We start from the raw sequence: 72,089 nt of genomic DNA on the forward strand, positions 1-72,089 counted from the left end.
CTGTTTTGTTTTGGGTATAGGCCAGTTTCTGATCACTTAAGGCATCTTTACATGTGCTCCAGAGTCATGGGGGGGGGAGACTTTAAGTAGAGCAGCTCTTGGGAGCTGCTCTAATTAAGGCACCCACAGCATCTTGTATATCCAGCATCCTGCACTTGAAAATAGCAATGAGGGCATTTTAACTAAAGCTTATTCAATGAGCTTTAATTAAAGTGCCTCCACTGCCATTTTGGAAGTGCAAGGACACTGAATACATGTGACACCGAGGCTACTGAAGTGTGCTAATTAGCATGCTCCAGCAGCATCTGCTCCAACATGTTCTAATTAGAATGCGTCAGAGCAGGCATCATGTATGTATATAGGTGCCTTATACCAGTAAAAGTGTAGTGTCTGTACCTGGCCACAGTCATGCAAGCTATGACTGGCATAATGCTGTAACTGACCAACTGACTGTAACACTCTGCAGCAGATAAATTTCCTGGCCACAAAATGGGATCAGACACTGAACAGTCAATGACTTCTGCTTGTTATTTTCCTGAGCAACAAAACCGTTCCCTACACTAGTGTTGTAACATGATTAAACTAAGCTTTGCACTCAAGCAGCACTCCTCCTGTTATATTTCTGCTATTTACAGATCTGGATGTCATATTCATTCTAAAGAAAGATGTTCTATATTTATAAAACAGTTGAACAATGGCAAAAATCTCTGTCCTGTTTTGCATACCTCTTTTCTAAAACAGTTCCTCCATTCTTTTCTAGCTTTCCACAGAATAATAGAATCCCTGTAACATGCACTCAAAATAGTGTTTTCTGACTTCCATTCTCTCTCATAATGTAATATATCTGATGTCAATTAACAACCAAATGTCCCATGCCATCAGAGATTTTTTTTATAGGAGCCTCATGCACATTAAAATGTTATAGTAGGTCACTGGTTCAGACTGTTTGGACATCACAAATGTGTTATATTGGAGGCTATTTGATTGTTAGTAGTACAGTAGTTTGTGCATGAAGACCACCCTTGCAGAGGCCCCAAATAGCTTTACACTCCAATAGGCTCATTGTAAAAGTAACATAATAGGATGAAGCACAAGGGGGGAAACTGTACATAACTTTAACTGTAATACTGGCAGTAAAGAACAATCCAGGCGTTGGATACAAAATCAAAATGTGACAAAAAAGAAAGGAAAATGTTTTGACTGCAAGAGGATCATCTTGTTGCTTTCCTCCAGATCACATGATTAGTCTTTCTATAGCATTGTCTTCTTTGCATACTTTAATCCACAGTGGGTGGCAAGGTTTATAAGAGAATGTACAAAAGGATAAAATCCATGTACCAACTGAGTTGTTGGCACAGTAGTTTCAGAGATTTAAACTTCTCCCCAGCACCAGGCACACACACTATCTTCCTCTCCTGCTTTTGATCAACCTGAAAATACTGCAGACACTTGTTTCCCAGTGTAATAGTGCCAACGCATCAATCTGTGTTTTCATGTGTCCCCCATTACCTCTATGTCTTAATATTCTTCCCCCTCTGAAGCAGCCAGTGCCCAAAATCTCTATAATTCCTTAGACTAAGCAATTTCCAGTAAAGTAGGGGAGAGAAAAAGTTTTTAAAATGGTTTGAAAGAATTTTCCTTCGATAAGACAGTTGTAAGTACCCATGCTTTCTATACCTTTCATGGCACTAAAACTGAGTGAAATGTGAGCTTTAAACAGTGCAGTCATTATAAAGCTCTTTGTCAGCTGTACTAGTTTCCATCATCATCAGCTTGGTAACCTTGAGATTTTTCCCTTGATTTATTGGCCTTACCATTTTCTTAGCTTTTTTTTCAAACTCAAATCAAGACTTTCATGTTCTAGCAGGATACAGTTAGCTCTTTATGATTTAATTCCTGAATTATTTTTTACTTTCATTTGACTAGCAAAATAGGTGTCTGCATTCATTTCTTCTTCTTCCCTTGTCACAAATTCAATATTATTCAGCAATTAGATAATTCAGAGCAATGATTGTTGTATACTATATCTCTGAATCATTCTACACTGTGGTTATTTTGAAACTTTTATTTCACAGCTCTATTTATATTGTCATATGTTGATTCATCCATCACTAAACACCAAGCTTCCTTTATGTCCAGCATAATAGTATTTCAGAGCCTAATTTTCAATATGGCTTTAATATGGAAATTTATGGTTGTATTTAATAATTAATGTTGAAATTTAGAGCATCTGTACTTCTTACTATCTGAACTATGGGCACAGTCAGACATAGAGCTACATTAATAACAAAATTGGAGGTACAGTATAGATGAGTACAGAAGTAAAGAATATGAAATGAAGACTGGACAGTGCTGAGGAGAGTTGTACAAGCAAACAACAAACCCTCTGTCAAAATTAAAAGATTACTTAAACTGAACTTAATCAGAACTTCACCATCCAGCTGGAGAAGAAAGATTCACATTTTGCCCATTTCCTCCTGCTAAATCTCCCCAGTAAAATATCATAACAGCTTCATCATTATCTGCAACTTCACGGTTGTCACTATAGTGTGCATCATGGAAGTAGGACTTCAAAGTTTCAGCTGGGGTATATGTAAGATCTTTCTTCAGCATAATAGCCCTATTGCTATAGAGTAGGGGTCTGGATACTAGCAGGACAATTCTAATGCCATCCATTAGAGGGCAGTGGAACATATTCACATTTTCCAGTACATTACAGTGTTAATATATACGCATTACATGAGCAAAACTAACTCTTATTGGCTAATCTTATCCTGAGGGTATGATGCTATTTCTGCATCTTGGTAAAACCCATTTTCATTTAATATTGTGTAAAATACAGTGATATTATTTGATTTTATTATGTTCTTCTAGGATCTTATGTTTTAAACATTGTAATTGTTCAAATCAGAACACCCATAAAAATCAATTCCAAAACATAAAAAATAACCATATCAATCTTGCTTTTTGGTTACTATAGTAAAACCAAAGATGATTTAGTGTGGAACTGATCATTGTGAAAAAAGTAAAATGTATATAAGTTCTTTTGGTGAATGCAAACTTGACTATGTTCTAGAATTTGAAATGCTACCATTCCCAGAACAGCTGGAGAAGATATAAATTGCAGTAGCACATTATCCTTCATTTTTGTCAAACAAGTTCGGTTTCTCATCTAAAAATGCAATCAATCCATATAACAGTTCTAGGTGGTATTGGGAACACCTCGAAAAGTGTCATATTTTTGCAATAACAGAGGACAGGCAGACAGTTAGAATTTAAGAAAAAAATATTGAGCTTTCACAAACCTTATTAATTCAAAAGAAACAACAAGTATCATCACAAGCAAAACATAACACCATATGGAGTGTTATTATGCTGCATCCTACAATCAGAATCTCACAAGGCAGTGTATTACATATTTTAGGGTGGGTTGCTTAGAATATATTTTTGCTTATCTAAAAAACTTCTTTGATAGAAAGAAATTCTTTTTCTCAAAGAAGAGTCTGAATAGGTATGCTAACCTGCATGTAATTTCCAGAGAACCTCCAAAAACTATACTGTTCCCATATAGCTATGCTGCTGCAACTCATCAGCTGACCCACAGATCCTGTTCCCCAAATTAGAGTAAAAAGAGACGTTAAGAAACTTTATGAGTATGTGCAGATGTTACACTTAGATCAGCCTAATTAGGGTTAGGTCAATCTATGTGCTGATCTGTACAGACATTTGGGGAGGAGAGAGAGGGGAGATTGAGCAAAAAATGGCCAGCCCAATGTAACTTAGTTTACTTGAAGAAGTGAACTGGAATGAGTGTTCCCTGTCTAAGAAACATCTGTGCATGGTCAGAGTGGAACCTCATGGCTGGGAAAGCCCAGCTGCTGGCCCCTTGACCACTCCAACCCCTAGACAGACATCCCCACACATAGACCCAATAAAGATACCCCATGGACCCACCAGACTATCCCCACCCCGCCATCCTGCCAACCCCACTAGACCTGCAAAACCTCCCTACAGACCTACTAGATCCCCCTGATCCCACCTACTGCTCCCATCATCCCAACTTACATCCAACCTTAAATCAGGTTCCCAGCATGGCTCCTGGCACCTGCAATGCATGCACACTTCATGGCCAATTTACAATCACATGATTTGAAATAAGCCATGTGATCATAAATCAGGTAGTAACAACATATGCACATAACCTATACCTCTCTTCTGAGACTGCAATTTCCCCTGGTGAGACCAATCCACTTCTAAACCCCCTGATGCAGTGGAACTGCAGTGATACTGCTTCATTCGGGGGAATCTCATGGGCACTGAGAATTCACTGGTAATATCTTATGGTCACAAGTCAGGACCCACTTACCTTTAAGCAAATAGTGCATTTGAATAAAAATGACCATGAATATTCTCTCACTCTGAACATGAACTTGTTTTATCTGTAGTCATATCTCTGTGGTGTTCACGTTCCATAAACATTCACAAAACTGAGCTATTGGACTATGTATTTCCATGTGCTCTTGGAAACCAGAGTTTGATTTCTCAGATTGACAAACAGGCAACACTTCTGTCTTCTTTATGAAAATTAGCATTTGTTATATGTGTTCTTCTAAGAACTATATGCAATATCTGTTTCCTGGTACTGGGAACCAGGATGCGGGGGCTAGTTTATACTCCAACCACAGTCTTATATCATCTTTTCAAACTAGGTCACAATGTTATAGAACAATATTAAGCATAACTCATGCTCTACCATTTTAGTACTATTATAATGTTCATTTTCTGGTACCCATTATTTATAGCATCTTTTTGCTATGTTATCTCTAATTCTGTGCCAGAATCTCATATCCACTAATGTAACTGGGGTGGGTGAATGGGGCACCCCAGATGCCAATTGTAGAATAGCGGCCCCCTGAGAAGTCTATGTAGCAGCAATGGCAGAAGCAGCTGTTAGTGGGTGGGGAACTTGCACCCCAACAGCAGCAGCTGGGGTCTTCGAGTATCTGGTAAGACTCTCTCACATTTGACACACACATATACTCACCTCTCTGGCATCTCTGTCCACCATTATTCCTCCACTTTTATCCATTAGGAACTGAAACCCTTCCTTGGTCTGGGTAGTAAACTACAATTTGATCCTCATTCACACTGAGTGCATCTACACATGTGTTTTCCTTTGGATTAGACTAATTTGTTCCACAGTAAAGCATCACTATCTACATGTGTGCTGGTATTCGGGTGCAGTGAACTAATTATCTCTGCCATAGGATAGTACTGTCAGGGACTGTGCTATCTTACAGCAGACTACTTTACTGTGCCAAAACACACATGTAGATGAGGGTATAAATTTATCCTGGTCAGCCCAGCCAGTCAGGGGCCTGCTCATCCCCAGCTCAAATTGCTGCTGTCCCAGGCACACATGTAGATGCTGTACCCAGGAGCAGCTGACTCCCACTCAAACTGTTTTGGAGTTTATTGTCTTGCATTAATTGCATGTGTAGATGTACCCAGTGAGTATCATGCTAAACCTGAAGTTTTATTTCAGTCACTAGGACTATCTTGGGAGTAAGGTGTCGCTCTGGAAGTAAGGTAATCAGAACCATCTTAGGGCAAATATTGTCATTTTATTTGCCTTTAGAAATGCATGCCCTTTTGTTATGGAGAGGAAACAGCCTGCCTTTAGTTAATGGTTCAAGCAGCCTCCAATTTAAAGTCCTATTTCAGCTTCCCATATAACTTAGGCTTGGAAAATTGGTTTGGCTTTAAAACTGCCAGATTTATTTTGAGTATTGAAGAGTGCTGTATGACAATTAGCTTGTAAATAGAGGTTATCTCTATTTGCATGGTAATGAACAGCTCTCTTCCAAGACTTGTCAAAACAATCGAAGAGGATAATGGGTTTTTACATGAACCAACTGCTGGGCATTTTACCTCATATGAAAATTCTGGGTGGCAGTAGATTATTATTCAATTTGCATCAATATTATTGTAAATATTGGAACAGAAACATAATGCAAAAAAAAAATCTAAAACCCACAAGAGAAATACAGGTCAACTATCATTCACGGTGGTTGGAGAAAACAATGTATCATTATTCAGGGACTACTAGGACAAGAGGCCCCTTCATAAAAAAAAGTATTTAATAATGTAACCCTCCAGGATATATTGAGCTAGAAATTACCATATTTTCCTCACATAAACCACACACTATTTTCCCCAAAATTAGCCCTCCAAAATTGGTGTGAATATTTAAGTAGGGAAGCTGTTTTCATCGCTGGAAAACAAGCAAGCAGGGAGACATTGTGTGTGCCATGAAGCTGCTGAGATAACACAGTCCTATGTTAACCCTCTCACAGCTATAGTTACTGGCTGAGTGCTGCAGCTTAACCCAAAAGCAGCAAGTGAGCTGCTGGTAGTATCTTGATAAGGCTTGTGATATGGAAACATTTATTTTACAGCAGAGGTGTCGAACTGTGCCCCATGGGGCCCGATGAGTGGTGTGGAACAGTTCCACAAGACAAGACAAATGAATGGCATGAGACTGGTCCCCCCAGTTCTCCCATGTCAGATCCAGTGCATACAGCACTTGCTCCAACCAATTTGGGACCTGGAGAATAGAGGCGCTGCTATGGGATAAGGCTGAGGTGCTGGGCTTCCTGCTGTGCCACTTCTTCCCCCAGTGGAAGCCAAGAACTGGAGAAAGAAAAGCAGCACTGGAAACCAGCAACACCAAGGAAAGTAGCCCAGCTCATGGGCAAATGGCCACTGCCAGAAGACACTCCCAGAAGACAGTCAAGGCGAGGCAGTTGGCACTAGGAACTAGCTGGTACCACTTTCTGTACACTGTGTTCCCCAGTGTCACAACCCAAGGGTGTGATTTTTGTTTGTGTGTGCTTCGGCACTGCTAAATTATTTCCCGCCACTCAGAGCTTTCTTTGCAGGGTGCATTTCTAGGTTGCAAAAGAGAAATGCATGGTGCAAGGAGTTCCCGCCATTCGTATACAAATTTGTGTCCCACTATTGGCCAGTTCTAAATTATTCCCACGGGGCAGCTAGCGATTGGCTTGCTAGCCGTATAAGAGGCTTGAGCGGTTTCCGCCCAAGTTAGAGATCTCTGGAGGAGAACCCTGCAAGGGGGGACTTCGTAAACATCTTGTGGAGAACTCTAGGTGCGCTACAGAGCCTATCGGACCCAGCACATGTACCTTAGAGCTGGCTATAGGGGTCTGATCAGCCTCTGGCCTCTCCCCGTCACCGAACGATCCCTCGACGTACCCTTCCCTGTGAGCAAGTTCCACAGAGCCTAGCAAACTTCGTGTGAGTGTATTCAGAGCTCTTTGCTTTGAGTTACTTTCTTCGGTTGACATGACAGGCTCGCGGTTTAGAGCTTTCAACCGGATTGGGCTAGAAGGTTCACGGGAAGGAACTCTAGTCCGCCTCTCTTCTTTTCTGTCTGTAACTGCAACTCAAGCAAGTTTTCCTGCCTGCACCGCGACCATCTTCGGTGTAAGTAAAATAATCTTTAATCAACCACTAAGTGTCCATACCTAATTCTAGCGTGCCGCCTGCCTTCCCCGACCCGGCGTGTCCAGGCTGCTGGCCACAGCCCGCCACGTGAAAAAACCCCGAGGGCCTCGGACCGCTCCCAGCCCGCACACCCAGGAGGACTTACTCTATGTCATATGTTTGAGCATGAATCTTTTTTTCTACATTCCCCCTTCCAAAAATAAGGAATGTGTTTTATTTGTTTACATCCCCTAATTAAAGCACCACAACATCTTGTGTATCAGTGTCCCCGCACTTGAAAATGGCAATGGTGGCACTTGAACTAAAGCTTATTAGACTAGCTTTAGTTCAAGCACACCCACCATTATTTTCAAGTTCAGAGATGCTGATACATGAGATATGGTAGGCTGCTGGTGTGCAGTAATTGCCACTCTCCAGAAGACTCAATTAACCAAGACTGCTCTGACATGCTGAAATTACAGCACATTGGAGCAGCCTCCATGCTTGTGTATAGGCACCCTATAATAACAGGTACTAACTCAATGTATGGTAACTAGCGCTACTATGCAGTAGCACTATTGCATGGCTTTTTAGTGATGTTAATGCACAGTAGACTAATTCTACTGCCCATTAGCTCATTAACATGGCTTTTGCTGTGATGCACTAATTAGTCTACTGCGCATTTAGAGTCTTGTGTAGATGCACCCTGTGAGTACTAATAGAAATTTCAAAAAAGGAAGAGATGGCTTCTGATCTTAGGAAACTGGAAGCAGGAGTGATGGTGTATCTTAGGCGCGCAGTAAAAAGAGACAGCATTTGTGATCTGCTTTCCAAATCACCATTCACAGATGAGCTTAAGAACTTCACTTCATCAGCTTCCTAGGTACAGAAACTCATGGACTCAGTATAGACAGTGAAATTCTGACACACTACAACCTGCCGGTCATCTGACTGCCCAGGCACCTCTCCACTTTTACCTGCGCTGCTACATCCCCCTTCCCCTGCCCCACCCCAGCCTGTCCCTCACCCCCTGATGCTTCCATTTCCATTTTCACTGCCTGGCTTTCTTGTCTGCATTGCATACCAGCCTCTGGCTTCTTTATTATTCCTTCCATCCAGGAACAGCACACACAAACACCAACTGCAGGTGCTTCCTCAGCTGACAAAGGCTTTTCAACCTGAAAGCTTACTAAGATCTTTTTCTGTAACTAACTATTCAGTTGGTCTGCTACAACATACCAGATTAGATTTACCCAAAGGAAAGGACCTTGTCTGCCAGTGCCATGTCCTTAGACCAACGCCCCTAGCACCTGACCAGAAGGATGCAGGGGGGGCATATCTAAGCCCCAGGGCTAGGGCTGGCAGGGAGAGTTCTCTGGCAGCTGCTGTAGAAGAAGCTCCTACAGGAAAGGAAAGAAAGGCTGTAGTTTGTGACAGTTTGGCTGCCTGAGATGCTGCTGGTGCTACTGTGCTGCTTATTAAGTTATTACCTACTGTCATTTAAAGTGGCGGACCAGGCTGATGCTCTAAGGGAGGAAGAGGCCTCATTGAGGCACACTACTGTGTCATGTAGAGGCCCCAGCACCAGTGAGGGCACACCTTAATACACACAGACAGTCACAAAGTGAGAGCATGCCTTAACATACATGCTGGAGAAGCTTCTGCAAGAAGGGAAAGAAAGGCTCTGTGACAGCTTGGCTGCCTGAGATGCTGCTCATGCTACTATGCTGCTCACTAATTCATTTTATTGTCTGTTGTCATTTAAAGTGGTGGACTAGGCTGAAGCTGTAGGAGAGGAGAAGGCCTCATTGGGGAACACTACTGTGTCATGTAGAGGCCCCAGCACCAGTGAGGGCACACCTTAACACACACACAGTGTCACCCATGTCATGAGTTTTGCTTGTCACCAGCCTAAGGTGCAGTTTCCCAGAAACCCCTGCACCTGTCTCCTTGAAACTTGGCATGAGTCATGGCCTCAGAAGGGGCTACCATCTTTGCAAGTTTCATCTGAATCAGACATGAAATGACAAAGTTATAGGCAATTTGCTTCCCCATTATAGCCTATGGGTGAAACGTCGAAACAGTGTTGAAACAGTGAAACAGTTTCAACAAAACAAAATGGAACAGCGGTTTTGAAACCAAATGAAACTCAAAATGAAACACTGTCCCATTGAAATATCGAAAAAGAACGGTGCTATTTCGCACAGCCGTAGTAAACAGCATTGTTTTACTTAGAATAGTTGCAATCAAATGGTAAGATATTTGCTGATTGCCATACTTCTGCTCTCTTGTTCTTATCTAATTAGCTAGGATCAATAAATTAATTTGAGCTTTGAATAAATCAGTTCAGGATTCAGTCAATTTTTTTTTTCCTGTGAACTTTTGGTGGCATTTCACATTGTATGTAGTTCTTTGGTATTGTTAGTTTGCTTTGAGTCCATTTCTGTTTACAGTAATTTAAATGTTTATATCTCTTTGACTTGGCCTATGCTTTTTATGGATTAAATAGCTTTATACCATTAACATTATCCATTTTATCACGGAATCCAATTCAACCAAGATATCACAGTATCTTGCAGGGTCAGGATCACTATCTAACAGTTTAATACCACCCAAGTAGAAAGTTTGAGTACACTGTGGGAGGCACAAAATTAAATAAATAAATAAATGACACTATTCCTCCAAAGTAATAGTTCTAAGGTAGGAAAAGGCTACTAATCTCACCATGTGCATTGTAGGAGACATGTTCTGCAGTTCAGACTTTAATCAAGCTTTGTTACCATCTACCTTTGGGAATCCATTGCTTTGAGTCTTTTACACTTCTTTACAATGAGTTTTGGTGTATTTTTCCTTTTAATTTTGTTTAAAATTGCTAACTAACCTTTAGTATGCCTGTCCATGCCAGTGTTTCTCAGGCACACACAGTACCTTTGATAATAGAGATGAATACCTCCGGAACAGTTTTACAGCCAGATGTAGATCAGAGGCTGTAAAATGTAGAATACAGACATGAAATGCAGAATGCATCAGCTGGCATGAAGCTATGAAAGGAATGGTGTCTGGCTATGTTGCAGTTTTTTGTGACTCCTGTACTTCTGAAAAAATACACAGGTTTGATAGTACTTACGATCAAAAATCCTAGAATACACAACACAACAACAAAATCAGTGATGGGTGTGATATCTCATCTTCCAGGTTATTTGGGCCTAAATATACATTCAGTTAGCCATTAAATTCATATCCTAGGTTCAGATCCTGAAAAACCTTCTTCATCTAAAGTTTGGGGTTTTCAAATGCAATATCCATCTCAATGTAAGCACAAAGCTTTGTTCCTTTCACATATGGCTTTCACACTGATTTAGAAAAACACAGAAAGCCAAAAGGACATCATGTCCATTTAACATTTGCATGGCTTGGCACATGATCTACTGTTAATTTAGAAAAGAAGGAGATGATGGTGTAGGCCTTACTGGAGCACTGACCAATATAAATACTGGGAAAACTGCAGGCACAGCTGTTGGCATCTGACAGTGGTAGGAATTCAAACAAGAAAAGATAAGAAAAAGGCATCTATAACTGTGGCTGCTGCCTTTAACTCAGGACTGAATGAAGTAATTGCATGAAATTGATAGTACAGAACAGCCGTCCCAAGACTCAAAATGCATATTTCAACAACCCATGACTGTAGATGTTTAGAGACACCCCTATATTCACATCTGAGCTGGGGACAGGCTTGCATATTTCTTATAAAACATGGGAGCAGGGATCCCTACTGTAAAATATGTGCTTAATGCTTATCCAGTGAAAACTATTGTAGAGATACAAGAAACATCACAAGTTACATATAGTGATGATGCTAAATCATTACGCCTTTAGTTTGGCTTATACACAATTAAGAAACAATGTGCTGTTAGAGCAATGGTTTTCAACCTTTTTTATTTTTTTATCTTTAGACCCATAAAAATTTTTGAATGGAGGTCCGGATCCTTTTGAATTGTAAGTGTGACCATTCACATACTTTTGATTGATCATAGCCATCTTTTGTGGACCCCTTAGAAACAGTGTGTGGACTCCAGGGGTCCATGGACCACAGGTTGAAAACCTCTGCGTTAGAGGAAAGGAAACCTTGATTAAAACAAAAACTATAAAATGACTCAAAATAATCCTTGATTTTACCAATCAATGGTTAGAATTAACCAGAACCAAAAAGGAAATTTCCTAAAAATGTACTTGTTATAGATGATACACTAATAGCAAACCACTAAAATGTAGCTATATGGATCTCTTATGGATGCATGTATCTCTTATGGGTGTGTGTGTGCGTGTGTGTGTGTGTGTGTGTGTGTACGTGCGTGCGCGCACATGCGTGTGTGCATGTACATGTGTGTTTAAAAACAAAAAAAAGGGAGATGTAATTTCTTAGTTTGTTTTTACCAAAAACAACAATAACTTGGATAATGGAACTTTTGGTCTTAATTGTTGCAAGCAAGAAGACAAATGAATTAGCTAACATACTGTCTAAACTATACACATGCTATGACATGAAAAAACTGGACAAAGATTTCAGTACAATTGTACCCATTATCAGTAGTTTAGTACATCTTGATGTCTTTTTAGCCATAGCATTTGTTATATATGTAAATTAAGATGCTGATCTGGTTAAGCAGAGTTTATTCCACCTGCCATTACAACTATAGCCTCATTTGCTAAGCAGTACAGCCATTACAGCACACTACATGAATAAAAAGTAAAGCACATTACATGGGACTTCTTAAAATTTGCTAAATTAGATTGGGCTCCCTCCTTGTATAAGAATAAAGGTGTCAAGATTTTAATGGCAATTTCCAAGTGGCATAATCATTTGGTAAAGGCATGAATGCCACATGCCCCCAGAGGCTGGGGGGGGCATGGTAACCTCCTGCAGGCAGTGGTGGCAGGGGTGTGGCAGCAGCGAGCGGGCAGTGTTGGCAGTGGGAGAGGGGAGGTGGCTAGCAACAACTGGTGGTCAGTGACACCCTGACTGGTGGCGGTCAACAGCAATCAGGGACCGCCCACTGTCGCCACTGGTGGTGTCGGTGTAGAGGAGGGACATGACAAGTGGCAACTGCCCACAGACACCGTCGGCAGCGTTGGCAGTGCTTTTCACAGGAGATACACTGCCAATCTCAGGGGGTGCATGTGCACCCACATGCACCCCCTACACATTGCCAATGAGTAAATGTATACTGTGGAAACAGCATAGGAATCTTTCTGAATAATGTATATGTGCAGTAGTACCCAAGCATTTGCCTGATAACAGAAACAGGTTTATGAGTTAATCAAGCTTGCTGTTCTAAAAGCAATAGTTGGTGGCTCTCTCAGTGCAATGCTGCTATCATTGCCAATGATACAAAAGGGGCTGGGTTGGTAGATACAAAAATAATTAGTTAATGAGGCAGTGCAAGTAAAAAATCATACAGTATGTGGTTTGGGGCATTCTCATTTTATGATGCAAGAAGAAACCTGCCCAGGAAACTGACCATAACAAGTACAATTGAAATCAGGACTCACACTTTCTTGCCAACCAGCAATGATTCTAACTGAGCTCATTGTTCCTTTTGATAATATAAGGAATTTGATGATTGACTTATTTCCACTCATCACAGAATTACACCTAAACATACAGGACCTAGTAAAATTCACATAGGAATCTTTAATTCCCGTAGCTGACCTCATACAACAACAAATTCAGGACATAGAATAGGTGTGAGGAAAAAATAAAGACACCTTGGTGGGCCATCCAGAAGATGTCACCTGGCATCTAATAGTCACAACTTTAAGTGTGGTACTGATGCTAATCCAAGGAGTAACTGTAATTGTGTTAATTGGGGTGTGCTGCTATCCACATCACCAACACCACAATGTTAAACTGTGAAACCAGATTCGAAAAGGGATTAGTTTTGGCTATAAATAAGGTTATAGTAACCAACAATACCTTGTTGAATATTAATGCTTACTTGCTAACCATTGTTACTGTATTATGCTTTGTGCCATTTTGTAACATAACCAGGCATTCTTCATGAGTTCTATTTGACTGAGTTATATATACACATAATTTTTTTTCCTTCTTCTGAAGGTATCAGCTATGCCAAAACCAGTTAAACTAACATGTTTGCAGAAGTGGTTGTTATGCATTTCACTTTGGACTGTTGGGACAGAACTGTGGCATTTTAGGAGAAACACAATATGTGGAGAACAATGGTGGTGTTACTGCGGAGAGAAACAATTGTGGAAAATTAAAAAAGAGATTACATTCCCTGTTTGCCCACCATTCTGGTGTAATAGTTCAGTGTGGATCTACTCTAATACCAAAAGAGCCTCAACACAGGGAGTTCATTTGGAAAGATTATGAACCCGGGGAAAAGGAAGCAAAAATTAGCAGACTGGAATGGCACCTGAGATGCATGAAGACACAACTGGCAACAACACCTTTAACAGCTTTGGATTTCTTAGATTTCTAATTTTGGAGCTCTGTATATGTTACATATATTCATATGCATTTAGGCTGTGGTAGTATCATTTACTAGCATCAGCATGTTATTGTCTATTATCATCACATATTATCATCACATATAGCTTATTACCACTGCATAAATGAAGTGTTTAAAGAAGGCCACTCCTTGAAGTCCTAGACCCACCATTTCCAGGCCCAACCTATGGGACAAACAGTTGGGTAACAACTGTCTGAAATTCATATGAAGGAATGTACAGACCAATGTGTAGACATGTGGGACATGAATGTATAGATGGGTACAACAAGACAACCTCAACATAACGTCTAGCTCACTGAGTTATCTTCTATCTGTACATTATGCTTTTTCAGGATGATGAGTAGACACCGTTACCTATAAAAGATAAAAATGAGGGGAATGTGTGCCTTGTTGGAGCATTGATCAATATATATACTGCTCATGCAAAGGCTTTGCTAGAGCATGGGCCAGAGTAGTCCTGACCAGCAAACCTGGCCAATGCCTGAACTTACATAAGCAAAACTTGGTATGCGCACTCCTTCCAGAAGATGGGATGGGGGATGGCTGTATGAGGTGTAGGGTCCAGTGCCTCCAGGTAAGACTAGAACAAGAACACCTGGGTCAGGATGTGGAACAAGCCCTTGGTACAAGACAGTTTAAGACTGTCAAGATAGAGATAGGATGCAATACATAATTTGTTTTGATCATTGAATAAAAGGAGGGTTGGAAAGGGTAGGAACTTTGCAGCAGCCTAGGGGAGCATGTATGGTATTGTGCTGACTACCTTGTCACAAACACAAATGCCTTAACTCCTGGTCTGATGTACTTGCTAGACCAAAACATGTTAGACCCATGCTTGCAGACAGTAAACCTGGCCATATCTTCTCCACCAAACTGAGCCTGTTATCCTTCTTTAAGACAAGGTTGGTGTTGGGATGTCTTGGCTATAACTTTGTCTGCATCATAGTTCTTGAGACTTCAACACTGACAACACATCAATAACACTCAACAAGGACAACAGCAAGAACAACACAGATAACACCTGAAGACAGACAGAAACAACAACTGGCAAGGGTCAGAGGGGTTGAATTGATTTCCTTTTTACATTTTTATAAAAAATAGTCTGAGAAAAGATTTGCTTGCAACTCATTACTGTTTGCCTACAATTCTTGTAATGGATACTGCAAACAGTACTGCTTGAAAGTTGTGAAACCTGAATGTTTCTAAAGTTTCTGAGGGAGAATGCTGTCTCTCCCATAGCTACACTCTCAGTAGGTTGTTAAGACATTAAAATGGACTTGATTATAAATGAAGAGATACTGAGGTCAGAATAATTACACGAAAACATGCTGTCAAAGCCAGTTTCTATTTGAAACAACACATAGCAAATGACTAAAAGCAGAAGGAAAACAAGACCTATGGCTACTAATTATATATATATATATATGTATGTAAAATAGGCATAATCATTTTTCTATATCCTGTATTTGAAATTCTACAATGAGTTTCCAGTTTGCTATTTTACCACTAGTTTGTGTTCACTATCAAAGAACATTTAATACCTTTGACTTTGGTAATGGGAACAATCACAAAAATGAATTATATGATTACCTGCTTTCAATAAAGTCTAATTCAAAACCCATGAAATAGACTTCAGACAAACCATATTTGGCAAAAGTCAACTTTTAATTGTCTAGTAGATTGTGAGATTTGTGATTTGTAATTACCACTATATTCATCCGTTGAATAAGTTATTCAGCTGGTGAATGGGCAAAATATCATCTGATTTATACAACTAACCAGAATAACCTGAAGTACAAATTGCAAATATTCAGAATGTCCAGTTCATAGATGATGAATGATTTGACAAAAATACTCATGACTAATCTGAATAGAGAATAAATTTAAGAATTGTATAGTCTATTTTCAGGTAATTCATGAACAGGAAAACGATGCCACTGAATCTATTATTCATTGCATACTATTAGGTGATCTCTTTGTAGACATGTGACTCATTCCTGTCAGTTTCCTTGATTGCATTTTACCAAAGCTTTATTAATAGCTACTCTCATGACAGTAACTAGTAAGATCATAAAGGTGAATAGTACACAATCCTCAATACAATACTAATGGTGCTTACATAAAACTTTATGAACCAGATTTTTTATTCCTTATTATAAGCCAATAGTGTCAGTAAAACATTAATACCTAGAAATTAATTTCTTCTGAGGATGAAGTGGACAAATAGATCTTTAAGATCTGTAGTGCAAGGTAATGTTAGGCATTGTCACACAACTACATAAAAGTAATGCTGACAGCTTAAAAAGCATGGGACAGATCAACTGGTACAAACTGGCATATATCAGCTGAAGTCGGGCTTAGGTAAGTGAATGTGTTTTCCAGGTTTGGTGCTGTAATGAGCAACAGCAGCATTTTCAGTATTATGTCCCACTTCAAAAGATTTGAAATCTGATTTAAAATTAAGCCAGCGTATGTCTTTGCTTGATGAGTCTTTTAGCTTCTTTTCTAATTGTTTTAATAGTTATACTGATTCACAATGAAAACTAAATATGTTATTAAGACCACTCAGGGTATGGACAGGCAATCATTGCTGCAGTTTGGAGTGCTTCAAATGCAGATATGTATCTTCCCTCCCCCTCCCTGGACTGTTCAAAATGACTGCAGAGGCATTGATTGAAGCCATGGTGCTTTCCAGCCATGGAGTTGGACAGCAGGAATCTTTGCATGTCCCACAGCCTCCAGTCTCCAGAGGTTCCTAAACATGAAGAACAGCAGTCATTGGCTGTCCACCTCATTTTCCCCTCCATGGGTGGGTGGGATAGGGAGCAGAACATTGTAGAATGCTGGAGGACCAAGCAACCACATGTCATGCTGTACTGGAGGGTTCAGATTTTCCAGAAAGCATTTCAAAATGAAGTGCTTCAAAGGTGTTTCTCTTTATTCAAGGCTTATTTCTCAAGGGCTGCACGAGGTGTGACTGTCTGCACCCTCACAGTTTGGAGTACTTCAAAGATACAAAGGGCCTCAGTGTAGATATTTGTAGCCTAAGTTTCAGTGGTGATGAGACCTTTATCTGATATTTAAGTCAATAGGAATTACAGGTACTTAGCATCTTTATCTATTACATTAACCACTTAATAAAAGCTGGCCTTTAAAATCATGTGCTGCTCACAAGATCAGAAGTGTGGTGTTTTATGGAATGACATGGGCATGTCTACACAAGACACTAAATGCACAGTAGACTAATTTTACTGCGCATTAGCACTTCACGGCAAAAGCCATGCTAATGCTCAGTAGAATTGGTTAACGCACATTTGCATCTCTGAAAAGCATGCGCTGCTGCTACTGTGCAGTAGTGCTGATTATTGTGTATTGAGTTATTACCTGTTATTACAGGTACTAAGCTTAATGTGCAGTAATAATGACACATTAATGCACATGTAGACATGCCCACTAATACAGCAAACATGCCCACTAATACACAAACATTCCCATTTTCAAAAGCAGTGGCATGTATGGAATGAGACCAGCTTTGCAGTCAGCACATATCCATGGACATAAAATTATTATTAAAGTATAAGTCACCAGGAAAAAGTAATTTATACTTGTTACCATCCCAGAGAGGCCAAAATATTTACTACATTTTTTTCCTTGTGGTGTCCTCCTCAGATCATCTTATTACTTTTTAAAAGCAGCAGTAACATCTGTTTTATGTAATGTAATAAGAGATATTTTATAGCTTTGAGCAGCTTGTTTATTACACTTGCCATGATTTAATTTAATGTTGTGATCACCCTTTCTTCCTCATCCTGTATGTGATGTTACACTACATGCCATAGTTTGGGTTTTTTTTATATTTATATACCAGTATAAAGAACTGGCAGAAAAGTGCCTTTGAGTTTCAAAGTGCATTGTCTATAGTCTTATAGGATCCTTGGTTTCACTATCTTCCGGGGATGCAAAGGGATTACAAATATATGTAGGGTGGTTTTGTCATTTCAATTGAGAATTCGTACTCACTGGGTATGTCTACATGTGCAATTAATGCGCCTGAATTTTCTCCACAGAAAATTCAGGCACATTAAACTGTGGCCCTGCACACATCTGAATGTGCGGCCCTAGGGATCAAATTTGCTCCAAATGGGAGCAGTTCAGTCCAGGGCTTCTTCTGCCCTGCTCTGCCCCTCTGCAACTTCCAGGGGGAGCTCTAAGCTGGCAGAGGGCACAGGGGCTGGTCCTGATCTCTCCAGAGTAGGGGAGAGCTGTCCCGATCTCCAAATGACTGGGAGGCAGCTACCCAGCAGCCAGGAAAGCTGTCCCAGCCACATGGAGATCAGAATGGGTCCCATCTCCATGTGGCTAAGAGGCAACTGCCCTGTAGCAAGTACAGCTCTCCCCCCACCCCACAGAGATTGGGATTAGGCCCTGTGTCCCTGCCAGCCTGGGGCTGGCACCTGGGAGAGTCTGGAACTCTCCCTATCTGCTGCAGGGAGGAAAAGCCAGGCAGGAGCAGCCCTGGACTGAACTCTTCCTGTCAGGAGCAAATTTGCTCCTGACAGGCACATGTTCAGATGCTTGCAGAAAAAATCAGGCACATTAATTGCACATGTAGATCCACCCACTATTTACCCGTGATTTATATATTTTGAATTTGGTGCCAGTAATAATTAGCTAACATCTATAATTGTATACAAACCAGTAGCAAAGTCTGAATCATGTTGTTATCTAGCTGTATTCAATATTTCTTTTGCTTCATATGGAAGGAAATATAGTCATTATCATCACTAGAACGATTCACTGACATTGAAAACCAGATAAATAGGTGACATTTCTGTGTGTAATATTTACCAGGCTTCTTTTCAGTTAATGATCTATTGCAGACCCTGATAAGCATATTTCTTCTAAAGAAAGTGGGAGTGAATTGCAGGGCATTCATTATATAGTATTTACATTATGTCTTTCTGAAATGTGAGATGACCCCATATTTTGACACAGCCTCAATTACACCTGAGCACAATGCCAATTAATGCAATCACAGTAGTGAAAAGATGGCTTTCCATCCTCTCTTGCTATTTAGTGTGTTTATAAGTATCTTTACTGTTCTTGGCAGATTTTCAAAATCAGTCTTTCTGTTGTGATTGTACTCATCTTTTTCACCTGGATAGATTAGCTTAGCAATGATGATCTTAATCAACTTGATTATTTTCATTATTAGCTAAAAGTGTCCCTTCCCATTTAAGCATCTGAAAAAAGTAACTTTGGCATCAGATATGAACTAGTACTTTGAATGACAGCTTTCTTGCTTTCAGGATATAGTTGCCATGCAATGAAGAAGACATCCAGCAAGTATTAAGACATAGCTTTTGAAAAATCTTATTTGCACATCATAACCAAAACAGTTTTCTGCCTCCTCAATTATCTGTGTCTTGGAAGAAAGATAAAATTGCTCATAATTCATTTAACAACAGCTTGCAACCCAGCCATGTATACATCTGGAAAAAGTGGAGGTTTCCAGTAATACCTTGTTCGAAATGACAGCAAGGCAAAATCTAAGGATCTATTCACTTTTTCAGTTAATAGGGTGAATCCCACTAACCCTGGAATAGGGCTGATTCCACTGTCCCATTTCCTTTTTATTTCTAGTTAAGCCCTTAAGTTTGTTGTTATACAGATATAGGTTGTTGCACTCTGCTTCAGCCAGATGTATCCCTGAGTTCTCCTTCCAAAAGTGTGCATCAATGAATTCCATATGGAATATGAAATACAGTTCCTCACATGTAATCTCAGATACTAATATAATTGTCACCCTTCCTTAAAGTTGTCAAGACACAAAGGAAACACCAAACACAATTTATAGAATGGGGCAACATAATGTTATTTTAAAGGCCGCTATATGCCAGAAAGCTCTGGTTGCCTTTGAAGATATGAAAATACTTTGAGAAAAAGACAAGAGAAATGGATAACGTTTGGACTAAGCTGGGAAGCAATTATAAACTATTTGAGAAAGTGCGATGTGGCATATGATGTTTTGCATACACACAAGTTATGTGCTATAAAATAGCTATCCTGTATCTTTCATGGCATATCAGTGGAAAATAAACTATATTGTCTAGTCTGTCATAAGTCAGAGAGGTTGGTGAGAGTTTTTTTTAAGTTCAAGCTGAAGATTGTGCTACATGATTCATAGCTTGTGAATACAGTTCAAGTGGGATTTTCCAACAGCTCTCTCAAGTGACTTATATACCCATTTTCATGCCCTTTGAAGTCAGAAGATTAAACAAGGGCAACAGAAGATAACTTCCACTTATCTCTTACAATCTATATTCCATTTATCTATTACAATCTATATTTAGAGGCACTGAACTGAATTAAACTATTGAGGAGATGGTATCATTTAAACATGATTAATTAGATAACATAGCCTTTTTGTAAAATATATTTGTGCTGGATTCTCAGCTGTGAGCAAGAGTGCTGAGACACAGGGAAGTGGTGGGGAACTCAGACAGTCAGCCACAAGTGCAAAGTACCGTGGGGCATATTAAGGAAAATGACATTACTTTTGTAAATTATTTTGACCTTCTTTATTAAAGAGTAAAAAGTAGCCTGCCTTCAGTTTTATCTGTAACAACTGTTATTTCTTCCCATATGGAGAATTCCAATTTCAATTATTTTTGTGATTTTTTCAACTACTAAACATTTTGACCCACACTCCAAAACCTTTATTTTAAAATTTTTTTAAAGAAAAATCAAAGGTTTTTTATTATTATTATTCCTGAGGAAAGCAATCCCTTTTTGTGAAATACACTGTTAATCAAAACCCCAATTTTCCACTGAAGAGGTTTTAACAGAAATTTTTTTACCAGTTAGACATAATTTTTAATCTCATAGTACTTGTTGGAAAACTATCGATGCATGACCCATATGAATTCATTTAGACACTTGACTATTCAGCCTTCTGCTGTTTATTTTATACTTATTTTTCTCAATACCTTTTTCTAATGATTTACCTGGTAGAAATTGAAGAAAATAACAGAATGGAAAACAAAATCAGTTCCTGTGTCTTTCTGAAAGCCAAAGGAAGTTTAAATGCTCAGGATTTAGAGATGAAGATGTGCATTAAGTGGAATTTATTCTCACCTCACTGCTTTTCCACAGAGAAGATTACCATTCATTTTGATGACTGCAGCATGAAGATTTTCAGAAATTAAACAGGTTCTAGGATTCTCTATACAGTATTGATATTAACATATTTATGTACACTTTGCCACCACTGTAAAACCAAGACCAGGTAAATCAGGGTATTTAAGTTTGATCAAAGGCCTAGAACAACTATAACCCAGCAGACACAGCATTAACAGGAATTTAGGAGGTCATCTGCAGCTCTGTCATTGCTTGGTAACCTTGGGCAAGTTGCTTCTCCTCTCCATGCACCAGTTTCCCTACCTATAAAAATAGAGGGGTGATGACATTTGTAACACATGATCAGTATACATCATGGGGATTACAGAAAATAAGGTTGAGGTATACAATTCTTCCTCTGAAAAAGGGCAGTGTTGCTTGACAAATGGGAGAGAGATCTTCTCAGGACCTATTTGTATCTCAAACTTACCAGGTTTATTTTTTCTCTGTGGCTAGTGTTTAGAAAATGAACACCCATACACAGACTTATCATGCATTACATTTCTCAAACCAGCAATCTGATTATAGTTATTTTAGGAAAAAATATCTTCACAGTGATAAAAGGGTGTTTCTGTCCTTTATCGTTGTTCCATGTGAAATCATTCAAGAATGTAGTAGTTGCTTGGTTTTACCTACACAGTTTCTTTCAGAGCATCTGGTGGATTAGATGAAGTATTTCACCTGTCCCGCCTTTTCACTTCTCAGGTGACAACTGTTCTGTTTTCAAGGGTTCCTGCTGATTAATATAATTAAGTTAAAGTGATAGCAATTGTTTTAACTTGTGCTTAGTCTGGATGGTAATTGCTTTTTACCCAGACCTGATGTAATACAACTGAATCCTGAGAACTTGTTACGTCTCACAACTATGAATTTGACTCAATAAAACATATTACCTCACCTTACCAACTTTATTCTCTGGCACTTACTTCCCTATGTACTAAACATAGAAATGAACCACTTGGATCATAAACTCTATTCCCCTGCAGTCACAGGCATCCATGGTAAATCCAGAAGAGTATACAAAAGTAGACTTCATCCTCTCTCCCACATATTGCAACCTAAAAATGTTTAACTCTATGAAATGTATTTTGTTAAACAGAAGCCTCAAAAACTACCATCTAACTAAAGAAAAGAGCAGGGCAATATGAGGCACTGCAAGTGTGTTGGGCCTCTACAATGGCAAGAAATTTGTTAGGTGAAATACGGCCAGATGCCTGGTGCAATGGAATAAAACATTTTCTGATAAAAAAGTTCTTAAGTCTGTCAGGGATACAAGACTATAGAGTCACTACTGCCCATTGTGTCAACAATCTATATTTTTAAAAAGTCTTAATTACACATTGATGGTAATAAGTCAAAACTAGAAATGCAGCTTTACATAAAAGCCTACAGCAAGCTGTTGTTACTGATTCTAATGAAAACCTTCCTTTTATCTTTTAAAGAGGGATAGAGTGGATTTTGTTGAGGATGGAATCTTATTTATGCCTCCCTGATGTTGCAGGTTTAAATTAGACCTTTCATTTTAGCATAAATGCATAAGTAGTTTTGAACTTCATACATGATATCCCCTTGATATGGAAATACTTCAGTATTTCTAGTCACTTGCTGTGATAAAGGTTAGCACATACAGTATGTAAAATCTGAACCCCACTCAGGAAATTCTTTAGTTGACCTGTAGATGGGAAAATTTCTAAAAGTATAATTAGCTTCACCCAGTACTGAAATATTTTTCTGGCTCTTTGAAGAAGTATGAGCTACATCAAGGAAAGCAAGGAGGAAACACTCTTGGCTTCTAAGCCAGGAAGGAGGTACTGGTATATCATGTTCTCTAACTCAGACTTTACCTGATAATGAAGAAGTCCCAGTTCGGCCCTGACCTCAGAGCTTTCCAACTAACCAGAAGGGGAAGAGGAGGAAGAGAAAAAAAAGTGGAGTTATAATAAAAAACAATAACTACAAAGAGAGGCTTTTGCCTTCAGAACATGATGGGTCTGTGCATCAAAGTCATCAGGCACAATGAAGTGAAACAGGTATTATGGAAAAGTGCAGAAGAAATTCTCAACCTGGCTTCCTCATTAACCAGATTAACAAGGGCTGCAGGCAGTTCTGGGCTGGTGTGTGATTCTTATGCCGATGATGTTGTGAAGGTTCCCCAAACTATCAAGCAAGATATCAGGGCAAACTTATATCCATGGTTTGAAATATGGGGGTGGGATTTGGGGGGCTGAGCCCTCCCATAAGAAATGAGAGCCATAAGCTCCCCACCCATAAGAGACAAGAGCTCCTGGCCCACTCCACAACTTTCTAAGCAGCTCAGGCAGAGGCTCCTTCCGGCTTCCGGCTGCTCCCACCACAGACCCCCCACAAGAGTCGGAATGTAATTTGAACCTTGCTTATATGGTAAGCACAATTTCTAGCTCTCAGAATATTGGACCAAGGAATTCCATGGAGAGATCATGCTAACCTGCAAAACTGGACATAGAAAGAAGATGGTTAATGTGTGGAAGAAATTATGCCCAACCAATATGTGTCAGACTCTGTCCCCTTTGTTCAAAGCAGGACATTTCTGTCCAATATGGAACTGTATGTATCAAAAGGGAAATTACTGACACAACCAAAAGGCAAAGTTGCCCAAATGAAGGTAAGCCCTCATGGTGGCTTGATAATGTCTGCCCAACTGTTGGAGAACAAGATGCTTGCCAACTAATTCAATCTGAACCACAATACAAGGAATATGAAAAGGTAGAAGAAATGTTTACCTCTTTCTTACTGAAACATGAAGAAATTGCTCTTAAGGACAGACACTTATTCCATATCTCCCACATGGAGGGAGATATCTGGAAGTAATACAACTCCCTGACTACACACTAGCAAAGCCCTTTGTCCTGAATGAGAATTTGTAGTGCATTATATCAACTTGTAAACATACTGCTATAATAGTGTGTAAGTGTATAACAGTGTAGTTAGTAGGAGTAGAAACAATTAGTTACCGAGGACATGGCAATCAGAGAATTCTGGGTGGAAAGCTAGATTACAGCTGGGAGAAAGAAATAAGTGTCCTGATCTTGTAGTTCAGAAACAGTACAGTCAGAACACAAGGTGGGGTAATAATGAGAAAAATGAAGGCTTACCAACCACAAAGATTGTCAACATCTACAAGAGCAGTTCAAGCAATTCAATCCACCAGTTATGGCCTGAGGTTGCTGCACCTGGACTTATCACAAAACAATCAAACAAAGACACAGCACTGTCCATTTAATACCAATCAAAGATTTTTATACTAAGTGCTATCAGATCCTGAAAACAGCATGCAAAGGATTGCCCCATCATGCTAGGATCTCTATGCCTTCTGGAGTGAGATCTCTTCATAGCCAGTCCAGAAAGGTAAACATTTCCATTTGATTAAGATTGAAGAAGAATGAACAGGTCAAACTTTCTTGCCAAACAGAAGCAAGTTATCACCAAAAGGTGTCCTTAAAGTTATTCAAAACCTGAAAAATTAGAAAGCCCCAGGGCTGGATCAGTTGAACCACAACTGGTAAAAATATCTGAAATGCAAGCATCGCATCTTGGCATGGAAGCACCAACTTATGAAAAGAAAAGAAGTCTTGCCAAAATTTATAATGAAAGGGATCACATTAAACCAATATGATTTAAGCCACTTGAAAGATTGCTGACCAATAATATGCCTACTTACTGCCAGAAAAATTTTCACTACCATCTTAGTCCAAAGGATAAATCATCATTTGACCACCAACAGTGTTCATACACTGAAACGGAGTGGTTTCAAGCAGGAACGAGAAGAATATAAGCAATCACTGTTGACTGACAAGGTATCCTCAAATGAGGGAAGTAAAGAAATCTAAGCAGGGTACTCAGAGGAGTTTCTTTTTAGCTTTTACTTCTGGCTCAACAAAGTGTTTAAGGTATAAACAAGTTATACAATATCTTGAGAACTGAGTTAAAGTCCAAAAGCAAAATAGTGGCTTGATTAGACCTAAGCTATCTCATACTTTTGGAAAACATGACTGTTCTAGCACAAGATTGGAAGACCTAGAAGATCTTACACAATTACATGACCCATCCAAACATCTCTACTGAGGTTTTGTACATTCTTCATGAGATGTAAGGAAGAAAGCTGTTGAGCAGGATTGCAATAGTCAAGTCGAAGACTTAAGGAAATACATTTTCAGCAAAGGCCTGTTGTTGCACAAGGCAATCATTGGGGTAGCCAAGATTTCAGCTCAGTAATGGATGGAAGAAAGCAGCAGAATTTTCCACGTAGTGGATTTGCTTCTATGCTCGCCACAGATCAACTTGAGCATCAGCACTCACATGCTAACTTGAAACTCTGAGAGTTCTTTAGTGAGAGAGAGTGATTTTTCCAACTATTTAGTTGTTCTAATAAAAGATATCACATTTACCCAAAGAACCTTTACCTCGGTCTTGGGGAAGCTTTTCGAAAGAATTATCCTGGCACATGTCCAGGAAGGGCCAGCAGGGGAGGTTATGCTCAGGGGCAACCAACATGGGTTCATTAGGGCCAGGTCTTGCCAAACCAACCTGGTGGCCTTCTACAACAAGGTCACCAAGTCCTTGGATGCAGGTGTCGCAGTGGATATAGTATTTCTGGACTTCAGGAAGGCCTTTGACATGGTCTCTCACCCCATTCTCAGTAAGAAACTAGGAGACAGTGGTGTTGATGCCTACACGGTCAGATGGGTCACTAACTGGCTGGAGGGACGAACCCAGAGGGTGGTGGTGGGCGGGTCTTATTCGACCTGGAGGGATGTGGGCAGTGGGCTTCCCCAGGGCTCGGTCCTCAGGCCCGCACTATTCAACATCTTCATCAATGACTTGGGCGAGGGGGTAGAAAGCACCCTGTTCAAGTTCGCAGATGACACTAAGATGTGGGGGGAAGTGGGTACGTTAGTAGGAAGGAACAGGCTGCAAGAGGATCTAGACAGGTTACAGGGGTGGGCTGAAGAGAACAGGATGGGGTTCAACACTGACAAGTGCAGGGTAATGCACCTGGGGAGGAAGAACCAGCGGCACACCTACAGGCTGGGGAACTCCCTTCTCGCCAGTGTTGAGACAGAAAAGGATCTTGGAGTCATCATTGATGCCACAATGAACTTGGGCCGACAGTGTGGGGACGCGATCAGGAAGGCCAACCATACCTTGTCGTGCATCCACAGATGCATCTCAAGCAGGTCCTAGGAGGTGATCCTCCCCCTCTATGCGACACTGGTCAGGCCGCAGCTGAAGTACTGTGTCCAGTTCTGGGCGCTGCACTTCAGGAGCGATGTGGCCAATATGGAGAGGGTCCCAAGGAGGGCCACCCGCATGATCAGGGGTCAGCAGGACAGGCCCTTAGAGGAGAGGCTGAGGGACCTGAACCTGTTCAGCCTACAAAAGAGAAGGCTGAGAGGGGATCTAGTGACAGTCTACAAACTAGTCAAGAGGGACCAGGAGGCATTGGGAGAGTCCCTCTTCCCCCGAGCAATCCCGGGAGTTACAAGAAACAACGGACACAAGCTAATGGAGGGTAGTTTCAGGCTAGACATTAGGAAGTGCTATGTCACTGTCAGGGTGGCTAGGACCTGGAACCAACTTCCAAAAGAAGTGGTGCTGGCTCCTACCCTGGGGGTCTTTAAAAGGAGGCTGGACGAACATCTGGCCGGGGTTGTTTGACTCCAGTATTCTTTCCTGCCATGGTAGGGGGTCGGACTAGGTGATCTGCTCAGGTCCCTTCCGACCCTACCAACTATGAAACCTTGTCTGCCTTAGTGAAAAAGAGGGGTTTGTGTGCACTACCCAAAATGAGATTATTTCAACAGTTATAAGAAATGTTAATCCTTAAAAAATATATTGCAGACATGGTATCTATGGGCCCTCAGTGAAACAATCCAAAAGATCGTGAACAGGTGCTAGATAACTGCTAGTTGACAATACACAGAAGTGGTAAGGGGTAGTTTGTTGGTCTAGAGGTATGATTCTTGCTTTGGGTGTGAGAGGTCCTGGGTTCAAATTCCAGATGAGCTCAAGCTCACAGGAGAGGAGGCCAATGTCATCTGCCTGGATTTTAGGAAAGCCTTAGACACAGTTTCACATCCTATTTTTATAGGGAAGCTAATGGGCTGTGGAGTGGGTGCCTACACAGTAAGGTGGGTGGCTAACTGGTTTAGGGACTGTTCCCAGAGAGTGTTGGTGTACAGGTTGTTCTATGCCTGGAAGCAGATGGGCAGTGGGATCCTGCAGGGTTCAGTCCTTGGATTGGTGTTATTTAATATCTTCATCAGAGATTTGGATGAGGTGTGAGCACCCTCTCCAAGTTAGCAGATGATACCAAGTTATGGGGCAAAATTAATACACTGGAGGGCAGGGAGCAGATACAGGCCAACCTGGACAGGTTAAATCAATGGGCAGAATGAAATAGGATGCAATTCAACAAAGATAAGTGTAAGGTACTCCACCTAGGAAGGAAGATTCCCAAGCACACCTACAAGTTGGGGGATGACCTTCTCAGCAGCTCAAAGGCTGAGCGATCTTGGAGTCATAGTTGACTCCAAGATGAACATGAGCCAGCAGTGTAATGACGCTATCAAGAAAGCCAATCACACCTTGTCATGTATTAGCAGATGCATGACCAACAGGTCGAGGGAGGTAATGCTCCCCCTCTATGCGGCATTGGTCAGGCCGCAGTTGGAGTACCGTGTCCAGTTTTGAGCATGCTACTTCAAGAGGGACACAGAGAATCTGGAGAGGGTTCAGAGGAGGGCCACTTGCATGATTAGTAGTCTTCGTGAAAGACCCTACGAGGGGAGGTTGAGAGATCTGGATCTCTTCACCCTTTACAAAAGAGGGCTGAGGGGTGACCTTGTAGCTGCCTACAAGTTTATCGGGGAGGACAGCAGGGAACTGGGGATGTGCTGTTTACCAGAGCACCCCAGGGAGTAACTAGGAATAATGGGTACAAACCAATGGAGAGTAGATTTAGGTTAGACATTAGGAAGAAATTTTTTACAGTAAGGGTGGCCAGAGTCTGGAATGGGCTTCCAAGAGAGATGGTATTATCACCTAATTTGGAGGTCTTCAAGAGGAGGCTTGACAATCACCTAGCTGGGGTTGTCTGACCTCGGTCCTCTTTCCTACCAGGGGCAGGGGGTCAGACACGATGATCCATTGGGTCCCTTCCAACTCTATAATCTATGAATCTATGAATACATGTGGCAACATAACCCTGTGGTCAAAATTGCGAATCAGCAATTTGTTTATAACAGAAAGCTGAACAATGCCATCACCCTATATAGAGAAGTATGGGTCACCTCAATTCTGAAGTGTATTGAGATACAACAACAATCAGTGACCAACCACACTGTGAATGTGAGCACACATAACATTTGAAATGTTCCAGAATGTCTCTCATTGGGAACTGTCCCACAATTGTCATGGGTCAAAGGTATCCACACATACAGTGTCCTAGCTTTCCAAGTAGAAAGTCACCTTTTAGGCATTGAAAAACTGTGACTCCAACACCAGGGACTGGGAATGAGTACCCAGCCTAGCTTGCCTCACAGTGGAGGGAAGGCAGGGAGGGAAGCAGATGGAGAATGAAGGTCCATGGTCACATAGGGAGCAAGGCTACAATTGGTTGTAAAAATACAGTTTCTATTGAACAAGTGAGCTCACCGATTTAAAAAAAATACCAACAAAAGAGAAAGCATCAGCAGTAGAGTTCTGGCCATGTACCTGAGCAGCCAGTTACAGCAGTAAGGGAAAGGTGGTGAAAGGGTGCTGAGCAGTGACTCAGTGCAGGATTTCTGAAGCACTGATGACCAGATATGTCAGGGAATGCTTGGTGTCCACATGTAACATTAAGCCAGTTCATGCAGTACTTGATTTTCAAGGTAGACTTTTGAACCATTCCATGCAGCTTTAAACTATTTTAATGATCTTGTATGTCTGTCTGCTTTAGGTATATATTCCATTTAAACTAGTAGAAGTGTTATATGTGTCCATACCCTGTGTCACACAACTGACCAGACATCATGGTTAGGAATAAAAAGGCCAGGATTGCACCGCTCATCAATATTACAACCCACTAGATCATGGGTTTCAAACTAATGGTCCACGGAGCCCCACCATCCAGCGAGCTCACAAAAAAAATACCAACAAAAGAGAAAGCATCAGCAGTACAGTTCTGGCCATGTACCTGGGCAGCCCGTTACAGCAGTAAGGGGAAAGTCCCGGTGCTGCTACTGGGTCTAATCAGGCCCACATGGGGCACAGCATGCTCCCATGGCATGGGGCTTGTCCACAGGCTGGATCCAGTCCATTGCTCCCTCCCCACACTGATCTGATGGCTGCTGCAGCTGATCTGGGACCCACACCACATATGGCTCAAATCCTGGAGTAGCTCAGCGCAGTCCAGCTGAACTGAACCATTCCACTATTCAGAAATTCTGCTCCTGTTGACAGAGATTACCTGAATTAGGTCTATTTATGAGCAGGCAATCAGGCACCACCATGTTCTGTATATACATTGGCACATATCACTAGAGAGGTAGTTAGCCATGTTGTCTGAAGTCAGTGAGAAGGCAGGGTAGATATGCACCTTTATAGGCTAACTAAATAATATATATATAGAGAGAGAACACAATATTTCATGAACCCACTTCAGCAAATGCTGTGAAAGGAGCTTCAGAAAGCAGAGTGCAAAGTGGAATGAGTGATTACAATACAATAAGTAGCAAAGCTGGAGGGAGAGGGAGTGGGGAAAGGGGGAAAAGAAATGCTGTGAGAGGCATACAAGCAAAGAAACCAAACAAAGGTTACAAAAGTTACTCCAGATAATGAAATAAGAATCCTTAGTCCCTGTTTAAGCCACACTTAACACAGCCCAGTTTGTGGATAATTTTTTTCTGCAATTTCGTGTTCAAACTGGCTTTTTAATCTTTTCTGCCTGAGAACAGCAACCCTGAGGCCAGTGACGGAGTGTCCAGGAAGGCTGAAGGATTCTGCCACAGGTTTTTGTGTCTTTCTGCAGCTGATGTCCAATCAGTGTTCATTCATTCTTATGGGTAGAGATCACCCTGGCTATCCAATCTAGACAGCTGATGGTGTATATGACATTGGTAGAGTTGCAGGTGAATGACACTTGTTTTATTCCTTGTTTTTAGGTCCAGTGATGATGCAGTCTGCATTGATGTGGGGACACTGCAGACATAGAGTATAATGGCAGCAACTTAGAAAACAAATTTTTGGACAGTTCTGCCTGATACTGCTCTGCAATAGTGGTTCCATATTAATAAACGGATTTTTAAAGATAACAACAAATTCAGATATGAAGGGCAAAGAGCAAAATATAACTTTTCATTCTTGGATTGACTACTGTAAATGCCTTTTTTTTTTTTTTTGTTCTTTCATGATTCATGTTTACCCTCAAATGCCATGCCCACTGTCAAAAAAAAAAATCAGTCTGGGAGCCAGGCCCCCTGCTGTCACTTACAATGAGTTGCTCCTTTGTTGTTATCAAATGAGATCAATGTGGTTTTGTATGTTTTCTTGCCTTTTTTCTTTATATTTCATTCCAGTTGAATTGTACTTTATGTGTGGTATAAAGAGCTGTTGAATACTACCAAACTGCATCCTTTCCCCTTTATGAGATGAGATGGTTCATTCAATTTACCTTTGTATTTGTGTGTGGGTAGATGCTGGTTGGGGAAAGAAAGTTTCTTTTGTTCTTAAAACAGGCATGCTCTTGAGTTTTCATTTTGGCCGCTAAAATGATCCAAGCAAGCAGAGGTGGGCATAAGCCACAAAGTTCAGATTCTGATCCCAAATTCCACAAAGTTTAAATCAGGAATTTCAATTCAGAATCAAGGATTCTGATTGAAAATGTTGATTTAAAGAATGAGTTAAACAAGGAGAGTTCAAAATATGAAGAGGAATAATATATATATCAACAGGGAGAGAGAGAAGATGAAGTTAGCAGATAAAAGACTGCAAAGGAGGAAGCAGAAAGCTTAGCTTCCAAAATCACAAATAGAAAGGAAGTGAGATATTTGAGGGTTATTTATTTGTATTTGGCTGATCAGGAAAAGTGAGCATGTTTAGATGTCAAGGAAGAAGAAAATGGTCAGAGGCAAAACTAAAAGAAGAGGAAAGTACATTCTGAAACCTTGCAGTTCACAGAAGACTCATAACACTGCACTGCTTCCATTAAAAAATCATGAGTCAGCCTCACAGAAATAATGCATTTGACTTAAAAGCCATGGGATTTAAAACAAACAACAACACTGATAATAGTTCATTTTGTTTAATTTACCTCCTCGTTTCTGAATCTTGAAGGTAAATACTGGTCATCTTTCAAGCCTTTCTCTACAATCATAAAAGCTGGTTCCTTGAGGAAAGTTCCTTGTTGGTTATCAACACTGTAAATACCAGAAGAAAGAGGAGAAGGGAAGGAAAACCCATTCAAAGGTTGCAAGGAAAAGAGGAAAAGATTGGATCACATGACTTACCATTGAGGGAAAGGATGAAAGTGCAGATTTTTAATAATAATGTTTGTATTTCTAATTTGTGTTTTTACTTTATCCCTTCTCCAGCTAATTAAGTCTAAAATAGTAGATATGAACTTAATGAAAAACAAGTAAATGTTCCTTTGAAATGGCAACTATGAAAAAAGTGGGATCAATATCATTATCTTCAAGCGCATCACACGAAACATCGCTAGTGCACAGTGGTTACTGTGCATCTATTTAGTAGCGCACAAATTTGTATGGTTCATTTGTGAGGAACTATAACCTAAGTATATTCTATGAAAGTTTTATCCTCACTAAAGGTGCAATACAGTCTTTACTACATTTTACATCCCCAATTGTAATCTGTAATTTAGTTTACATTCACTTCTTAACTTCACAGGTTGGGCTACCTTTAAAGTGATCCATGAATCCACGTTTAAACCATAAACTTTAAATGTTGTACATCTGGATTCTAATCTACATCACTCTTAAATACAGCAGCTGGCAAGAAGCAATAGTTCACATTGCTTACCAAATAATTCGCTCACTTGCGTGTTCAAAGCAGTGAAATTATTGCTTTTGTAACAATAGAGTACATGTTGGTTCCTGACTTTAAGCTGATTGGTTTACTTGATTGAACTTATGTTTAGTTCTTACAAATCTTTTGTTATATTTATTTGACAGCTTCTTATACAGTATGTTTTCTGATGAACAGACAAATACATTTACTTCATAAGCTCCATCTTCTTGTCCATATACTACTAATTTATTGACTAACCCTAAAACCATAATATGTCAAGAAAAGCCCAAAATGGCCATGTCCAGATGCATCCAGACACCTCTGCAGTACCACATACCACACATTCAGCTGTTCTCCACACTGCAAGGGAGCAGTGTGTATGCATGGGGCGGGCAGGGAGGGTTGGCTCCTGGATATCCAGGAGTCAAAAAACCTGCACCAAAAAAATGTGAAGTGGCACACGAGGGGGCATTGTGCACTGCTCAAAGCTGGAGCCTGGCCAACCAGAGCCACACTCCAGCTTCTAGCCAGGCTCTGAGCAACAGGTTTGCTGCTGCTGCAGCCCCAGAAGGCCTCCAGGATTCCAGGTAAGGCTTCTGGGGCCAAACCAGTACTGACTCCAATCCCCCCTACCCCACCTGGGGTAACCTGCTGTACACCAGAGGGTGCATGGCACAGGCATTCCCCAAGAACAACTAGCAGTGGCACAAGGTGTCCCTCTGGTAGTTGTCCCCAAGGAACCAAACATCCATGCTTGTGTGGATGTGGTCAATAAGTCTAGTAGTCTAACTTGTCCCCTTATCTTTAGTTATTGTATCACAACTGGTATCATCTCATATTTCCATCTTTTTCACTTTTACTCTGTCCTATTTCACTCTTCTTCCCATCAGGGGGAGATTTTCAAAATGCCTGATACAGGTAAGAGCTGAAGTCCTTTGAAAACCAGTGGTGAACTCATTTCTAAATATGTTAGGCTTTTTGAAAAATCCCCTGTGGTTCAGTGAAGTGGTTAAGGCCATCAGGCTGGTGCTCCTAAATCCCCAAGGTACTTGTTTAATCTAACCCAGGGGCAGGCAATTATTTTAGGTGGAGGGCCGGTTAGCAAGTTTTGGTAAGCTGTTGAGGGCCACATTTCCTGCTCCGGTGCAGGGAAGCAGGAGCAGTCCCATGGTCCCAGGCCAGAAGCCTCTGCTAGACAGGGATTTCTGGTTGTGGGGCCAGAACTAGGAAGGCCTTGCTGCTGACTCCTGCCACCAACTTCCTCTGGGTCCTACTGCCCCTGGCTCCTGTCATCTTTCACAGGCAACTAGGAGCAAATAAATATTAATTTTCTAAATTTTTTAGGGGCCCCACAGGCTAGATAGAATGGTTTGGTGGGCCAGATCTGGCCCCCAGGCCATATTTTGCCCACCCCTGATCTAGCCCTCATCTATTATTTTCTCTTCTCTCCTCTTTTTCTCCTTTCTTCTCTTCTTCCCCTTCTTCTCACTATTTTCCACTCTCAGAATCCATTTTTGTCTGCCTCTTCCTTGTATTTATGTCTTCTCCTCAACTTTTTGCATCTTCGAAGTGACTTTAAAGTCTAACTTTTTGCCATTATTGATCCACTGCCTGCACTCACTCTCACATGCTGAAGTCTGTGTTAGTGGAAGAGGAAGCATTTCCTCTCAATAACTAACTGAATGAAAGGTGCCTACACATTTGTACATGGCCAGATTAACTAATCTTGGGTTTTTTAAATAGAAATAAGAAGATGGAGAGCTTCAAAAAGGCTTTCTATAGATAAAACCAAAATGTGCATATATAGGGATTTTTGTATTATATCTAAATATTCAACTGAGCTAGAGATCTCTACAAACTGGGATTAGTTACACTTGCCATAGAACAATTTAATCTGAGCCATTCCAGTCAACCTTACTGAATTCTCTGAAACTGTCTAGAGGTAAGAAAGTACTGCAGTACTTATCCATTCAATAAGGTTTACTTATAAGCTACACTGATGGGTTTTGTTGTATATACAGCATCGTCTATTTTAAACATATTGAGCAATCAATTTAAACTTGTTATTGTCATTGGGGTTTGAAGATTTAATAAGCAATTACCAGAGTTCATTTCTTTATGTTTTAATTTTTGCTAAGATGTTGTTCAATTTCAGACTTAAAGCAATCATGCCGTCCAAAATATTTAATTGAATGAGTCCATAATTCAGACCTTCTCTTGACTATATTTTCTTAGCTTATTTATTGGACTGAATTATATAGTATCTCCACATGGAATGAAGAAAGGGAGAATGCAAATCAGACATGCAGCCATAAATATACAGCACTGCAATACTCATCAAATCAAGGAAAAGGGAGACCATATGACCTTCTTCCTTCTTTTTGATTATTGTAGTGCTCTGCTTTTTGTACCTGTGTGGGAGGGACAGGGTTTTCCCCACAATTTATAGATTCAGAAAAGGATGTTCTCTGCATAGCACATAATTCCATATGTGTCTCATTTATCTTCTGAGAAAATGTCCAGAGAGTTCAGGACTGGACAACTGAATTATTTTGGTTTCCTTTTCCATTTCCTTCTCTCATTTTTCTCCAAATCAGTTTCTGTTCCCAGCATCTTTCTAATTTAGTTTGGGGCAAAAGAAATACATTATTCAATTTGTTTTCTGTTTCTATCATTCATGCACATGACCAACAAAATTAGCCAAAAGAAAGATGCAATCTATCTTAAAAATCTACAGTCAAACACATCATGGACAGAGCCACATATACAAAGATAAATCTATGTCAGTTAATAGAAAGATTCAACTTTCTTATCTAAACTATTTTATCATTGTTAAGATTGCATTGTTTTTTAAGACAATTTCCTCTGGTGCTTTTTAAGTGCGATAAAATCAAATCCTAGATCAACTTATGATTTTTTTCAGTTCATCAAATAATTTCAGCCAAAAAATGGTCAAACAGTTCATTTTAATATTTTGATTTTTTTTTAATTTAAAATTATATTTTTCATTCAAAATTGACAGGAATACAAATCAAGCAAATGGATAACTTGTAGGTTTCCCAGCTTTTTTAGTGGTTATTATTAGAGGTGCACCAATATATCAGTCACATATCAGATCAGCACTAATAAAAGAAAAATTAACATTATCAGCAATTGGCTTTTTTTGGCCTCTGTAGCCAATAATGTCACTGAAAAATGCTATGTGCATGCACTCAGCCACAGCATGCATGTGGCCAGGAATGCAGCCCGGCAACTTGGAAAGTAGCATCTGTCTAGTAAGTTTGTGGGGGGAAGGGATGTAGGAGAGGTAAGGAGTGTGGAGGGGGCAGATAAAGGCCTACACAGTGAGGCAGAGGCAGGCACTGCCCAGCCAGGGTGATGAATGCAAACCCACTGGCAGCAAGATGGAGCTGCGGGCAGCTTGTTTGGGGGGCACGGGTGGATGTGGAGGGGATTGCAGCTCCCTACCTTTGTATTTTTCTGTTTCTGCAAAAAAAAAAAAAATTATCAGTTTCTTTTTTCAATTCAACCTGAACCATTTTTTTCCAGTTTGTTTACACAAACTGCTGTTATTCACCTAGTTTTATTCCTAACCATCAAAAATGTTGTAAGAATAGATATACACATGATTTGAGGGGCCTGAAATGAAAAAAAAAAACAACCAATAGTACTACTTTTAGATTTTTCACAATTATATAGATTCCTTGTTTCCTTCAAGGCAGCCTCTTTCTTACTTTTAGTTGTATGATATTATATGTGTAGTGTATTTTTATATGATTACTATAAGCTGATTATATCCTTCTCCCACAAGCACTTTTCACTTTCTAGCCTTCTGGCCTCACAGATAAGGGAAGCTCTTGGTCAAAATCTGTAAGGCAGCACTTGGAATCCTACCTCAAACTCTCTTCCAGAAACCTGCTGTGTGATACCTTGGAGGCAGGTGGTGAATTGTGATCATTGCAACTGCTGCTCATTAGCTTAGACTGAACAGACAGCTAGTTTTTGCTTAAACATTACATGGTTTTTTGTCACTCGATCCTCACTCCTGCCAAGTTTTTTGGTTTGTCTTTTAAATTGTATTCTACTTGACATATTTGTTATATATTTGTAGTAAACCTAGCACAAGAAGTGCATGATACAGTTGAGCTTCATAGATCCTACTCCTATCTGAAAACATTCCTGAAGGCCTCAGAAAGAATCAGGAGCCCACTGAAAACACTGAAGGAATACTTCCTAGGAAAAGCAGTTCTTCAGAGTCATATATTTTCAGTGCAGTCATGGAATGGTAGAGGAGGGAGCATGCTGTCCCATAACTATAGGTGGGCAAGTAGGACACCAGCCCCAAGTGTGCCGATTTAAATGGGGAGCCCATGCTACCCTCAGCCTTCCATAAGCGGGCAGCAGAGTCCCCCAGGGCTCAGTCCTTGGGCCCACGCTGTTCAATTTCTTTATCAGCGATTTGGACGATGGGGTGAAAAGCAACCTGTTCAAATTCGCTGATGATACCAAAATCTGGGGTGAGGTGGGTACGCTAGTAGAGAGGGAAAGACTGCAGGAAGACCTGGATAGCTTGCAAGGGTAGGCTGACAAAAACAGGATGCGTTTCAATACGGACAAGTGCAGGGTGCTGCACTTGGGCAGTAGTAACCGGCAACACACTTATAAGATGGGAAACTCCCTTCTTGAGAGCACAGAGGCAGAAAGGGATCTTGGAGTCATCATTGACTCCAAGATGAACATGGGCCGACAATGGTCAGCAGGGCTAACCGGACCTTATTGTGCATCCACAGGTGCATCTCAAGTAGGGCCAAGGAGGTGATCCTCCCCCTCTACTCGACACTGGTCAGGCTGCAGCTGGAGTACTGTGTCCAGTTCTGGGCGCCCCACTTCAAGAGGGATGTGGACAACATTGAGAGGGTCCAGAGGAGGGCCACCTGCATGATCCGGGGACAGCAGGGCAGACCCTACAATGAGAGGCTACGGGACCTGAACCTGTTCAGCCTTCACAAGAGAAGGCTGAGGGGGGACCTTGTGACCATCTATAAACTCACTAGGGGGGACAAGAAGGGTTTGGGGGAGACCTTGTTTCCCCCAGCGCCCCCTGGGATAACAAGAAATAACGGCCACAAGTTATTGGAGAGTAGGTTCAGATTAGACATCCATAAGAACTACTTCACAGTTAGGGCGGCTAGGATCTGGAACCAACTTCCAAGGGAAGTGGTGCTGGCTCCTACTCTGGGGGTCTTTAAGAAGCGGCTCGATGCCTACATGGCTGGGGTCACTTGAGCCCAGTTTCTCTCCTGCCCAGGCAGGGGGTCGGACTTGAAGATCTACAAGGTCCCTTCCAACCCTACTTCTATGATTCTATGATTCTATGATAAGACTCTCCAATGCCCAGTACCAAGGCTCTGCCTCTGCCAAGGGCATCAAAATTCCTAAGTTACCCACATTTTCTTGTATACAACACACCCCCAGATAAGACAGGCACCTTGTTTTTGGAAGGCAGAATGCAAAAAAAAAAGATTTTTCCTGAGTCAATCAACTGTATGACCTAGGGATCCCACTCTGAGTGTTGGAAAAGGTGGGATCCCAGGAGAGTTACCAGTAGTAACTTCCTGGTGTGGCAAGAGACCAATAAAGATAGGCTCTAGAACCTTGCAGGGGCAGTAGCAAGACTATTACTTCTTTACTGCAAATACTTATTTGTGTAATTTCCTGTAAATAATAAAGTTCTTTCCACATCACAAGCCTCATTCTGATACTATACACTGCATGCACAGCTCACTCACCCTCACCCTGCTCAGTGCCTTTTCAGTCAAAGCTACTGCTTCACCAGGGGCTGGGATGGTTAACACTGGATTCCATCCTTGCTGGTTATAGCTTCAAGGTAGCAGCCAACTTGGTAGCCATGGGTCACCATGTCTACTTGCTCCATTCCACCCTGCTTCTCCTCCATTCAGGAATAATCAGCTGCCCTACTTCAGATACTCCCTCAATTTGGGAGTACTGATTGGGGTATGCAATATGTCAGTAATATGGTACATCTCTATTGATCCATATGGGGCTATTGACAATTAGCACAAATAAAAAGTACTATGGAGATGCTTTAAGTATTGGTGAGACTGGGTCCTGAACTTGTCTGGCAGAGCAGTAACTTAAAACTAGTTTCCCGTTGCCTTTCTTTTGCTAGACCTAAACTTTTGAAGAGGAAATTCTCTCACCTCTGGGCCAGTTAGGCTGAAACATCAAGTAATACTATGAAAATTTACAATTCACTAGAATGTGAGTAGAAATGTCAGGGAAGCTGCTGTGATTGGAATACTAGATACCCAACATCTGTGTTCAAGTTGATCCTCAACTCCTTATTAGCTATTTATATCCTCTTTTCTTCTCTGACTGACCTGAAAAACAAGATTGAATGCATCCTGAAATACAGAAAGAGAATAAGCCAGAAAAGTCATCACTGAAGAACAGGCAAACCATTATGTGAGAAAGCAAATATTTGTTCACTCATTTTTCTATTCTTATTGAAGGCCATTTTCCTTTATTTACAAAAATTCATTGCTCTAAACCTGGCTATCAGGTTTCTCTAGGATAAATGAGATGCTTGTTATCCTCACCAGCACAGGAATTTAATACGACGACTAGTTTCCACATGAAAAATTAGTGAAAAACAGAACATTCTGGTTATGATCCAATTTTAAAAGGACAGTCTCCATTTTTACAAGCACAGTTTTCATCCACCAAAATTATTGCCTCATTTTGCATCCATAATTGAACCGTGGGAATAAATCTGACCACTTACATATCCGAGTACATGATTATAGTTTTAAATCCAGTAGTTAGAGACACAAGTTCTCATATTTGTACCTACGTTTATTTTCCAATTGCAAAAAAGTGGGTGAGAATGAAAACCACAATAGCAGAGAATGCTGGGTGTTTGGTTGTAGCCATGTTGGTCTAAGGACATAGGCAGGCAAGGTTATTTGAGTAAGTGTGATATCTTTTATTAAACTAACTGAGTTGGGAAAAAGGTCTTAGAAAGCTTTCGGGCGCAGTCACTCTTCTTATACCTTCACCCCCAGAAATGTAATATATGTCATCGAGTGCACCAATGCTCTTATGGAAAATATGTAGGAGAAACCAAACAACTGCACAACAGAATGAGTGCACACAGAAAATCTATCAAAGACAAAAATACCCAACTACCTGTGGGAGCACATTTCTCACAAGACAATCACTCCCTCTCCAATCTCTTAGGTCTAATCCTCAAAGGGAACTTACAAAACACTGTCATAGATGAGCCTACGAACTTCACTTCATCAACCCACTGGATACAAAAAATTATAGACTCAATGTAGACATTGGATTTATGACAAATTACAACCTGCCTGACATCTGATTCACCAGGTACCTGCCAGACCTGACCTTCTACACTTTTCTTTCCCCCCAACTCCTTTTCTGCCCTTTGTCTTCCTAATTTCCAGCCATTTCCTTTTTCACAGACAGACCCTTTTCTACCTTGAATTACCACTGCTCTAGAGCCCTTACACACCTGGCTTGTTTTCCCTCGCTACTTCCCTGCTTTACCTTTTGTTTTCCTAATTTCTACCTATTTACCTTGTCACTGACTTCCTATCACACTTTTAGCTTTTCACATTCCTTGGGGTCTCAGAACAGCAGAGACTCCCATGCCTGAAGAAGGGTGATTGCGCCCAAAAGCTTGCTAAGAACTTTTTTTTCCCAACTACTCAGTTGGTCTAATAAAAGATATCACATCTACCCAAAGAACCTTGTCTGCCTAATAGCAGAGAATGGAACTCAAGACCTCCTGGATATTTGGCCCATAATGGGCTTTTTCATTGTTGTTTTGTTCTTGTTTTGTTTGGTTGGGTTTTTTAATTTTGGAAACCTTGGCACTTTAACTTACAACTGGTGAAAAGGAAATCCATTTAACAATCAGGTTATTTACAACAGTGAAGTATCAGTGTAAGGAGTCCACTTGTAGTCCCAGTGCCACTAGCAACATGCAGGAGGGTTTCTGTGCCAATGGTGGGGCATGGGGCTGCAGCCCAGCCAGAGCCAGGGTTTGGCAGCAGTGGGAGCAGTGGTGGTGGTGTGATTTCTGCACCTACCTTGGGGCATAGGGCTGCAGCCCAGTCAGATTCGGCACCAGGCAGCAGTGGGGGTGAAAGCAGTGCAGAGTTGTGCACGTTGTCAATGCTTATATGTCATCAATGTTTTTGGTTTCCCTTACTGAAGCACTTCAAAGTACAAGTATCTGCTTAGTTTTCTTTGAACATTGTGTGGGTCATAACTGGAACAAGTTTTTCACATGGTAGCCTTTACCTGTAATTCCTTGTTTTACCTTCACATACTTTAAAATGTATTGTTTGTTTGTTTTGTGTCTGAAAAGAAAATTCTAACAGGAGGAGGTAATGGAGACATGAATGGCAGACACCTGTGCCTTGTTACTATTATCTGACTTTTTTCTTTCCTTGTTTGCTTTTCTTGGGTCTGAACAGTCTTAGATGAGAATATGTATCAACATTTACAGACCCCTGTCAGGAAACCTGGGAAAAGAAAAACTTTTACATTCAAGTACTTATATTTCCATTAAATTATTTTTTATTTTGAGTTACATAATGTATGTTTTCCTTTAAATTCTGATCTTTTATTTTTGATAAATGAAATTTAAAGGCTACATTATTAACCTCTCTCACATCCACACTACTTTGTTAACTGACTATTTCAGTTGCTGACCTAAAAATTATGCAGTGGAGGGTGAGATCCATTAGATAAATAGATTCCATTATCATGTGATTAATACAAAACTTTGATATTCAACATCCCCAGAAAATATTAAGTCAAATTTGGAGCAGAATACCTGGGACAAGTAGCAAAAAGCATGTTTTTATCCAACAAATTATGCTTTTTTAACAAAAAAGGTGTGTGTGGGGGGGGGGAGTTTGTAGTCTTGGCAGGGTTGGTTTAGTTCATCAAAATTGATTTTGTTCTTTTTATAGAAGAATCTGTCTAGATTCCACTTGCTTGATTACTAATTCCCCTACTCTCTTCTACCTATGGCTGTATCTTTATTATGCTTCATGTTATAATGTAAGTCTGAAAGTATGTCCTTCAGCAAGATAATAATTTTGAGTTACAGAATTCATATTTACATTTTAATCAACAAAGCTGGTCAAAATTAGTGATTAAGTATATTATTTGGCAAATTCCACAATATATTTCAAATGAAATAATGAATACTTTTTGCAAATAGTTGCCTAGCACTATTATTCAAATAATTTATGTCCATTATCATTTTGGTGAAAGCAAGCCTATAACAGAAAAATATGCCTAGACTAATATTAGACTAAACAATACACTCATTATGATATAGTCTACTGTGGAAGACGAGCAATAAATTTACCCCTTGCGTCCTCTGAAGTGCAAAGCTCAAATGATCAAAACTAACTGTTATTACTAATGTTCAGCTTATGTTTACTTTATAATGCCTCCCCAAGCACTATTTCATCCAACAGGTCTTTGTTCCTATCAAATACAGTGGAAACAGGAAGGCTTTTATGACAGGCATGTACCAGTACCACACCAGGTGGACCGATTCAGGATTAGACACCAGCAAAAATTAATTGGGAGGCTGGAATGATTGAATCAAATGTTAAAAGTAAAAAAAGTAAAAGAATAGTGGAGCTAGTGTAGTGATTAAGGAGAAAAACAAAGTTAGGAAAAAAGTGAAGGTAGCAGGTGAAGGTAGCAGTTTAGGTTTACTACTGTCCGATTATCACCCCCTTTGCCTGTATTTTTGCTAGTGGCAAGTGTTTCTAAATGCTAAGGGAGCATAATACAGAATCTGCAACCCTGTGAAAGCCTCTCTTCACTTCTAAGCATCAAATTTTGGCTAAATGTCAAATATCAAAGGAAAATATCAAAGAAAATATTTGATGAAAAAGAAAAAAACCCTCTGTTCCTCAGAATGTATTGGGGAAAAAAATCATTTCCCAAATGGCTTTATGCGCTGGGAACCTGTCTCCCACGTCATTTCCCCCCAAATCTATATATTCTGTTTGCTCTCATCTTCACTGTCCCCGTGAAGATTTCCTTTTTTGCTCGCAGCCATGTTTCTACACGCATTTCTGAATGAAGCAGAGCTCCACAACCAACTTAACTATGAGGGAAGATTAAAGGAGCTGAGATAAACTTATGGAAGGAATACAGATGCAGAAGCTCCGGCTTTCCAGTTAGAGGTTAGGATATGTGGAGTTATGCTTGCTTCCAGCAAAGCAAAATAGAGAGTCTTTAATCCGCCCCCCCCCCCCCCGCCATGCTTTTGGGCTTTGTTGGTTGCCACACGGGGTTCCCCTCCCTGTTGCTACAGGGGTCAAGCATTTTTTTTTCACCTTCCTTAGAAGCATTGGGTGTTGGCTGCAGCCAAGTCTTGAAATTTTAACTAGAGTGTGCCAGTGTTGCTGCTGGGACTAAAATCCAGAGGTTCCTGGTTAGAGGGTCTTGGTCCTCTGCTAAGGGTCAGGTCAGCCTGATTACCACATTTGGGACCAAGAAGGAATATAACCCACGGTCAGATTTGTATGGAGAATGGGGGTTCTTGCCTTCCTCTGAGGTCAGAGGCATGGTCCTCCTCCTGAGAGCTCTTGAGTGCATTTTAACAATCCTTGCAGTGCTGGGACACTGACCGTCCTTGTCCCCTTGCTTTACCTGTGGCAGGTTACATGCTTTTGCTATCTTAGGATAATATGCCTTGTAGTTGTAGAACAGGCTTCATTGTGTAATTTGAGGAATAGTATAGACCAAGACTCATATAGGATAGTTTACATAGGAATGACCCTGCCTCAGGCTAAGGGTTGGACTAAATGACCTCTAGAGGTCCTTTACTACCCTAGTTTTTTATGATTCTGTGATTCTAGTAGTCTTTTCTTTGTTCCACATTTTTTGTCTTCTCAATCCCTTTTTTTACTTTTATTTCTGAGTTCTCTAAAAGCTCCTCTCTACTCTTCACTTCATTTTCTATCTCACTCAAAGCCACTTTCTGTCATCCCTTCAGGTTTTTAGTTTCCAAGAGCCTCCTTTATATCCTTTCTTCACTCTTACTTTGGAAAAGGAGTAGGAGGACTTACAGATGAAACAGCACATTTGATAGATATTATTTTTCCCCTTTAGCATAAGTGGTGGGAGGAAAGGAGAACCTCTGTCATGTTCTTTCATTTGCTGACTGCATGAAGGGTGTCTAATCAGCGTTGTTATCCTGGGAGCACATCTACTCTTGTTCTTCAGCTGATCCAAGAATGCTGAGAGCAGAAAAAGTGCCAAAAAGCACTGCAGAGTAGCTCTTCTGTACCCAAAGGAGGCTTTTATTCTTTGCTAGGTGTTCTTCCCTTCAGTGCCTTTAAAGGGACCAACTTTTGCACATGTTCATCGTCCTAAGCCCTTGGTATTTATATCCACAGAACAAGAGCCATGCCCTCATCCACTATCCATCTATTTTCCTACCTGATTTTGCTAACATACCTTTGGCCTACTGACTGTACTTTTTCCCCCTGTTTGCATTCTGTATTTCAAATTTGTATTATCTTTTTTATTATATATATTTTTCTAAAAGATATCATAGTTAAATCCAAAATAGATTTTCCTTCAAACATCAGAAAAGTGTAACTCTTCCTTTTCCTAAGGCTCACAAAACACATTCAAGATTAGCATTAATATTTCCTGAATCTTATAGTGATTCTTATCTATAACTGAGAACAATTTAATTGGATATCCCAAAAAGGATCTATTCTACACTCAATTTATTCTTAGAAGTCAATGAAGTATGTATTTTCTCACTTTCTATAGACGTGAAAACCCTATAATTAGCTGTACCTTGTGATTAAATGAGAGCAATAGATATATCTTACTGAGATGAAAATATGATCAACCACAACATCTCATTGAAATGACAAAAAGAAAGATCTGAACAAGAAGCCAATACTATTTCAAACTAATATTAGGAGCAACATCATATCAGGTGAATACACAATTTAGAGTATACAGAGAACACTAGTTCACTCATTTAACAGACTTGCAAAAATACAGTAACAGTCATTAACAATATTGTTGATTGTATGGATTGGAGCTTAGAGACCCCTGCTATTTCCCATTCAAATACACCGGAAAGCTTCAGGTAAATTTATACTATTCAGTGAACATGACATATACTATTTCAGTGAAAACTATGCTGGCTTCTCACTGCCCACTGCTTACTTTGTTGCGTTAAAGAGACCTTTTTATTAAGTTTCACTCTTCAGAATAGAAAAATCACCATCCCAGTGTTGTGAAAGTGAGAAGCAATGTGGCTGCTACTTAAGAATTAAAAATGCACTATTAAGTCACTGTGAATGGTATCACTAGACACCTATACATGATTTGGACATCTGCTCTGATGCATGCTAATTCACATGCATCAGGGCAGACTCGATTAATTGAGTCTGCTCCAATGCTAATGGAGCATGCTAATTAATGCACCTCTGCATCCCCACACTTCAAAATGGCAGTGGGAGCATTCTAAATAAGCTCATTGACACTGAATACACATGGCATTGCAGGCACTTTAATTAGACCAGCTGTCAGAGCTACTCTAATTAAAGCGCCTCCCCCCCCCCCCCCCCCAAATGACATGAATAGACTGCCACTAAGATTAAATGGTAGATATTTAACCTTTGTGATTCTTGCTTGCTTACATATAGTTGGGCCCGTCATGAAGTAAATTTATACTCTGGCTCTATATTTGGTATTTTGTTAGCTCCTTGGAGCCAGAGCAATTTTTATTATGCATCTCTACAGAGCTTAATGGAGAAGTAGTCTGTGACTGGGGCTCCTAAACTGCAGCACAATTATTACTATAATTTGCCTTAAGATACACTGGCAGGAATCTTGAGATTTCCTTACTCTTCTGTTGATCTGAACCAGGATCAGCTAATAAGGTACCATATTACACATGATCAAGTTCCTGTAATTATAAGAAGCCAAAATAAATGCATTTGTGGATTTTAGGCTTAATGGTCCTGTCTTGTGATTATTTCTTCATGAGATTATTTTCTCTCTTTTTTTAACACAAGAGAAACCAAACGATATGCATATACTAGAGTATTTCTTCATTGGGTATATTCTGCTTGGTATGGCAGAATGTAAGTAACTGAGGATAGGGACACTCAAGTGCAGATTTATCTTGTATTATGTTTGTGGCTTAGTCAAACAGATGACTAGCATTAATCATGCAAGGAACTGCTTACCAGTCTGATATTTAGAGCTTTTAAACCCTAACAAAATTAATGGGTTTAAATAAGTTACTTGTGTAACTACTCTTCAAAGTAATGGGTCTGCAATCTAGCCCTGAGAGACTTGAAGTGGGAAAAGTAGAGATGCTACTTTAATTCCTTTTGAAAATCAGACTAAAAAGATTTCAGAAACTAAGAAGCTCAGCTCAGGAATCAGGGTTATATTATGAGAAAAACAATTAATCAGATTTTTTGTTTTAATGTTTTTTGTGTGTTTTGTTCAGCTTTTTGTTTGTTTCTGTCTAGATTTGGAGATCGAGACTTTGAGAATGAAATTACCCATGGGTCCTAGAGGGGTTTTTTGCACTATATTTTGGATCAACATGATATGGGTTTTTTGTACTATATTTTGGATCAACATGTTTTAGTCACAGACAACCAGAAATTTTACAGGTAAGTGAACATGAAAAAAGATATAGCACCTTATAAATGAACTAGATAAATTTCAGACATGGAAATTAAGAAGCTCAGCTCAGGATTCAGACAAAGTCTGACAGTTAATTATGACAGATAGGAATACCAGTTATTCTGTCCAAGGATGCCTTTATTCTGTGTATAGTTGAAGTAAATCATATAGTAAATACTGTACATCCTGAAATTCCAGGTGCTAAAATAAATTTTATATTATCTTTCTACATCCAGAAACAGCTATAATATGTTACTGCAGTATGCCAATGAGGATTAGATATACTATGGATATTAATTAGAAATTCTGTCATAAGCATATGCATTGCTGACTCATTAAGTCTGCCCCTTTTTTTTTCAGCGGGTCTGTCTGAGCTATCTATCTCTTTCATGAGTTCAGTGAACTCTTGACTAATGTGTGCTCTTTTATTAAAAAAAATGGACTGGCTAAAGTTCAACATATTAAGCAAAAACAACTGCGGCTTAAGTTTTATCTAAATGAGAATAGAAACTTGAATTTTATTAAGTGCGGTTATGAATTTAGACTCTTATTTCAACAACCTTATAATGGTAACAAAATGTCAATGATTTTAGAGTGTTTTTAATCTGCAATTTGCCTCCATAGTCCTATGAACTCACTTACATCAAGCTTTTCTGATCAGCCCAGAAGGCCACTAGTCCATCCCTGTAATGAGACATGAGTAACATGGTTAAAAAAAAAATCTGACATTCACAGACTGAAATATTTGGTTTCAGTACATTTCAGCCTCCAGAGCTCTCATCTCACTGAGCAACATATTCTCTAGCTTGCTCCATTGTTCCTGGCCTCATATACCTCCCTCTCTTGGCTGTCCAGGGGCTCAGTCTCAAAAAGAGTGCCAGCCAGGGGTCTAGATAATGGCTAACCTGTAGTGCATGGTTACAGCACCATGCTAGCAAGTCAGAGAAGTTTAAATTTCCTCTCGGAAAGGGGGTGCTTTTGGTCCTAAATCATAGAAAGCTCCTCCTCCTCCTTAGTCTAACACCTGCCAGGCATAGGTTTCTGGCCATACACATTCTGGATGTGGACACTGGAACATGTCCACAACAGGCATGCATATGTAGCTGCATATATACCTGGTCAGTGCATAGCCTAATACACATGCTCAGTCTACATGAGCACATTTATGCATCTATGGTACCAAAAATGCCATTTAGATGACTACAAATATTCTATTTGGACACAAAAAGGGAAATCAAATTCTGCCCTATATACTTCAGCTTGTGTATATAATATTTGTGGGGGAGGGGGGCAATAAAAAGTCAGGAACGAAATATTTCTAAAAATACTGCAACAAAATTAAAAATAATAGCACACTTTGTGGTATTACCAAATGACTCTACAGGTCACATTAATCAGCCTAGCTAAGGATAGTGCTTGACAACCAAAGCCCAACATGAGAGGTATATTATTCTAAATCATCCTCAATATTTTAAACAACTGCTTTAAAATACAATTGCAAATTCTTGTATGTTTTGCTGATCTTCATTTATTATAGTTACATTGATTACACAAGGATAGGGAACAAAATCATTTCTATGACAATTGATACGATAGAAAAAATGAACCAAGAAACAAGTAACTCCACAGTCAGGAAGTTATTTGTGTGCACTTAAACAATGCCAAAACAGCAGATAAGAAATTACAATCCACCAGCTGGAAGGAAAATAGCTTGTCTTTTAACACTTCTGGATTTTTTTCTTCAAAGCAGAAAATAAAGAAATAAAAGATATTCAATATTCCTTCAAGATTGAAATGGTATTAAAATCCATTCATGGGATATTATTTTACTGCCTTTGAAATACCTTTTGGCTTGGACATGCGCTATTAAGATTCATTCAGAAGTCTGCTCTGTGTACTCTGAAGATCAGTGGTTGCACTTCTCACTCTTCTGCTGTTCTGTAGAATTCTGGATTGTAACTGGTTTGAAATGCCACATGCATTTCTTCCCAGTATTAAAGTAAATCATCACATGAGTCTTCAGTATCTTCGCTGTTTTCTGTCCCATACTAATTTTGAAGTGGATTTTCACTTCTGAGAAGTGACTATGACAAAAGGATTCTTCATTCATTGATTCATTTCTAGTCTGACTTCAGATTCATGCCAGTTTATTCAGTGACAAAAATAAGGTTTTGCTTCTTTTAGCTCTGGTGGCTCTATAGAACTATGAGACAACAAGTTAGCTTCAATTTAGCCTGAGACATTATCATCAGACCTTCAAACAAAGAATCCTATGACTTTCCCTTCTATCAGCCCTGTTTCACCTTCACTTGGATACCTCTTTTCCACTGTTCCAGAAATTCATATGTATTGGGAAGGTAGGGGAATGAGGGAAACCACTAGAGAGAACCTACATTTCTCACTAATGCTCCTTCTCTCTCCCATGGAACAAATGGAAATAAGACTGTTACTTGGCCGAAGGCTATATTAATTTTCCCACCTCTAGAGTCAAAAAGCCCAGTTCAGATAAAGACACCAGCTCTGAACACACAAAAATTGGGAAGTATTAAAATTCAAATCTGGATTCAGCAATAATTATTCCAAATGATCCCATTCTTTATAATAAAAAATCCAAGTTTGAAACATCTTCAAATAATAAGATGTTCAAAATCAGGGTCAATGAATTGGACCTCTCTCTCAATTTTAGTTATAAAATACAGTTGTTAAAGGGTTGTTGCTTTGATTTTTTTGTTTTAGTGCTTTATAGTATGTCCTCAATCATGTCAGCACATTCCCAAAGGGTAGTTTCAAGACCTATCAAAACCTTTGTAACAAAACATAAAATATGTCTTATTTTATTAATAAATCATAACTTGGACCAGGATGGATTAGAGGTTTGTTGATGGTCACAGATTTTCTCCACCACTGTGTAAGCAAATCTGTTCCTAATTTATGTTGAACCCCTATCCTGTTTCCTAGGTGGTAAGTAGGGATTTGTACACACAATCCTTGCATTTATGTATTGTAAGTCAGTTTCCAGGACTGAACATACAAAGATTGTTTATTACCAGATCTCAAAAAGACATTGGCCACATACAATTTAGCCACTGGTTTCAGCATAACTCAGAAACTTCCTCAATTTAATAGACTATTATGAGAAAAACAATGAACATTTGTGTTCTTAGTATATCCTGAAATATTCTGTATGATTAATAAAACCCAGTTAATCACCCATTTAAAAATATATTTCTAGGAGCAGCTGTTTCAGTTTATGACAATTTAGACCTTTTAGCTATGCAATTTAGTATTTGAACTCTGACAAGAAAAGTAAATAGACAAAATGCATCAAGCAATACAAATTATAAATAATAATAATGTAGAAATATTTCCCAGCCTTTTAGCAGGTTATACCTCAGGTTAACCACCCATAAAGTGCTTCAGGCTACTCATAAGATGGTACCCGTGAATAGGCTCCTCTAGCCTGGGCGAAAACAAAAAGCTTAAAAGCTTTGTACCTCTTATATGCTTCACAAATATAATTTCAAACATATAAGTTGTGAGGGGAAAAGAGCAGGGCAAGAGGAAAGCCCCAGGAAAGCCCAATGAGGGACACTCACCTTGGGTGCAGCAGGAAGCCTGATTGGAGCAGGGAGCATGCTGCCGCATTTCTGTAGTATGTGCTCCCTGCTGGTAGGCAGGAGGAGTGCACAGAACGGTATTTCCAGCCCCCAAGAGGGGCACTCAGGAGAGGACCGGGGCTGGCAGACCGGAGAGACACTGAAACCCTCCCCTGCCGATAGTGGCCAGTCACCAGCAGTGGGCAAGGAAAGAGGCAGACTGGTTCCAGGACCACTCACAAGCTTCTGAACATGCTACATCAGGAATCACTTGAAGATGGCCAGGTGAGGCTGAAAGTGGCAGAGTCTCTGAGCATTGGACTGTGAGTTTCCAGGAGTTTTGTCCTTCAGAGAGGGAAATGTTTAGGGTACCACATGAAGATCCTCACTCTTAGCAGACCAGTGTATTCTGTTAGCTAGTGCATTACATAGGGAATGGACATCAGAGGATTGTTCAGTGATGCTGGTATGTCCCAACACCAGAGGGGAGTATGCCCCGCCATGCCTCTATCCCCACTGTGTCGTCTAAGAATGGAAATTGCAGATGAACTGGGCTCTGGAGTGCACTGCTGACATGAGTAGGAAGAGTGTGTTCAGGCTCCAAAATACTGGGATATGTCACCAACAAGGCCCACATAGTCAAAGATATGGAATAAAACTTGCTCTGATGCAATGTTTAGTCATTCTTACGCGTACAGTATTGCCATTTTCAAAGAAAAGCCTCCTTTTTATGTTGTTATGCAGTCACATACAAGACATTAAGAATTGCTACTTTAAAAAATGGTATATTTCATCTGAAGATTAGATTCTAACACCCTTCTACAGTGAACAAGTGTGGTTGAATGTTTCCCGTAGGAGATAGAATTTCGATCAACTTGAAATGCTGAAGTAAAGGTTGCTTGCTTTTTCACTCATACCAAATGATGCATTATTAGGTGATTAAAAAATTTAAAAATCTCATGCAGAGAATCTAACATTCTTCACTTCATCTTAACTGTCAAGAACATGACAAATGACTACTTTAAAAATAGTTTCAATCCTGCCGGAAATTTGATATTTTGACATTTGTTTCCTTTCCTAACTTGGGATGAAATGGACAAATATTGAAACTTCTCAGAGAATGAAAAGCTTCAAAATATGTTGATTCATTTGAATTCATATGTTCATTCATTTGAATGACAAAGTATTTAATTTTGCAAATTACTCAAAAAAACTAACACAATGTCTTATAGGACTTGTAGCTTAGATGTCCTTTGTTCCACTGTCCTTATACATCACGCTTTCCAGTAAAAGTACACCTCCTTGAGAAACCACAGTATTTCCCTTTGCCGAAGCCACTGTGTTTTATCATGGGAATCCTGTGACCATGAGGCATTATGGAAGATATAGTCCAGCCAGGGAGAGACAGCATATGATGCAGCCCGTGATGAGTCATGAATCCACAGCTAATCATTTATAGCCCTGGCCCTTTGGCCATTCCCTGATATCAGGGAAAATTATAGGTAGGTGTAACGGGGGGCAGGAGGGAGTCCCCGGGATCCATGCCCCACTCTGTTCTAGGGCAGTCCACCCTGCACTCGCCCACCACACCTTTGAGATAAAAATTAATTGATGTAAAAATGTGGGAGGCTGCCCATTTGTGGCCCTGGTGTATTGGGCCAATCACATGGCTCCAACCCATCCCTATACTATGTCCCATGCCTCGCAGATGGCATCCAAATCTACTACTACTCCCTGGCCCCTTACTGAACCACAGTCAGCTTCTGGCCCACGCAGGCCTCAGGTTAATTGGCCCCTCACTGCACCACTCCCCCAGCTTCTCACGCGACTGCACTCCAACCTGTCTCTGGGCCCCACTCTGACCTGTCTCTGGGCCACACACTCACTCTCTGTCCTTTTTCCCTTTAGGCCTCAGGTCCCTCCTGGTGGACCTTGGCCCCAACCCTTCCCCCTCTATGGGGTGACCCACAAAGCAGTGGGGGTTAAGGCTATATGGCACTCCATCCTTGCCTTTCATTGGCATGGCATAAGTGTAGCATTTTCTGGAGACTACCCTACCAGAGGCAGTCCCACCACACTAGCCAACTCCAGCAGGGTGCAGCTTCAGGTCTTACTCAGGACCAGAAGGAACCTCCTCCATCCCTATAGTTCCTACCCTAGCATCCAGATGTTCCAGGAGCTGCAGTATTCAGGCTGAGGGATGTTGCTCCTCCAGCTCCCCAGATGTAACTGCCAGTCCTGCTCCCAGGGTCTGGGCTTATACACTGCCTTCCCAGCCCTCCTCCCATCAGGCAGCTGCCTGCGGTTAGGTGACCACTTAATTTGTCCTAAACTCACCTCCCAGCTACTCCACAGCCTGCCTGATGTTCTTAAAGTGTACTACCACAGTAGGATTGGGGAGGGGAGGGGAGGGGAGGAAGCTAAAGTCTCACCCCAAATATCGTAGCCTGGATCCATTCACAGTCACCAGTAATGGAGAGGGCCTTCAGCCTTTGGAGGCCTAAAGCAGGCCAAAGGCTTGCCTATCCATCCCATCCTAATCTAGTTCCAAAGAAAACACAACATGTAGGGTTAATCGGTTGCATCCCTTGATCTATGGCCCTCCCCTAATTCTGAGATGTCTTCAAGTTTGGAGGGCTGGGGTTAAGGCTCCCCCCCCCACCAAAAAAAACAAAACAAAAAACAATCCTACCCCAGGACCACAAACATTGAAACCTAAATCCATGGCCTTCCCTGGTAATGGTGAAGACCAACAACCTTTGGAGATCCCAAAAGCTTGCGCAGCCACATAGACCTAGGTCTATAATAGACACTCCAATAGGGGATGAATCGTTCACCTGGCATCTAATCATTGCCTGCTACACTAGCAGCAAGCTGACTCTGTATCAAAAACAGACTTAAAACAACAATAGTGAAACTGCTTCTACAAGACTCTTCCACTGCTCAGAAAGATACAAAGAATAATTCAAAATATCCCTGAGCGAATTATTTGATTTGCATTTGTACAAACTGAAACAAAATATTTTGTTTCAATTTTCCCTATGCAAAAATTGAAAACAACAGGCAAATTTAGCATTTTCTCACAGAAGCCTTCGATTTCATAGAAACCACATTTGGTGTCAAAATTATTTCTATGTAAAATTCCCAGTGAGCTCTATAGATGGCCCAAGAAAAATAATGTGCAAGCAATGGATATGGAACTAGATTCAGTGACTGCCAATTTTGGGACCTATACTCATGTTCAATAGATGTAACACCCAAATGGTCCCATTGATCTCACATGTTTATCCATATTAATAGAAAGCCATGCTCTCCATTTGATTAAGTGTTCCAGAATCCGCTCCTAATTTATCTTGTTATATAGCTAACTTTCACCACAGTGCATAGGTATGTGAGGGAGACCCTGTGAGGTGACCCAAACATTAACCAGATATTCCAGCTGCTTTTAAATGCTGTCAGCTGTATACATTGACAGGAAATGTTTTACTTGGAGCACTGCCATTTTTTTCCAAGGGTATGTCCATACATCACAATGTTGTGCTGTGCTGAGCCCAGATACTTATGCTAGCCTTAGAACTACCTTGGATACCAGAAACAACGTAACAAATGGTGCTCTACTCTAATTAGCACTACTTTAACATGGCTATACTGGTGCTGTTGTGCAGCTAGCTCCTTTAGCTTATTCATGCAGGGATAATTTAAGTATTTCAATACAGCAAGGCATTCTGCCATGCAGACACATCTACAGAGGGTGCATCTACACATGCAATTAATGTGCCCGAGTTTTCTGTGCAGAAAATTCAAGCTAATTAAAGCACTCCCAACATGCATGTGAACATGTGCCCATCAGGAGCAAATTTGCTCCCAATGGAAACAGTTAAGGCCAGGGATGTTCCTGCCCTCCTGTGCCCCCCTGCAGCAGACAGGGGGAGTTTCAGACTCCCCCAGGTGCCAGCCCTGAGCTGGCAGGGGCATGGGGGCCAGTCCTGATCTCTGCGAAGTGGAGAGAGCTGTTCTGGCTGCAGGGCAGCTGACGGATCCTGATCTTCCAGTGGCTGAAAGGCAGCTGCCCTGCAACCAGGACAGTTCTCCCTGCCCCACAGAGATCAGGGCTGGCCCTGATTGCTGCACAGCTGGGAGGCAGCTACTCTGAACCTGGGACAGCTTCCCCCACCCCACAGAAGTTGGGGCTTAGCCAAGAAGCAATTGTCCCCAGTCAGAGTCTGTATGCGTGCTCAGGATCATTTTTCTAGTACCTGTATGTATTGATACTAGTAAATAGAGCATTAAACTAATTTAATGTGCACTAATTGATGTGTACTTGTAGACGGTGACACTTTATTGTGCATTAGATTTGTCTAATGCTCAGTAAAGCATCTCATGTAGATGTGCCCAGTGGTAACATCCAGATGTGTGAGCATGTGTGTTTACAGCAGCAAAAATAGCAGTGGCATGAATTTGTGCCACTACTTTTTGCCACCGTGCATGCTCCTGTACATGTGCTTTGTTGAGGGACAAATTGTCCCACTTTGGGCAAACTACCCTTGTCCAGCTCCTCCCAGCTCCTGGCATGCTTGGGAAGCCAGGGAGCAACTGAAGGAATGGAGATGCTCTGACCAATTGCCAGAGCATGTCCCTGGAGGACCAAGCCTCTGTGTCTGCTGGCACACACTCCTGTTGCGTGCACCACACCATGTTTTTTACTACCAAGATTTCCCGGTAGCAAATGTTGGCCCTGTGCTGCAAATTTGCAGTGCAGGGCACATTTTAACATTTCCTGCATGCAGTTTGTGATGCCACAAAGAGGTTTGAGCAACAAACTGCATGCCCCTGTTCATCTGGATTTGGCCACTGTGTACAAAATCGGCCTGTCCTGGCTGATGGTAGCGATCATAGTAGCGGGGGGTGACAGAAATGCTAATATCTACGTTCTTTTCCAACTTCCTATTTTTCCATTTTTTTCTTGCTGTATATTAAATGAAATTCATGTATTTTGAATAATTGTATAGAAGTAAAACATTCTTTCCCCCCTTTCTCTAGATTCCTCTGTCAGTCTTTGTTTTTCAGTACCCTGGCCTTAGGTTGTTTCAGAATCACCAAAATACATTGTATTTGGCATATAAGTAGTCTATGGCCCTTTCTACATATTTAAGTTAATAGCATAGAACCTATCAGAAAATCCCAACTATATTGAAGATTGCATCCTTCATTCATAAAACCTATTGTTCCAGAAAATTGTTCATTCTAGTTCTAATATAAGCTTTATTTGAACAGCTGGATTGAGATGGTGGACATCATATTACAAAATAATATTTCAATGTCAATACATATTAAGTGTATGAAATTTCATATTTCCACTTGCCAGTTCCCAGTGAATTCCACAGAAACTTTCCCATCCATTTGTAGTATATATCCTTCTTTTTTTTCCCTGAAGTTAAGGGATTTTTTTTTTTTTTTTTTGCATTCTATTTGAGAAAGAAAACATTCTTCCCAGTTAACATGCTTGAATTTATTCTGCCACTGGCTACTACCAACGTAATACCCCAAACAGTGGTTAAATCTTACTATCACTTCTATTTAAGTAGATCATATTCTTTTTCTTTACAAGCTGAAAAACTCTGTAGTTTTAGGGCACTCCCTGCTTCATTTTCCTACCATATATTCACTGTGTCTCTTCCCAGCCTCAAAAAAAAAGGGGGAAGGGAGAATCATTTGTGGTGTCTGTAGCATATTTCTATTTCAGGCATTTCTTCTCTTAGCCTCAGACTTTCAATATATTTGCTTTTTATTTCTTAATTCTTTCCCAAGGAGTCACATAACAAACTCCTTTAGTGCTTAAGCAGCAGTCTTTTCACACTGTGACAGACGCTTCTTTCAGTTATTGGCGGGTTATTTTGGCCAGATGAGTGCAGCTGTGGAATTAGAACTTTCCAGTTAATGAGTAATTATATTGATGGGGGATTTTTGACCTCTGGATACAGGCTAAAAGATTAACATATTCCATATATTTTTTACAATACCATAACAATCTCGAAATTGATTCATTGGTAAAGAATCCCCTATTGATGAAGTCACTGGTTTTCCTCATTATAGGGGGAAAGAATTCAGCAAAAAGAGTTCATAAAAATATTTGGAAGCAAATTTATTCTTCCTTTATTGCATCTTCTCTTCTATGTTAGCAATTTATATGTTTTGTACATATCTCTTTTCCCAGAGCGGTAGATGCCTAACTCCAAGTACACCCTATTCTATATAGCTTGTATCGAACTGAATGACATAACAGGTTGCAGCTATTTTCAATATAACCTCAAATAACAAAAACAAATTCCCTACAGCAACACATCAGTTATTCTAAAAGAATGATTACATTCTTCCAGGTTGCTTTTAACTGCTTGGATTCTCAAGCATTCAGCAGCAAGGTTAAAACTGTCATGCCTAAAAAATAATAGAACTTACTTTCATTTCATGTGAAAAAGAAAAAGAAGCAATGATTATAAAATGTATGTTGGGTGAAAGGCATATGCTTTTGAATGAAGGGCATGAAGATATTAGAGATAACTGTTTCAAAATTCCATCAGCAAATTCTGAAAGACTATTCTTGGCTATGATAGTTTCTCAATGTAATGGGCATTTTCACTTTGTCCATATAGCTGGCTCCTAAAGCCAGCTGTGGAGTGGATGCCTACAATCTCTCTCTCTAAATCCATCTGAGAGCCATGCCTTAAATCTCTTCATACACCTTATCTTCCCATTCACTGTCACAACATGCCTTAAAGGCAGTGACTAGAAATTTGAACCAGTTTGATTAGGATTTCAGGGCTTTGTTCCACATTCAATAAATAGTTCTGTTTTTTTAAAACTTCATATTATATTTTTATCACATTCTGACGATGAAATATATACCATTATAACAACAGTTTAGGGAAAGCTAAATAGCGACTACTGAAGTGAAACAGTTTAGACCATCATATCCTTTGATCTAAGAATTTTAAAACAGTCGGCCAAGGATGCATCTGGATTGTTAATATTGATTTGCAATACTTGGAATCTTGGAATATTCTAGAAAGCTAAAAGAAACAAATGATTTGCCAATAGTTTAAGAACTAAATAGAATAATCTGGCTAACTGTAGGTCTGTAGTCTGATACTGAGCCTAGACAATGTAATAGTATGCCTGGTATGAGACAAGTTATAACCTCATCCAGTGGCTGGAAGCTGAACCTAGACAACTTCAGATAAGAACCAAATTATATTTTTTTTAACAGTGAAGGTTAAGCGATCATTGTTACTTTCCAAGAATTTTGTTGAATTCTCCACAACTGGAAGTTTTTAAAACATGATTGGATGTTCCTCTAAAAGGGATTCTCTGGTTCAAGCAGAAATTAATTTGGGGAAGTCATATGTTAACAGGAGGTCCTACCAGATTATCAGGATGATCCATTTGGGCCTTATAATCTATAAATCTATGAACATTATGGTATCTAAACACTAACATGCAACATGGAGCTGCCCTTTCTCCAATGGTTTGTGTCATGAGTGTTTTACTTATTTTGCAGAGTGAAGACCCAACAGCTATAGCCAAAGCTACAGTTTTATTCTATAAGGCTGTGGTCTCAAACTTTTTGGACTCAGCGCACCCCCACACTGGACTCGAGAAACCCTTCCATAACCTTTGTGAACTTTTGTGGCACTCAATTGCAAAAACAAATTTATGTATTACAGTGCTTACCTGCTTGCAGAGGGACCAGGCTTTGGGGTTGGGGGGGTCATCCAGGCAGGGACAAGCCTAAGCCTGTGCTTATCTGCTTATCTCCTCATACCTTGCAGCATCCTTCAAAGGATTTGGTGGCAGCCCAGGGTCTCATGACTCTCTGGTTGAGAACTGAGGAATTAATTATTGAAAGGCTGGCAGGTATAGAAGTGCAATTAAAGCTACCTGACCTCTGTGTTCAGCAGACAGCAAGAGCATTATCTTCACAATGTTCTCTATCTGTTAAATAAGTTACAAAATAGCATACTGAGAAATTTGTAGAAAGAAAGAGTATAATTTTTGCCGCTCATTGTATAGAGGTTGTAATTTAAAGATGCTCCCTAAGAAGACTACAGAGGCTGGAAATTGAGAGATGGTCCCTGAGTCTGGTTAATCAGTGTGAAAGAGAAAGGTTCTGCAGAAGTTGCTTACAAATTCACAAATAAGACAAATAATCCAGAATGCACCAAATGCCCTGAAGGATAATATGCACACCGGAAATCTATCAAAGACAAGAATAGCCAATTACCTGTGGAAGCACATTTCTCACAAGGAAACCACTTTCTTTCCAATCTCTCATTCTAATCTTCAAAGGGAATTTACAAAATACCTTTTACAGATGAGCCTCCAAACTTCACTTCATCAACCTACTGGATACAAAAAATCATGGACTAAATATAGACATTGGATTTATGACATATTATGAACCTGTCTAACATCTGACTCCCCAGGTACCTCTCCACTATTTACCAGCTACATTCCTTCCCCCCCCCCACGCCCCCCCCCCCCCGGCGCCATCTTCCCCATTGACTCCTTAATTTACATTGTCACTCACTGGGTTTCCTGCATGCATACCAGCTTTCAAAGAAGATTTTTTCCAACTATTTGAGTTGGTCTAATACAAGATATCATATTTACCCAAAGAACCTTGTCTGCCTATGTCCTTAGACCAACACAGCTACAACCTATACCCACAAATTAAACTTGTTGCTTTAGTTCTTTGTACTCATATATGCCTGTGTTTATTGACCCCAGTGATCACTATGCCTCATAGCCAAATGTACCATTCTTTTAGCCTGACACCATTCTTCATATGTATGCTAGCTTGTACCAGTTCCCCTCTGGCTCTTGTTGGGGAAACTCCTCACAGTTTTCTCATGGACTAAACAACTGGCTGTTATGTGAAGAATATTTCTTATACTATTTTATGACACTTTATTGTCCAGTCCTGAAGGAGGGATGTAGTGGAGAATTATGTACACTGACAGATCTTCAGGTCCACACACAGAGTTAACAAGATGTTACCAGCTCAATCAGCCCCACCTTACCACACCTGGGAGAGATATCAGAACAATCGTTTTTATGGCAGACTTGAAAAAAGAGCAGACCTTTCATCTCAAGCCTCTGGTGAATGTAGGAACCTGTCAGACTTCTGTCACCTGATGATAGTATCCATGTAGAAGACATGAGCTGAGTGTTTTAAGACTCCTTTACAGAACTCTGTTGCTGTACTTGATTGGAGCCAGGAACTGCTTTGTGGGAGGGGGTTCTTATTATAACCCTGTGATTTCTCTGTGGTTTTGATTTTTATTTGGACCATTGATAACTTGGCAGGGTTTCCTAGTGCAGATTTTGTGGCAAGGCTGAATTGCCTGCAATCTAACTTGAGTTGCAGACTGCCTGAATGTTGAAGCCTGGTGAGTACCAGATCCTGGGCCCCTTAAAAGGGGCCCAGAGAGAGGAATCCCATGAAATCTCCTGACAAGGCAATTGATGTTTTCCCCAAGTATGGGGGAAATCTCAGCTTTTCACTCCTATAAATGATATACTGCACTGATCTGTTGCAAGCGGAAATGGCTCTTTCAGGAACTATTCTTGTAGTCATGAACTGTAGGATCTGGTATGAGCTTTACCTTCTACTTGGGTTTGCTCAGTTTCCTGGCAACTCAAGGACTAAGGGAAGCATAATGCTTCGAGTCACTTTTGCCTTTCACGTGCTCTGTGTAAACTCTGATCAGTTGAGGATCATACCCATTATTTCTACATGTTCTTAACCATAAGTATATTTTAGTCTGTCAGCAACTCACAATCAGAATGTTTTCAATCACAGCAGAACTATTATATCACTAAAATACTGATTCAAACTGATAAAAAACAGACAAAAACATGGCAAAACATGGAATGTCAAAACCTTACATCATGATGGCAATATTATTCATAATTCCTCAACACATAAGTTTGTCTTCTTTCAACCTGTTTGTCTCCCTTGCTGAACTATTTATTTTATGCTCTGAACTATTTATTTTATGCTCTGCTTTGTCTTCTCTGTCCTGAGAGTATTTCTGAACTTTTCAGAAAGGCTGTTTTAATGAATTGTAAAACCTCTTGGAGTAAGTTTTTCTCATGTACTTTTGACTGTCCTTCCGCAAACTGTGAGATAGAATGTGTTGCTTGTATATTATTAGACCTCACATCTGTTTATCCATGTAGAAATTACAGTTCTCCCATAAATTCAGCATAACATCATATATCATACTTGCAGATATATTTATCCATCACATCCAAATTGTGTGGCCACTAAGAACATTCTTGCTTTAAATCTATAAATCATTAAAGCGGTACAGGTCTTTTAAGGCCCCTAAACAATTAAATACCAGACAATTTTATCCCTTGCAGGACTATCATTTTTCATGACTGACATTATGGCACCGTATCCTCCAGCCTAAAAGGCAGGATGTATGACTTTCTCCCAAGGAAGAGCAAGTCATGCTAGCTGCTGTTAGAAAGGTAAGATCATTACCCTCCACAGAGACTAATAATATTTGCTTCCATTTTTTCCAGGAGACTAGAATCCTAAGGTCATTCCTGGGTTTAGGCAAACTTCCATCTGACAAAACACAGCAACAGTATGAGTCCAGACCAATTTAAGATGAAAATAGCTTGGAACATCTCTAATATAATTCTTAACAGTTTTTGTACTGCTGGATTGGACAATATAAATTAGCATTGTTTAAAGAAACCAAGCCTTCCACAGATATTCCCCAAAAGATATGTGTTCATAGGAACTCCTATACTTTGATGTGGGTTCAGCACTCTCTTTTTCTATGAGGGTGTGTCTACATGTGCAAATAACTGGCTAAATTTCATGTGCATTAAGCTAATGCACAATAAGCAATTTTTGGCAGCTCTACAAATTGTTGCAGGGCACTATGGTGTGCCTGCTCCTTTAAGGGCAGAAGTAACCTAGCAAAGGCAGCCTGCAGACTATGCAGAGCTCTATAGCTGCTGGTTGTCTGAGTAATGAGCTAATGAGGTAATTAGTCAGCACCTGCAGGCAGTCAGTTGATCAGAAGGAGGCAGGGCCCTGGAAACATATAGGCTCAGGGATGGGGTGAGAAGAGTTCACTTTCTCTGGCAACTGCCAGGGGAAGGAGGTCCTGCACAAGAGAGCTACTAGGGGGTGTGAAGTGGGCCCTATTTGATTTGGATTTGGATTCAGCCTGAGTAAGGGAGAGTTATTCAATTTGTTAATTTGGATCGTTGTCCCTGATTCGATTCGGCCGAATCTGAATCTGAAGATTCAATGCTGATTCGGATAGCCACAGCTTTAAAAGTTTTTTCTACATACCTTGAGGTAGCAGGCATGGCTCATGATCGCTGTGATGCTGGAGTGGATAGAGAATCCCACAGAAGTGCAGGCAGGGCTTCCACATGCTCAGTGGTGAACATGGAAGTGGATTAGAAATACTTCTGGTCCACTTTCAGGTCTGCCAGGGAGTGTGCTGGGGGGGGGTACCCCGGGTGCCCCCCCCCCCCAGACCCAGGAGACACCAGTCACTGAGCCAGGGAGAGGTTCAGTGGGACCCCCTGTGCACTCCCTGGTGGACCTAGAAGTAGGCTGGAAGTGCTTCTGGTCTGCTTCCAGGTCTGCTGTTGAGCATGCTGGGGAGCCCCCCATGCTTCTGAGAGACATTCCATGCACCCCACCATCACAAAACTCATGAGCCCCTGCTACCTAGAGGTATGTAGAAAAAACATTTAAGGTTGTGTCTATGTCTGAATCTTGGAATGTTTCTAAATCTCTCCGAGGGTTCCGATTCGATTCAGAGAGATTAAAGTCTCTTCTGATTTGATTCAGATTTGGAGATTCAGCCACTGAATCAGGCCAAATTGCATCAGGGACTGAAGCTTCGCATAGCCCTAAGAGCTACCTTTTGATATTTTGCTGCCTGTTTTGCTACCTCTGAGTGCAGTAAGACTCCAGAAGGTCACAAGATACCCAGGGCTAAGGGGTACACTATCCTAGAGGTGGAAGTTTGCCCTTTTAAAGGGACAGAGTACTGCCTTTATTGTTTGTGTTAAGTTATAGCCCAGGGACTTGTTTGTGTTATTGTTTGTACTGGAGGTTTGGGATGAGGCTATAAGGGGAAGTACGGAGGCCTCATTGGCCCAGAGGGGAATGTAATCATATTGAACGCTGCCAGAAGTGGGCACAGGACTTGAGCAGTTAGAAAAGCCTGCAATGGGCAGAGGGCATGAGGCACAGGGCCAGAGGGCATGGGCAGAGGGGCGCAGCATAGACAGGGGCCTGAGAGCTCGGCAGCAGAAACAGATCAATTGGAGTTAGTGCCTCAGAGCCAGGTCTGACGCAGTGGGCCTAGGCTAGAAGACCTAGCCAGATTAAAGGGACAGAGGCTGAGTAGGCTGAGGACCCAACAGAGGGAATAACATCCGTGTAACCAGTACAAGGCATGGGGCATGGTACAGGGAAGGTTTGGAGCCATGCAATTCTCTACCCTTCAGATACCAAGGTAAAGGGCAAATTTTTATGTGAAGATGGATTTTATTGTAACTGAACTCTAACTTTTTACATGCAGGGCAAGCTTGAAAGTATGATTTCTTTTTAAAATATTTCAGTGTTTAGAAATAGTCACTTTCAAAATCTGTTCTAAAGGAACTGAGCACCAAAAAAATAATACAACAAACTGAAATATTTGCAGTGCATTTTAAATCATTCTGGATAATAACAGCACTGCAGAAGACTGATATAACTACACCCTCATGACTGTCAACTGAAGAAAAGAGGAAAATAATGCAAGCTCTGGTCTAGATCTACTTAAGGGACTTGTGCGCTGATCATGGAGTGCCACTAGGTATGTCCAAAATTAATTCATAAACACTAATCAGAATTCATGAACTAGCATTAACATGACTTTCAAATGGTAGCCGACCAGACCAGAGGATTCTTATTTAATGATGCTTAACATATCTAAGATTGTAACTAATTAGAGTTTAAATAGGCAGTGTAGTAGCTGTACACATCATTGCTCTGGTAGCACTAGAACTGAGCTTTCCCCCCACAAAGCCATGAATCTGAGTCCTTGAGCATAAAGAAATGTCAAGAAAAAAATTCTCCAGACCAGTATGGATCTATACAACACTGGATGGATTTGAAGTTGTCAGGGGTGAGCACCATCTTAAAAGGCTAGCATAGTCTCTCCCTTTATAACACTCGATGGAAAATTGAACCGGATATTGGTTGTTTGAAACAAAAAAGAGTCATAGTTAAGATTTTGTTCAAAGTTCCTGAGGGTTAGTGATTTTCTTGCCTGATTCTAAAATTTTGGAACCCCTATTTTTTTACCTATACATATAATAATACTTTGGGCATCCATAGTCATTATATATCTTATTGTCTTGAACTATATTTCTTTAGGATTCCTTTTCAAATTCTTTTCAATTTCAAATCTTGAAGAAATATTTCTGATAGAAAAATTACCATGTAGATCAATTGACTTGGCTGGCTCTATAAACTGCCATTCTTTAGAAGATGGAAAATGGGGAAAAACAAGAATGAAAGGGGACAGTGATATAAAAAGGGGACAGTGACCCCTTCTCCCACTTAAAAAAAAATAAACCCTTCTCTCCCATTTTTATTTTAATGTAATTAAATAATAAAATTTTTCTAGAGTCTTTGAAATGTTAGTAAGTGTTTAAAGGAGAAGGTTTGTTTTTATAAAACATATAATAGGTTTAACATATTTTAGTCACAGATTCCAGATTCAGTCACAACTCCAAAATTTTTAGGACAGATTAGATCTCTAACTAGGCAAACCTACACTTAATTTGCTATTGAACACTAACATGTAATTTTAAGGAAAGCAGTAAATATTTCATCTGGTTCAAGTTCGTGATGTAATAGCTCACTGGAAATTGCTATACAGCATATCATATTTAATACAAAATATAAGATTTAATATAAAATAGAAGATTAAATGTATCTTCTATTTATAGCAGCTAGCATTTTTGAATGGTAAATATTCCCTGGTTAGCCAAAATGAGAGGAAAATTGAAGACTATATGTTAAACAAAAGTGATGGAAAAATTGTAGTAGGGGTAAGTTCTTTCAAGGGGGTTATTCTGAATTCTAACTACTTTCTTTTAAGTAATTTAATTTACTCAGAATGTGAATTAAAATTCACCCACACATTTGTATATTACCAGGTTTAATTTTATGGCAAAAATACTTGTTTAATTAGTACTTTAAAAATGTGGGATGTTCCCAATCTTGCTATTGACTACACGGACCACACAATGATATATATGTCTAGAAGGGGAAAGAACTCAGGATTTGGTAATTGCTTCTATCTCAAGTCTGCTGTAAATAGAATAAACTCAACTTGGTCCTGTAAACATCTAGTCAATACTGGTTTATATTGTTAGCTAAAGTTACAGGAAGTACTAAGTTGCTAATAGTGGGATGAAGTATATGGCTGCAGTAGAAACAGAAGTTTGATACTGCCCTCTTCCACCCTTATCAAGGCAACACATAAGCAATAGTTTATTTATAAAACAGAATTGATTGTATGAACCACACACAGAGATCTAATACCTTCATGCTCCTGCTAACCAAAGTTGTGTTCACTTGCTTTAAATGGGAACAGCACTCTATTTTAAAGAATCATCATCATTGACAATCCCTCACAGTCGAGTATGATTGTCTTCCATGACTGGCCTTGTCAACCATGTTTGGACCCACAGATAAGGCCATCTGGGACTGACAGGTTCTAGTGCAGCTTGGGCACATGTGTCCTTGTGGACTGGGTGGCTCTGGATTCTTGGTTAGGTCAGCGACAGGCTGTTTCTTCTGCTCCCGCTTTTCTGTCTCCTGTTGTCATCATGAGGTTTCAAAGTGCTGAAATTCTTGCAGCAGACTCTTCCTGCATTTGGGGTGGTCCTGGGCAATAGTCTCCCACAGGTTGATGTCAATGTTGCATTTTTTCAAGTTGGCCTTGAAAACATCCTTGAACTGCTTTCTCTGCCCTCCTCTTGAGCATACGCCTTGACTGAGCTAGGAGAATAAAACTTGCTTTCGGAGTCAGACATCCAAATGACATGGCCAGCCCAGAGAAGTTGATGTCAGGTGATCATTGCCTCAATGCTCATGGTGTTTGCTTGTGAGAGGACACTAAAGTTTGTGTGTCTGCCTTCCCACTGGAGTTGAAGGATCTTCTGCAGGCAGCATTGATGGTACTTCTCCAGCAACTTGAAGTGTCTTCTGTACATTGTCCACATCTCAGCTCCATACAGTATGGTAGGGACAACTGCTTGATAAACCATGATTTCATGGTTGGTCTCAAATCTGTGGTCTCAAATCTGATGTTGCAATCTTTGAACACCCACTTCCTCAGGCATCCAAAAAGCTGTACTTGCACATTTGAGGTAATGTTGGATTGCTTCATTGATGTCAACCTTCTGCAAGAGATGGCTTCCAAGGTATGGGAAATACTTGGTGTTCTCCATATTCTCACCATAAATCTGAATTGCCAGAGCTGGAGACTACTCATTAAGAGCTTGTTAATGGAGGACCTTAGTCTTCTGCATGTTAAGTGTGTGTTCCATTTTCTTGCATGCCTCAATAAAGACATTAACAATTGTCAGAAGTTCTGCTTACAAATGAGCACACACTACAGCATAATCAGCATACTGGAACTTGATGATTGAGGTCAATTGTTTGGGATCAGAGTCAGCTGAGATTAAACAGTTTACCTATTCAGTAACAGCTATTCAATAGCTCCATTCTAACTGGAAGCTTTTTGGTGGTCAGATGTAGCATTGTGGGAAAGAATATTGAGAAGAGTGTTGGAGCAATGACACAGCCCTGCTTAACTCTAGTCTTAACCTCAAAGATAGATTCATTACTGAGAACCACCACTTGCATACTGTCATAGAGCAAGTAAAAAAAAAGTGATGAATTTCTGTGGGCATCTGTACCTCAGAAGGATCCTCCACAGCGCTCCTCAGTTGACAGTGTCAAAGGCTTTCATGAGGTCAAAAAAGGCCATATAAAGAGATTTATGTTGTTCCTGGCATTTTTCCTGCAGCTGGAGAGAAGTAAAGATCAGGAGAGCAATTGTACTTCTTGATGCCCTAAAGCCACCCTAAGACTCTGGGATGTGCTCTTCAACAAGTGGAAGGAGATGGTTCAGGAGGCTTCTCACAATGATCTTTCTTGCAATAGACAGCAAGGCTATAATTTCCATAGTCAGATCTGTCGCCTTTCTATAAGACTGTCATGATCGTGGCGTCCCTGAGGTCATCTGGGATTTCCTCATCATTCTAGATCCTTAACATGACAGTATGGAGCTGTGATGTACACTCATTCTCCCACTGCTTGAAGATTTTGACAGGGATTCCACTTACTTCAGATGCCTTGTTCTTCATCTTCTTGGTGGCTTTCCTCACCTCATCAAGGATTGGAGGGATTCCAAGATCATCTCTGACTGGGTGTTATGGGATGGAATTGAGAACACTCTCATCAACAACAGAGTCTTAATTGAGAAGATCTTCTAAATTCTCCTTCCAACAGGCATTCATGACTCCCCTTTCTTTGATCAGGTCTCCTTCATCCTTAGGTCTTAAAGGGGTTGGTCCCTGAGTGCTCAGACCATAGATGGCTTTGGTGGCTTTAAGGAAACTACACCTATTGTGCATGTCAGTGAGATATCGAAACTCCTTCCCATTGCCTTCCCACCATCTGTTCTTTATATCTCAGGTCCTTCTTTGGATATCTGCCTTGGCTTGCTAGTGATTCAATTTCAATTGCTTGGAGTTGGTGTCATTTTGCCAAGCATAAAAGGCCTTGCACTTGAGGTCGATCAACTCTTGGACCTCCTGATCATTCTTATCAATCCAGTCTTCGTGTCTCCTGTTCAGAATCCAAGGGTCTCTTTGCATGTGCTGATGATGGTAGGCTTGAAGGCACCCCAAGCCCTGTCAACATTCTCTTGTTGTTGACTGGAATTTGCCAGTTTTTCATTGAGGTGCTGGTGGAAGAGGACTTGCTTGATTCAGTCCTTGAGTCTTTTGATGTTGGCTTTCCATTAGCATTGTTTCTGCTGTAGCTGTTGTTTGGGAGCCATTTTTAGTGAATAAGTGAACAGATGAATCAGTGATTGGTCCAGCGATTATCAGCTCCTAGCATAAATCAAGTGGTGTGGACATTTTTGTGAGCCTGAGCATGAGCAACGATATAGTCAATCAAGTTCCAATGCTTAAATCATGGGTGCTGCATTGATGTCTTGGGCCTGTTTTTCTGGTGGAATACGGTGTTGGTGAGTCCATGTTCCACACATCTGGTCAAGACAACGATGCTGTTGGAATTGACTTTTTCCACTCCTTTCTTGCGATGGTTCCATTCCAGAGGTTCAATTCCCTTCCAAATCTGGGGTTGAAATCACCCAGCAGAATAAACCTGTTTCCCTCCAGAACCTCAGAAAGGACTTAGTAAAGGTTGGTATATAATTCCTCCTTGATCTTGTCATCAGTGTCAAGAATTGGGACATACATGCTAATGACAGTGGCTTATTGACTCCCTAACAATTTGACATGGAGAGTCATGAGGTACTCATAAATTCAAATAGGGAACTCACTAAGTTGTTTTATTTGGGCATTCTTAACGGTAAAACCAACTCCACAAAGTCAGTGTTCTCCTTCCTTTTTAACCTTCCAGAAGAAAGTATACCCACCTCCTTGCTCTTTGAGCTGCCCATCTGCCACTCACCAGGTCTTGCTCAGTGCAACCTGAGTTGTGTTGCCAGAGGTTTTGAGCCATAGTTCTAATGTGGTACTCTGGGCATTCATTATTAAGATTGTCCCCATGATGGTCCTGATATTCCAGGTCCCAAAACTGATTGTGTGTCTTTGTTGATTTCAAATGTCTTAAAGATGATCCCACTGGAAGCAGTTATCCAGTTAGGGAAAAGGTAGACAGACTATTTAGGGCACCTTTTCTAGGCCCCTCCCTATGTGGGATGAACAGAGCAGATCCTAAAAAGGCTGCTCAGTCACAGTTACAGCTGCTGAATCACACTTCTGCCAATCCAAGTGCTAGATGACCTTCTTGTAACTTCCACCTTCATGCCAGTTCATGACTAGGAGCTTCCAGGCCTCACAGTCCTATTACTATTGTCACTAGCTAGTCATTGAAGGGCTTAAAAATGTGCTAAAGCCATTTCATAGAATAGATTTCATAGACATTAGGGCTGCAAGGGCCCTCAGAAGATCACTGAGTCTAGCCCCCTGACCCAGGGGCAGAAAGTCAGCTGGGTCAAAGGATCCCAGCAAGATAGGCATCCAAATGTTTCCTAAAAGAGTCCAGAGTAGGTGCTTGCACCATCTCTGGAGGGAATCTATTCCAGGCCTTGGGGGTTCAAACAGTAAAGAAGTTTTTCCTTATGTCCAGCCTAAAACAGTCTTGGAGGAGTTTGTGACCATTTGACCTTGTCAGCCTTTGGGGCACTGTGATGACCAGGCATTTCCCCAGATCCTGATGTACACCCCTTATATACTTATAGGCAGCCACTAGGTCACCCCTGAGCCTGTGCTTTTCCAGGCTGAACAGTCCTGTGGCTCTCAGCCTCTCATCATAAGGCCTGTTCTCTTGCCCTCTGATCACGTGTATGGCTCTCCTCTGGACTCTCTCAAGCTTTTCCAAGTCCTTTTTAAATTGTGGAGCCCAGAATTGGATTCAGTACTCCAGTTGCAGCCTCACTAAGGCTGAGTACAGTGGGAGGATGACATCCTGGGATTTGCTTGAAAAGCATCCCTGGATGCAAGCCAGAGTTTTCTTTGTTTCACCAGCTGTGACATCGCATTGGTGGCTCATGTTCATTTTGTGGTCAATCATGACCCCCAAGTTCCTTTTGGCTGTGGTTCTAGCGAGCATAGCACTGCTGAGCCTATAAGCGTGATGTGGGGGGGGGTTTCCCCCAAGGTGGAGTACCTTGTATTTTTCTGTACTGAATGCCATCAGGTTTTTATCCTTCAATTTTCTAAGCCTGTCAAGGTCGACCTGGATCACCAGCCTATCCTCAGGTGTGGAAGTTTTACCCCAAAGTTTTTATGAAAGACATATGTTCATGATTTCTTTTATCATGGAGAGGCTGCTGCACATCAGCTTCTACATAGTTATTGACAAAATGTTACCTCAATCCAATGGCAAGGAAGCCAGGACAATCGGAGATCTCATTCCATTTCAGCCTTCGCTTGTCTTCACAGACATTGAGATTCTAACCACTGAGGACTTGTAGACCCATGAATGGGGGCTGGACAGGCTTATTATACTGATGACCTGTACTCATTATGTCACAGCACCCTCAGAGGATATATGTGGCTCTTCAGGAGGGAAAGTATTACCATCTTCTATGTCCACCACATCCTGGTGGTACTGCCACTGCATGGTCTGTGACTGCTTATTCACCAGTGTTACCCCTGCTTATTTCACAGGTAATCTTCCCTGAAGGTAATTCCACTATCTGCCACATGTGGGGAGCAGCGCAGCTCTGCCACCAGAAGAGAGGCTTAAGATAAGTTTAATTCTATATACTCCGGAAATCCGATGACCCAATTTTTAATTAGAGAGTGGGAAGGGCTCTGAGCACAGAGTGTAACTGGGTACTTTCCAAAACAACTGAGGGAACTGGCCAGCAACTCAGAAGATACTGAAATACCTGCTCTTTTGGTTATCCAGGCCCCTGGTTTTTTAGTATTTCCTGAAGCCTTCAGATAGCTGGAAGTCTGTTTCAGGTAGAAAAATACAGTATTGACAATACATCAGTGTGCGCGCTGTCCCTCAGACATTGGTATAAAGGTTTCTTTCACTCTATTTGATAAACTATGTCCCTCTGTCCTTTGAAGAGAGGCTGAAATATTATAAAGAGAACAGAGCCAACAAGAACATGAACTGCTGTTTAAGACTGAAAGCAAAATTTAAGTCAGAAACTTACCTAAGCCCACCCTTTTGTTTCCTGAGCTGATAAGGATTAGAAATGTTGGAGAGGGAGAGTATTAGTTGCTCTGGACATTCTCCACTACAAATTGCAGCATGTTAGAGCACCGCTATGAAGAGCTGAGTTAATTAATGTGAGTTTATACGCAAACAAGGACAAGAACAAGTCATGTAGTGACTCTCTCTCGATTAGAAAATTGATGATGCAGATCTCAGATAATGGGTGGCAACAAAGCAGAGCAAAACAACCCATGGTATATTTGAGGCTTCTAAAATGGAACCTGGAGAAAGATCTGGATCACCATTGTTGAACTGTACATTTTCATTTAGCACACCAGTATAAAAGAATTAATTTCTATATTCAAATGATGAAAAAAAAAGAACATTTACTTTCAGCTGAAATTAACTCAACAGGTGCATTAATTATCCAACTTTAAACCCACCTAAGAGGTAATAAAAATATCTTTATAATATACATAATTAATATTTTTCTTTCCTGACAAATGCTGTTGTGTGGTGAATATGTGGTTTCATGTGTATGTGTTGATGTAACAGGGAAGATCCTGGTAAACGCAAGCTATACTACTCTGTACTTGTAGTAGCTGAAATCCGATTGCTTTGATTCAATCATACTGTAAACCAACTTCTATCCAAATACTCTCAGTTCCCCAAGTACTGCAGCAAGGTCATATTGATTTGTCTTGAAAGGAGATGAAAGTTATCACTTCAGCTATGGCAACTTGAGAAAACCTGCCTGGTGAGTTTATTTAAAATAAGAATCGAATGTAAAGGTGAGAAAACATTAGAACAACAAGAAATACTATTATTATTTTAAGTCAGTCAATCTCTTTGCAACAGGTCCAGAAAGACAAGGTGCCAGTCTTTATTTGTAACAATCAGGGAGTTAAATATTTTGTGCCTTTGGGGGAAGTTAAGAAACATGGTTAGGCTCCTGAGGTCCTTGTTCCAGTTCAGTTTGGTCCCTATTTACACAAACTCCCTAGGAGGCATCTGACAGAGAAAACTGAATAAAGACTTCAGGGTCACCAGCAGCCTCTGCGTCACATGTATTCAGTGTCCCCAAGCTTCAAAATGGCAATAGGGGCACTATAATTAAAGCTCATCAAACAAGCTTTAGTTAAAGAGCACCTGCCTCAATTTGAAGTGTGGGAAGCTAACTACATGTCACTTCAGGCACTTCAATTGGAGCAGCTGCCCCACCCCCCCTCACCCCGGCCCTCCCCTCCCCTCTATCATCCCAGTGCGTGTGTAAATGCCCCAAGATTTGGCCTTTACTTGGAGAAATGTGGATCAGCACAGCACTGTGAAGAGCATTTACTAGTAGGCAAAATACAGGTTGGACTCAGGAGACTGACTGGGTATAAAGCCTCATCCTTCAGTCTTTTGAAAACATAGGAAACCTGAGCAGTGATTCAAGCCTATAGACTAAACCATCAATTCTTGACCAAGGTGCCAGGTTCTTTGAGTGGTGCCATGAGGTGTGAGGATATAAGTGATGTATGAGGAAATAAACAGATACAGTCAGCAGGTAAGTGAGGTTCAGGCTTGTCTCTGCCTAGTTGATTCCCCACTCTACTGCCCAGCCCCTGGGTAAGGAGGTAAGTACTGTAATATATAAATTAGTTTTTGAAATTGGGTGCCACTGAATTCACAAAAGTTATGGAGGCATGCCTTGAGTCCAATGAGGGGTTCCTTGAGTCCAAAAAGGTTTGGAACCACTGCATTAAAATATAGAAACGTCTGCAAGTATATGTAATATAACATCCCAAGAAAGCACAGATCGGGAATCTAAGAATTCTACAATGATGTTTGGGTTTTTTTGAAATTTCTGGTTCATCCCGACTTTTTCAGTGATTTCACACTCCTCACAACATCTATACACATCTTGCACAGTGATATGGAAAAGGGACTAGGATAAAGCAAACCAAGTAGAGAAAAATGAATTCAGAAAGCAAAAGTGAAACATGAATATTATTTATTAGGCTTTTAAAAGTCTTTCATTCTCCTTAGTTTTGTTATACCTTTTACAATTCAGCTTCCTGGAAGGAAAGATATTCATAAGCGATAGTACTGTTTCAACCCACATTCACTAATCCAATTTCTTCTTCCTCCTTACCTAGTATTTTCCTTACAAAAAAATTACCAAAACAACACAATACAAAAAAGGATGCAGTTTTGTCCCCACTTCCCAATTTTTTTCCACCTTCCCATAATGATATTAAGCACATTTGAAAAGTTCCCACCTGGCAACCTAGATCCACCTGGCTCTCACCACCATCCTTTCCCTGCTAATTAGTCGCAGACTCAGAAGTTGTTGGATTGCTCCTAGAAAACAGAAGCCCTGCGTATCTTAGAAGATGTGTGCTAGCTGTAGCAAATTCCAAGAAAAACGGAACTCTTGAGAAAAATAAAAAACAG

This window comes from Alligator mississippiensis, chromosome 3, assembly GCF_030867095.1.
Source record: "Alligator mississippiensis isolate rAllMis1 chromosome 3, rAllMis1, whole genome shotgun sequence".
Taxonomy (NCBI): Eukaryota; Metazoa; Chordata; order Crocodylia; family Alligatoridae; genus Alligator; species Alligator mississippiensis.